Source organism: Triticum aestivum, chromosome 6B (genome assembly GCF_018294505.1).
Source record: "Triticum aestivum cultivar Chinese Spring chromosome 6B, IWGSC CS RefSeq v2.1, whole genome shotgun sequence".
NCBI classification, from domain to species: domain Eukaryota; kingdom Viridiplantae; phylum Streptophyta; class Magnoliopsida; order Poales; family Poaceae; genus Triticum; species Triticum aestivum.
The window spans coordinates 134,469,879-134,541,967 of NC_057810.1; positions in this window are offsets into that span (position 1 = coordinate 134,469,879).

A 72,089-nucleotide genomic window follows, 5' to 3' on the forward strand; every position below is an offset into this window, starting at 1 on the left:
GAGGCAAGCTTGGCGATCCAGATATTATATTTCCTTCCTTGTAACCGACTCCATGTAAACCCTAGCTCTCTCCGGTGTCTATATAAACCGGAGAGGTTGGTCCTTAGAAGGCTGACCACAATTACATTCATACCATCATATGCTAGCTTTTAGGGTTTAGCCTCTACGATCTCGTGGTAGATCTACTCTTGTACTACCCATATCATCAATATTAATCAAGCAGGAAGTAGGGTTTTACCTCCATCGAGAGGGCCCAAACCTGGGTAAACATCTGTGTCCCTTGCTTCCTGTTACCATCAGCCTTGACGCACATATCGGGACCCCCTACCCGAGATCTGCCGGTTTTGACACCGACATTGGTGCTTTCATTGAGAGTTCCTCTGTGTCGTCGCTGTCAGGCTTGATGGCTCCTTCAATCATCACCAACAACGCTGTCCAGGGCGAGACTTTCCTCCCCGGACAGATCTTTGTATTCGGCGGCTTCGCACTGCGGGCCAATTCACTTGGCCACCTGGAGCAGATTGATAGCTATGCCCCCGGCCACCAGGTCAGGTTTGGGAACGTAAACTACACAGCGGATATTTGCGGGGACTTGATCTTCAACGGATTCAAGCCAGCGCCAGAAGCGCCAAATAGTCATGATGAGCATGACTTAAACCTGCTGTCAGACGTTGTTCGGGATATCACCCCGACATAAGCCACGGACCTAAATCCGATGCAGGTTGCATTGCCTAAGGACGGAGGGCTGGACCCCGTCCCGCAGACCATACCCTCGTTGGCGACAAAGCCGAACACAGGTCCCACGTCTGAGGGAGCCTGTAGCTCCGGACCCCCAGATTCATATCCAGATGTAGGTTCCAGTCCGCGCGTCCCCGAGCCCGCCGATCCTGGTCGGGCTCCGGTGATTTAGTTCACCGTGACGGACATCTTTCATCATTCGCCCTTCGGCGACATACTCAACTCATTTAAAATTCTCTCCTTGACAGAGAATTCCAGGCCGACCTATGTCCGGCTCGAGTGGGAAGCAGGCGACGAAGAAATTCGTTACCCACCCACCACCCACTTGATAGCCATGGTAGACGATTTAGCCGACGTGCTTGACTTCGACTCCAAAGGCATCGACGGTATGGACGACGATGCAGGAGAAGACTCGGAATCTATGGGGTACCGGATTCCCGCCTCGTCACACAACATATATATGGTGGATACACCTAAGGAAGGCGATGGCGACAATCCGGAAGATAACATCCCTGGGCAAAAAGACAATGGTCTAGAGGGACGATTTCATCAAACTGTCCCAGGACAAGAAGACAGCCCGGACGATGACGCATTTGTCATTCCGGAAGAACGCGTGGAACGAGAGAACCTCCATAGAAAGCTTATGGCCACAACGAGAAGTCTGAAGAGGCAGAAGCAATGCCTTAAAGCTGCACAGGAAACGCTCAATCGCAGATGGAATAAAGTGCTAGACACTGAAGAAAGATATGGCGATGATCGCCACACAAAGAGCTACCCAAAACGTAAGCTACTTCCAGAATTCGACGACGAGGCCGTCCCACCAAAAAGTAACACGACCAGGAGACCGGAAGTACCACTTCATAACCACAATAAATCAACTACCGAAGATGCCCACGATCTACGTGAGCACCTTGATAAGAAAGCTGGCGCAGCTAGGTCCATCTACGGATCTAAAGGACACACCCCGGCGGCGGACTGTGGTCGTCAAAACAATTATGATAACCAAACACCAGTTCGGAATAAACACCGAACACAACAATAGCCGACGGCATGCCACAGCGCGTCCAGATACAGAGGGGCTGCTCACCCCCTGTGCTTCACTGACGAAGTACTGGACCACGAATTCCCGCAGGGCTTTAAACCTGTGAACATAGAGGCATACGACGGAACTACAGACCCAGGGGTCTGGATCGAGGACTTTATCCTACACATACACATGGCTCGTGGGGATGACCTCCACGCCATCAAATACCTTCCCCTCAAACTGAAGGGACCAGCTCGGCACTGGTTGAAAAGCCTCCTCGGAAATTCAATTGGGAGCTGGGAGGAACTAGACGACGCTTTCAGGGCCAATTTTCAAGGGACTTATGTCCGGCCTCCGGATGTTGATGATTTAAGTCACATAATCCAACAACCCGGAGAGTCCACCCGCAAGCTTTGGAACAGATTCCTCACTAAGAAGAATCAGATTGTTGATTGTCCGGATGTCGAAGCCCTAGCGGCATTCAAATACAGCATCCGCGATGAATGGCTCGCCAGACACCTTGGCCAGAAAAGCCTAGGAGAATGGCAGCCCTAACAAGCCTTATGACCCACTTTTGCGTGGGTGAAGATAGCTAGCTAGCCCGTAAAGGCACCAGCGACCCCAGCACATCCGAAATAAGGGACGGCAATGGGAAGCCACGGCGTAATAAAAACAAACGCCAAAACAAGGAAGAGAGCCCGGACAACACAACGGTTAATGCGGATTCCGGGCTCTCGACCTAACCAGCAAAATAAGCAACCTAAAGGCAGTAAAGAGGGACCGTCCGGTCTGAACAGAGTTCTGGACAGACTATGCCAAATTCATGGCACCCCGACAAACCTGCGAACCACACGCACAGAGAGTGCTAGGTCTTCAAGCAGGCCGGTAAACTAAATGTCGAACACAAGGGAAGGGAAACACCAAGTGAAGACGAGGATGAACCTCGCCAGCCGAACACTAGGGAACAGAAAAAATTCCCGCCAGAGGTTAAAATAGTGAACATGATCCGCGCGACTCGCACATCCTTGGGAACGCACGAACACGCCCATAAAGGCGCGCGCGATATAGAGCCCATCATACCCACACCTAAATACGGGATGTCTTGTTCGACCACTTTCGATCGCCTGGACGGCCAAACTAGTATTTGGCGCGAAGGATCAAATGCCTTGGTGCTTGACCCAATAATCGACGGATACCATCTCACTCATGTCCTCATGGACGGCAGCAGCAGTCTCAATTTAATATACGAGGACACTGTCCGCAGGATGGGGATAGACTCATCCAGAATCAGCAAGATTAACACCACCTTTGAAGGGGTGATACCAGGCGTTGAAGCCTACAGCAGGGGCTCCGTCACACTGGAGGTAACATTCGGCTCTCTAGGCAACTCCAGAAGCGAAGAACTAGACTTCATCATTGCACCCTTCCAAAGCAGCTATCAAGCACTGCTTGGAAGAACGGCCTTCGCCCGCTTCAACGCATTTCCGCACTATGGTTACCTTACACTTAAGATGCCCAGTCCACGCGGCGTCATCACCGTTAGTGGAATAACAGAGCGCTCTTCGCACGCAGAGGAATACGCGATGGCCTTAACGGCCGGACTATAAGCGGCCTCTAACAAAATATGACGGGTCGTTAAGACCACGAACTCGGTTAGACGAGTCCGGCAGCCCATATCAAACCAGAGCACTGTATATGTAATCCCATAGTGGACACCAGGGGCTAATGACAAGGCCCCACACTTGGCTCAACCTTATTAGCAGGCCAGCATCTTACATTTCTTACTATCCATCGCATACTTACGTTGCACTCCTCTATGAGTTGCCCTTTCCCATAGTCAACGCTCGCGCGATACCCTTCCAGGAGGCGGCACAACGGAGACAAAGGCGCAGACGTGCAGCAGGGCCCCGTTCAACAGGTTTCTTTTTAGATTAAGCCCCTATGTAAACCTTTTCTATTGCCTTTTGTTTGGTTTACCATCCCATGGGTTCCATACCCACAGAGGATACTGCCGTTTTTGGCATTTCACCACGACAGATTAACGCACACACCTGGAAATACAGGGTTTATAATGAATGGGCATTCTTGAGCTCATCATCCTTTATAAAGTCCGAATACATTTGGGAGTGTTCGGCATCACGAGTTTGGCCTTATATGCATCAGCTTCGAATCATGTCTTAAATGTTGGCTTTGCCCAGCTCCTGGGTTCGCCGCCTTACGTTCCGTTATAATCGGCTAAGGTGGCCAAAGGAGAACTACTGCGATTGTGCCCTGGTTATTCCGGATGAGCACCTCAGTAGAGAAAGCCGAAAACTGACTGTCATGATACAGCGAGAGGCTGGTCAACCACTCGACGACTCACCGGAATCTCTAGGATTCCTCCGCATTAACGAAAGGGCCATTTCCCAGCCAGGTACATACGTGCCCGTATTCGGATGCACGCGAAGGTACCAGGGGCTACATAGTAGCCCCAACGTTAGAATCCCGCGGCTAAGCGAAAGTGTTACAGCTATATAGTCCGGTTGCCTAGTTCGATGTGCGATCACCTCCTTGCCGGACCAAGATGCTGGATAAAGAGTGATCAAGCACATTTTTTCGCGAACACCCCCACATTGTATGCGTGGTGGCTGAAGCCAACGACTGCTATCTTTCGGATTACCCACACATATATAGATATATATAAACGGCCACACAGGGGATACAATCATATTTTCAGACAAACATTATAAATATAATCTTCTAATCAAAATAAACATTGCTTTTACAATGATTCGAATCATCACTCGAATAAGAGATTCTTCGGGCACTGCGCCTCTATCAGGCGGGCACCCTCTGTGACCTGCGCCAAGTAGTGCCCGGCCGGATACTGGCCCCCCACCGGATCCTGAGACACTATCATAGAGGCATCCATATCCGTCCAATACGCCTTAACGTGGGCAAGGGCCATCCGAGCACCCTCTATGCATCCCGACCGCCTCATGGCATCGATTCGAGGCATGGACCCAAGGAACTGTTGCACTAAACCAAAGTAGCTGTCCGGCTTAGGCCCCTTCGGCCAAAGATGATCTATTACAGACCGCATCACAGGCCCGGACAGCCTGTGAAGCTCCGCCACAGCAGCCATCTTATCACTTAACGGCAGCGGGCGAGTGGGAGCATGGAACTGCGACCAAAAAAGCTTCTCCACCTCCTTTTCACCCTGATCTTTGAAGAACTCCACAGCATCAGCCGTACTCTTCGCCAGGTCTGCTTATGCGTCCGGCGAGCTCCAGCGTCCATCAAGGGGAGCGTACTTCGGATCGAAGAACTCGTCCGCAGCAAATAGGAGCCTCCAGTCGCGATTTTACCGGCCTGTTGAAGCTCCTCCCGCGCACCCCTGAGCTCGGTCTGTATTTCCTTGGTGGCATTCAGTGCCTTGCTCAAGTCAGCCGATTTATCTTCATGCTCCTTCTTCAGGAGCTCATACCGGTCAGTGGCATTTTTTAACTCAATAGCCATTTTGGCTATCTTTTCCTCGCTTCGGCGATGAGCAGCCTGTTCGACTCTCAATTCCTCGGCCGCCTTTAGGGCAGCCGCTTTGCTCACTCGGGCTTGCTCCTTGGCTAGAGCAAGCTCTGCCCTCAGGGCCTCCACGACAGTAGCACCATCTGCAGTCCGAACATATTACATTAATATGTGCCACCTTAATATTTTCCTATGCAATAGAAGGACAGGACACATACCTTGTGATTTATCCAGCCGCTCATTCATCAGAGTGATATCGGCATCAATTGACCCGATTTGCCTTGTCAGTTCGGCAACTTCAACAGACGGGCCGGCGGCCGGACCCACAGGTAACTACACATATTTACAACACAAATCATTGGTTTATGATCCTCCGTTTGCTGCCTTGGGCAGACAACCAGAGTCTCAGGGGCTATTATCCATATGGAGCACACCTACCGAGTGCCTCACAACTAAAGAAATAGTGGATTCTCCATTACATACCTCAAAGCCCTTGAGCAGGCTTGTGAATGCTTCATTCAAACCGCTTGTAGCGGATGAAATCTTCTTAAGCATCGCGCTCATTAAAGAGCGGTGCTCCTCCGAGAGCGTAGCTCGCTCCAGCAAGCTCGTCAGTACGTCCGGCCGGGCATCAAACTGCGCCGGACTCTTCCCATCGCCCCCCCATGGAAGCCAAGTGCTCCGGGTGTAAGGCGGCTGACGAATTGACTGCTGGCTTCGGCAGATCTGGACCCCTTCGTGATGACACCTCGGTGTTGCCCGCTTCATGAGTCGGAGAAGGGGGTGGGGTTTCGCTCTCCATCATCTCCGGAGGAAGGTCCCCCGAGGACGAACCCTGTTGAGAGGAGCTGCTGGCCGGACTGGAAAAAGTTGAACACTGGTTATTGATCCAGGAAAAACACAGTACCTTCGGATCGTAAATTGACTTACAGCTCGGTGGAGGGCTGGCCCGTCGGAGGGCATGCTGCGGTGAGGAAGCTTGTCGGGGCAAGGTCCCCTGGGGATGTCTTCTTCCCTAATTTGGGCATCTCCGCCTCCAAATCTTCGGAGGCAGCCCTCTTCTTCCCGCGCGGGGAGGAGGCCTTAGCCTCTCCTTCCCGACTATCCTCCCTTAGGGAGGTAACAATTCCCCTGGTCCGAATGCGTAGCGTGTGGGGTTCGGATTCTTCATCCCTCCCCTTGTCCGTCCCTGAGGGCATTCTGCTGAGTACCCGGTCGAGCATCTTGGCCATAGCGGGGACGGGCGAGCCTTCGGGAAGCGGTGCCGGACACCTGATTCTCTCCGCCTTGCTGAGCCATTCCTGGACACGGTCGATTGTCAGAACAAACAGTCATGATAAATACAAAACAGTGTGTCCGGTATCAAGGCTACTTGGGTATCTAGGCGATTGCAGCTTAGGCCTGCATCCTCGGTGGTGTCCGGACATACTACTTTCTGTCTGAAGAACAACTTGTACATCTCTTCGGGCTTCAAGCCGAAGAAGTGCTTCATAGTCCGCGGACTCTCCGGATTGAACTCCCACATCCGAAGAGGCCGGCATTGGCACGACAACATCCGCCGGATTAACATCACTTGCATTACGCTGACAAGGTTGATATCCCTCTCGAGAAGCTCCCGGATGCGGTTCTGCAGTATTGGTACATCGCCTGCGGGCCCCCAATTATGTCCTGCGTCTGTCCAGGATGCCAACTGCGACGGAGGGCCCGAGCGGAACTCAGGGGCGGCTACCCACTTTGTGCCCCTTGGGGCCGTAGCATAAAACCACCTCCGCTGCCATACGTTAGATACTTCTGGGAAAGAACCCTCCGGCCATGGGGCATCGGTGTTTGTGCTTATTACAGCACCTCCGCACTCCACATGTCGCCCCCCGATCATCTTCGGCTTCACATTGAAGGTCTTGAGCCATAAGCCGAAGTGCGGGGTGATGTGGAGAAAAGCCTCGCACACGATAATGAACGATGAGATATGGAGGATGGCGTCTGGAGCCAGATCATGAAAATCCAACCCATAATAGAACATGAGCCCCCTCACGAAGGGATCAAGGGTGAAACCCAAACCGCGGAGGAAGTGTGGGACGAAAACAACACACTCATTGGGCTCCGGCGTAGGGATGACCTGCCCTGGAGCGGGGAGGCTGTGCTAGATATCTGCGGTCAGGTATCCGACCTCCTTAAGTTTTGCAATGTCCTTCTCTTTAATCGAGGAGGCCACCCACCGGCCTTGAGGGTCGGATCCGGACATATTGGAGGATTCCGGTGAAGTGGAGCTTGGGCTTTGGGTGTTAGAACTCAAGGTGCGAGAAGGCGCGATGAAGGTGAAAAAAGAGGCGTAGGTCTCGACCCCTTTATAAAGAAGGTGAATATCAAGAGTCCCCGGTGTGACCGTTTGAGGCTTATCTAAAAACACACAGGGTTATACCAACAGCCGTCATGGGGTCATGCACGCTCATATTGATGGAAAATCCCGTAATAAAAGGGACACGATCTCTGCCTTGACGGGACGTGCCAATAAAACCGCCTCGTAACACGAGTCGTTATGGGATAGGGAATGACGGTTCGCGTTGGACCAAGTCACGAGGCAAGGACACGACGCACGAAGATTGCCTGCAAATCAGATCTATGCCATGTGAAGATCATCTTGCAGATCCGGACACGACCTACATGTTCGATAACCACTTTGGAGTATTCGGAGGAGGAACCCGCCTTGCAATGCCGAAGATAATACTGCGCGCCGGACTCATCGTCATTGAAGCCTGGTTCAGGGGCTACTGAGGGAGTCCTGGATTAGGGGGTGTCCGGACAGACGAACTGTGTACAATGTCCGGACTATTGAAGCGTGAAGATATAAGACTCAAGACTTCGGCCCGTGTCCGGATGGGACTCTCCTTTGCATGGGAGGCAAGCTTGGCGACCCGGATATTATATTTCCTTCCTTGTAACCGACTCCATGTAAACCCTAGCTCTCTCCGGTGTCTATATAAACCGGAGAGGTTGGTCCTTAGAAGGCCGACCACAATTACATTCATACCATCATAGGCTAGCTTTCAGGGTTTAGCCTCTACGATTTCGTGGTAGCTCTACTCTTGTACTACCCATATCATCAATATTAATCAAGTAGGAAGTAGGGTTTTACCTCCATCGAGAGGGCCCGAACCTGGGTAAACATCGGTGTCCCTTGCTTCCTATTACCATCAGCCTTGACACACAGATCGGGACCCCCTACCCGAGATCCGCCGGTTTTGACACCGACACCGATGAAGCGATAGGAGGCGATGAAAGGATCCTGGTCCAGCGCCATGGATGAGAGACGTCCTTCTCTTGCAGTGGACGACGGGGTAGGGGTAGCGGCTCTGGCAAGGTGGAGGATGGGGTGGCGGATGGAGGAGGCTGGCCGCAGTGCGGAGGTTGTCATGCCGCCGATAGTGTATGAATGGGGAAATGGAGGGGAGGGGGGATCTCAAACTTTCGGACATCGCGTCGGTTGGGGATAGGACGGTAATCTCGCATCTCCCAAATATTTGCCAGTAACTATTTCGGGCGAGGAGAGGGTGTTTTGCCGCCCATGGTTGGCGCCCACGGTGTATGAACAGGGCTGACAGGTAGGGCGGTTGTGTCACGTCTGATGGAAGTTACACATCTGCCCCTATTTAAAATATTAGCCCACATCGATTTCGGATGAGGAGAGTTTGTTTTGCTGCCCACCGTGTATGAATGGGGAAATGGAGGAAGAGACGCATGTCTTTCAGACGAGCTTGAATCAAATGTGTTTTGCCGCCCACGTTTGGCGCCCACCGTGTCTGAATGGGCTCAGAGGCCGTCATGTCACGTCTGATTGAAGTTACTAGTCTACCCCTATCGATAGCAGTGTAAATCCGATCAATAAGGATGTCAAGTGTCAGGGGTAGACAGTAATTTCCATCTCCAAACACTTGCTTCGGGCAGCCCACAAATTATAGTGGGTGTTTAGCCGCTTCGTTCAAAACTTGGGAGAATTAGCATTCACGTTTGCCCTTGGACCTGGTAAACTAAATTCAAATCCAATTTGTATTCGATTAGGAATATCTAGAGATAATTATACGTTTTGTTATATATTTCTTCAAAACCACAACAAAGATTTATTCCACCTTTATATATGATTATGATTTAGAAATGCCGTGATCTTCGAATTCAGTAGGTTGGATACACTCTGATTCAAACAGTTATTTCATCCAATACAATATGCTCACACGAAAAACAGTTCACCTTATGTCAATCATACAAGTACTGAGGATTACCTCGCCTAAAAATTTCGGATCATTACAACACATGGACAACATAGGGGGTCTTGCAACATAATCCATTCAGAGACATGACACAACTTGCAAGTACAATAATCTAATGACAATTTCAACTGGTATCTAAAGAAGAACCGGGATTACCTTGGGCTTCAGATAGCAGAAACAGCAGGACCTCCTCTGTCTTCAAATGCAACATTCTTACTTCCTCCAATTCTTGGGTTGCTTGCATAATGCGTGCCGCTAATTCCGTAATTTCCAGCCTCAAGATAAAGATTACCTCATTCATGGCAACCACACCATCTCTTTCTGCCTCTAGTAGAGCCTCAAGCACTATAATATCTTTGCTCAGACTGCTCTCCGGCGGTGTTGCCTCTGAACTGCTACCATCTGGTAACATGGATGGCGCACTGCTTCCACAAATAGATTATGGGGTTGTACATTGTGTCCTAGTGTGAACGGCATCCTGAAAGGTTTCCGCTGGACATAAGTAAGAGATAGTTATCGTATGATCCAGGCAGTAAGCTTACATGGTAAACAACGGACGAATTATTGCCGAGCATGGCAAACTAATTTAAATAGTTTATCGAAAGAAATTAAAATGGTAAGATGAACAAAAAGTGGCAACACATCCGCAGCCCGATCTAGTTAGCTACCTCCCTAGTTCATTTACCACAAAAAAAAATGTTGAACAAATACACTAGTGACTTATCAGGATTTAAATGGGACCAGTGACATCCCAGTGAAAGATGACAACCGCTATATTTAAGTTGCCAAGGCATCTAAGTAGTGCGATACATCTGAGAAAGCACTTAAATAGTGTGGCTCATATAAACTACGAGGACAATCCTTGTGAGAAGTTGAGAGGGAAAAGTTAAGGAAACTCAAATGAAATAGGGCATGGCATTTATTTAGCGATAGTTACAACAGGCACTGCTGGACATATTGGACCAACTCAGGTAATAGGCGTAAACAACAAACAAGGCATTCGAATCAAGCAAACAAGCAAAGCAGACAACTGAACTATTTGTAATTCGGTAGGATTACATTGAGGGTAACAAGCCAAGAAATCAGCCCACTCGCATTACATTTCACATGTACTAAAACATACGGGCTTACCATATGTTGCTGTGAAGCCTAGCTGCTGTTGCAATGTTCTTTGAAGATATCGTCAGCATCCCGTGGTTGCAAATCTAGTTGTTGTAGTTTATTCTGCACCATCTATTTAGGTAAAATTAATTTTAATCGCATGCACTGGTCCGAATTGATCATCAATGGTTCATCTAAACTAATGAAAGAAGGGTGTGTGCATACACAACAATATATCTGCTTCCCTCTATTTTTATGCTTGTTTGAGGTGCCAGCCCCAAAAGAACAACTATTTTGCTTGATGGGGTTGGCAGCTCCATAATTAATAGAAGCATCAAATTAGTCATGCAACTTGGGAAGATCAAGAACACACAAACAAGTAATGAACAGAGGCTCGGAGCAGTGATGTAATAGCTAGCATTAGAAAATGTAGGGTAAAACAAACAAAAAGCAGCGGAACCACATGCTAGTTTGCTGATGTGTAATTAAGCATAGAGAACATTAAGCAGTCTGATGGAACCAACAGGTGCCATCAGAACAAAACTAAAGCATATTGACTATATGTGCACTGGTATGTAATTTAGCACATGTAACATATTCACTGCCAGAAGTATGGCCCTACAGGTGCAAGCAGAATAACGCGTCCCATGAAAAACCGAATGATGCCCTGAAGAAATTCAAAGGTGCGGTGCTTATGCTAGGAAAGTGAACGTAGGCGCCGGTCGTTGGATAATAGTACCTGATTCTCGGCGGCATATGGGTATCATTGTCATACTTGATAGCTAAGGATCGTCGATGGTGCTCGTGTTGCGGTTGAGTTTGGGCCGGCTGCCACCGTCGCTGAAGCAGCTCCGGTGCTACGGTTGCGGCGCCTGTCGACATACAAGAAAGCTCATCTGTGGTAAGTCAACAGTTGCACGATAAATAGAAAACCGAAGGAGTACAAATCAAAATAACCTGATGAGGCTGCGGCGTCGGTAAAGCAGGGCCGGTGGAGTTGAATATGCCATCCGTGGAGTGGGTTCGGTGCAGTGGACGAAGGCTTCGGCGGGCGCGTTGTACAGTGCTTTCGGTGAGGCGGATCTGTTGCGGCGGACGAGGGCTTGTATGAAGGGCCAGTGAAGGGGCGGACGAGGGAGTCAGTGAAGGGCCTAAGCTGTGGCGGACGAGGGCGCCGGTTAAGCAGATCCGGTGCGGTGGACCATGATGGTGGTCAAGGAGATCTGGAGCGATGGACAAGCCCGTCGCTGAAGCGGCTCCGGTGAAGTGGTGAGTTGGCAGTTGGGGGTTCCAAGGTGCGGAAGGTAGATCCGGCGGGGTGTGAGGTCCACCGCTGCGGCGGAGGACTAGATTCGGCGGCTTGCCGTGGTTGGGGGGTCGGGGAGGCGAAGGGGAGGGGCTCTGGGGAAGAATGTTGGGGGCAAAGAGTGGAAAACAATGGAGTTACCAAAGCAGCCTTTTTCCGCTCATGTGGCAGGGGTAAAACAGGAATATCGCAGGGCTAAACTTTTGGGCGCGTGATATTTCGATGTGAGCGGGAAGTTTGAAAGCTTTTGGCGCCTAAAATTATAAGTATTCTGCTCTTGTACGGCCGACTATGATATCATGGCCGACAATTTGTTTGTTTTGCATGCAAAAAAATGTGCAAGTTTTGAAAATCAATGTCTCCAACTCGAAACTTAGATTGTCCATTCAATTCAAATATGGATCATTGAGCTACTACGAGCAAATACCATCATACGGTCCAATTCAAATGAAATTCCAAATGTGTTTATCCTAAATATGATGACAAAAGCAAAAATGTGTATGTGTATGAATAAAGTGGATGATTATAAAGTTTGAACATGCCTGTATGTGTATATCTCTAGGTTTGATATATGAATTTGAAATCACGAAATCCCGGCTTAAAAATGTACCTCCGTTTAAATGAATTACAAAAGCTAATGATGGAGTCGAATTCCAACATTCCAATCTTAGGTTTGTAATTCTGGTACATCAAGGTATATCACGCATGTTCAAAAGTATCGTTATGTCATAGTACAAAATGTGAAACAAATTGATCAACCATGAGTACACAATATCTCAATTACACTAAAGTCCCTCAAATATAGACACCTCACTCTTTATCTGAAGTCACCCCCCCCCCACCACCACCACACACACACACACACGCACACACATAGAGAAGTCATTCTCTCCCCCAAACACCAACACACGAGCACATTAACACCCCTCTCTCTTGTAAAGTCCGGACCCCAACATAGGTCTCTATCACTTTGTCTCTCGGGCATGCACACATCTCTTCCCTCACTCTCTAGGTCTCCCGCTATCTCTCTTACCCAAGCACACGCACTATGTAGAGTGTATATTTCCCATACACACAAAACATCGCCCCCAAACGACTATCTCCCTAGTTATGTGGTTCTCGCGCACTCACCTAACACACCACCCCCACTGCAAACAAGCACACTTTGTCTCCTTGTGCACCACTCTCCTCTTTCTATCTATCCCACATGCGGACCCGCCCTAGCTCCTTCCCTGTATACATATATGTCGTGACTCTTTGCATAGCTCCCTAATGTATAATCGTTCTCGATTTCGCACATTGTTCTCTACACCATCTATTCTAGATTTCTCATGAAGTCCCTATCACACACACGATGGCTCGCTTCCCTTGCGTCTCCATTCATAGGCCAATTTCGGACAACATCAACATTGTCTCCCTATCTATACGCCATTTATGGACACAAACGACCCCTCTCGCCTCTCTCTCTCTCTCTCTCTCTCTCTCTCGTCGCTACTCTCTCTTCTCTCTCGCTCTCACACCCCTCTCCCACACACACACACTCGATGTCTCTTCCAAATAGTCTGCTCCCCCGCCCGCACCCGTGCTATCTCGCTACTACACATGTCACACCATTCCCCCTTCCCTTATACTAGGTTTACATCATCAGTGGTCTCTCTACTCCACATACACTCTCTCCCTGTCACACACAAACGCGTGCACAAACACACACAAACACGCACAAACACCCATTTATCTAGATCCTCATCTCTCCCCATGTCCGCATGTGTATCTCACACACTCACTCTCTAATTATGTATATGTGTCTCCACGTTACACAACACAAAGCCCCATGTACATGTCTCTCTCTATCCTCCACACACATAGACACAAAGAATTTGTTATCATTGCCTCAGTCTCTAACATATCACACATGCTCTCTCTCTCTCTCTCTCTCTCTCTCTCTCTCTCTCTCTCTCGCGCAAACACGCTCAACAAGGGTTTCCCCGTGAATAACTTACCGTCTATTCATCAATAGTCGTGGCAGTACGGCGAACACGAGATGTGAAAAAGAATAAATCTGCACGTGCTTAGACCACCTAGTATGACTACTAGGACTAGAGCAAGCCAAAAAGCACGCCACCGTCACCCCCTCCTTGTTGGTGACGGGAAAATCTTTGTTTTACACAGTCGAGAAGTCATTGTGCTAAGGCCCCACATGCCGAGGCGTTGAATAGAATGTAGATGCTAGTTTACGGAAGCAAGTATCAATAATACATTTGTATCTCCATACTTATATTTCTTCTCTTATAAAAAACCGAGTTGGTGGTGATGGTACGTGTGCCATCTTGCAATATAGACCGTCCGATCTATATCTGACAGATGGAAATTAAACTAAAAGATACCCGCACCCCTCTCCACATTTCCAGACAAGGCCTTCCCTCGTTCATCCTTATCTCCAACAAACCTCATTGTTGAGCAATTAAGAAAGGAAGCCTCTAGAACAAACAGGCATGGTGGCCTCTGCCGGCATCGTCAATCCCCATGCCTCCGCTCAGTCTGACCACCAACCACCACTACACCCCACTCCTCTTCACCTTATCTCATATTTCTCGAGATATCATTAGTTTTTACACATGGGATTACTCCCGCAAGGGTCAATCACAACAAATGTTTTATAAAAAAATGCATCTTGATGTTCCGTGCAATGCACGGATCTTGCTAGTACTCCTACACAAGACTAAGTTGGTGATGCTGGTGTGTCTGCCATCCGTCGTTTCTGACCATTAGATCTACATCTAACGATTGTCAGGTAAGTTGTTGCCTTTTCTCACCAACATCCCACTTGTCTACCAATTTGCAGAAAAACCCATAATTAGTATCTTAAAACCAACCACATCCCTCCCTGACCTCACCAAAACAGCCCAAGGAATATATTCTAATTGAAACATAATATATCTCTAGTGACATATGTATATCAAAATTAGAGTGTTTTGTACCAAGTTTGCGAATAAGTATTATTCTAATTATGATTCGTTGCAACGGACATGAACATTGCTAGTATTTCCAACCATGCAGTTTTTTCCTAGTATTCCATAGTTTCGAGTTTTCCATCAAGATATTAGTCACTCATGGTTGATATTTACTTTCAATCATGTACACATATGCACTATGTAACTAGCCTTGCTTATTGGCTTCCAAAGCTTAACTTTCACTCCTACTTACAATATGTAGAGTATTTAACAAAAAACTACCACTTTCAACCAACCCTAGGAAGAATCTATTGTACAAAAATAGCAAAAACATACCCAAAATTTCTTAATCCACGCCAAAAACTACTACCTAGTACTCCTTAGGTTCGTTTAAACCCATTTATGACAGGGTTGGCCCACACGTTCGTGCTGACGAGGCAGCTTAAACCAACACATTTTGTTTGACCGTTGACACGAGGGAACCACATCTGACCTTCTATCCTGTTATTCCCCCTCAAATCATTATTTTTCCTGAACATTACTTCAAACAGTACTGATGCGTGTTCGTTGGTGGCGCCGGTGATGAGCGAGTTGGCCGCCGCTCCACCGGACGGGCCGGACGCCGCGCTGGCCTCCGCACGGGTTGGCAGGCTGGCCCGAGCGTGACTCACAAGCGAGCAAGCCTCCGCGCTGGCCTTCGCTCGAGCCAGATGGCTGGCCTTAGCGCAGCGCAGCGCGCGCGAGCAAGCCGCGCGCTGCCGTGCCAATATAGCTAGCAAACCTTGCAGACAAGCAGCTGGACGGAGCTATCTTGGCTAGCTAGCCGCCGTGAGCGCCGAACGGAGCTGGCATCCGGGCTGCCGCAACATGGGCTCCGCACCGCCGGCGGTTTTGACCTCGCCTTCTGCCGGCGGCGGTAGCTGCGTCCCATGGCCGAGGATGACTAGGTGGATGGGCCGGAGGTAGGAGGTCACTCAAGGATTTTTGTTGGTAAGAGCATGTACAATGGTTGATAAGGTAGTCTTATCTTAAGTCTGCCACGTATGCAAGTGGTAGTAGTTTCTTGGCATTTTAGTGGTATCTTGCTTTAATAGGGGTTTCTTGTAAGGAACAATGTACGTACTACTAGCGACAAAAGGCGATTCTAGGTTGTGTTGTACCCCATCGAGTACTACTAGTGGTCGCGGGAGTGTATACCTCATTTCGTGGGTTCGATCCCGGCCGAACGCACGACGGCCTTTTAAAAAAAATAGTACTACTACACTTCGCTGTGACCAATATTTTACACGGGTAGTTTGAGTTTTGTTGTCGAACGGACGTGCGGCCCCACAATCTGGGTGCATTGGACAGCCTAGCCACGTGAACGGGTTTTCCTTCCCAGCATCCCGTGGCTCGCGTGCTCGCCCTAGCCGCACCTCGCTTGCAGCTTCCTCACCAGCTAGTAGCATATTTAAACTAGCGCCTCCCAATTAAGCCCGAGGAGCCAGAAAAGCCTGGCGGGGCATTGGGAACTGTGCAATATGGCTCTGTACGTAAAGTGCTCCACTACTACTCTGTAGCTTGTGGCATTGCACGCATGGACTTCACTCCATTATCGGCTCTACTATAAAAGAAATTCCTCTTGATGTGTTTTTTTTGAAACGGAGGCAAAAGCTTTGCTTCATCTCATTCATAAAGAAGGAACTACTAACAAAGTTCGACGAGATCCATTACACCTCCACAAATGGAAGCGAAAAGCCTAGTCTCGCTGTATCAAATAACTCAAATGTTCTGCCACCGCAGTAACTGTCGCTGATAAACAGGTTGCTAGTGTGTGCGTGAGAGGAGCGGCTGAGTAGGCCAGCTATGTGAGAGGAGCGGCTGAATACAGCACCGAGAGTACCCACTAGGCCACTACGCAGGTGTACTTCCCCTGCATTGATAGTACAGCGATGGTTCTAGAGAACAGTGCCCTCCACTTCCAACTGTAGCTCCTTGGCCCTGAGATTCAAGAGTTCAAAACTAGTGCACTATACTAGACTAGACTAGAAGTACAGTGCATCGCACTACTAGTTGAGAAAAGTAGTACTAGTACTGCTACAGTACGAGTACGTACTCCTTCGTCACATAATGTAAGACGTTTTTTGACACTAGTTGGCGTGTACAAAAAATGGCAAAAACATACCCAAAATTTCTTAATCCACGCCAAAAACTACTACCTAGTGCCAAAAATTTCTTACTAGTGCTATTATTTACAGTATAATGCAATCCCATAACGTTCCATAATGCTAGTACTTGTAGTAAATAATAGCCTCACCCCTTTGCCGAGGAATGATCTACAGTAGGAAGGGACGAGGCCCTACGGTTACTACGCTCTTATCTCCTCCTCGCCAGTTCCCCTCCCCCCGAAGAGAAGGCAGTTCGTCGCTGCTCCCATGGATTCGCCAGGCGGTTCTCCTCCTCGTCGGGGCTGGGAGACCTTGGACGACGATCCTCTGGGAGAAATCGCACGTTGCTCCGATGTCCTCACTACCGCAAGACTCGGTGCTTCCTGCACCAACTTTTTCAAGATGCTGCTTAAACAGGCTTGGGAAAAGGCCATGCTTGTTGGTCTTCCATGCGTCCTCGAGGAGAAGGTTCTTCTATGGGACAATCCTTCGAATAGTCCACCGCTCCCTGGCCATGGTTGCACGTTGACTCCGCTAGAGTTGCCGACATTGAGAGGTAGTCGGATTTTGTCCGATGAGCAGGCCAGTAATGGAGTTTGATCATGTAGTACCTAGTTATTCCATTTCCATCCCGTAATTTCTCCGCTGCCCACCGTCTTATATATAGGTCTGGGTCGGTGCCAACGAAGATTGGTTGCATACCTCCGGCCGGATACCACCATCATTTTGCACAACATGCACAGCAGTGCGGCCGTTTCGGTAGACCCCTTCTCCACCATTGGGATCGGCCTTCCGGACTGGCTGGGCTTGAATACGTATGATGATGCCTACATGAGATTGAAGAAGATAGCGGACCCGCCGACAAAGTGACACGGCTACGACAATTACTATCTCATCGTGGTGTTCGACATAAGGATTGCCATCAATGCAAGAGGCAGTAACGGCAGAGGCTGGCGCATGTTGGCGGCGGCAGATTTGTACCCCTACACATTCGAAGATGTCGTGCACCATCTAGGCCGCATCTTCGCGGTGACAAGCCAGGGGAGTTGTTTCATCTGGTTTCCATCCTACGGTACGGGAGATTACAAACAGAATGCACAAACCATCATTTGCATCCCTAACGGTACTCCATTATTTTGCAGGGACCAGTCATCCCCCGGTCAAAATAAGATCGCCGATCCTGGATGTGCATTTACATCCGCGATTCGGTCTAACCTGGAACCTTGTAGATGACTTTGGCATATTGGGATCAACTATCTTAGCAGTCGTTACCCATGGTACCACTAATGTGCAACATGGTCACACAATCTACCACAATCGGACCGTCACCATCTACCCAGGTATTCCATTTTTTAACCCTCTCGCCTTCTCTTTCATTGTTGTACTAGTAGTATACTTAGTAGTACTAGTAGGAGTACTTTTTACCTTGGAGGACGCGTATAGCTAGCTAGGCCCTTGAAGACTTGAACCCACTAGCTGGCACCATTTTTTTTCCATGTCTTACTATCTCAACCATGTAGCCAAGAGTGGCTATATATAATAAGTCGGTTATTTTACTTCCTCTATACCGGAGTAGTACTATTTGCTGCACAATATTACTGACCGCCATATTTGAGCACAACATTATTATGCATGGACCTTGACTATGTACGTCACCATGTGTCCAGATCTGGGATGCCGCGTGTACCAGATGAACGGTGCCGAGTTCGACCCCCGTGATGCTACGTGGGTGCCGAGGAACACTCTTGGAGAGTACTCGCTTTTCATCGGGGACAGCTACCCCATTGTGAAGCGGATGCCACCTTCCGTGCACGACACGGAAGGCCTGCCATTCATGAAGCATGGTTGTGTCTTCAGTGCGCAACACCGGATGAACGACATGCTAGGACATGTTATCCCTGATTTATGCCGCTCCAGCTTGGATGAGTCTCTATCGTGTGGAACCGGACTAGAAAGCTGCAACAATGATTCCCGTTGCCCACCACTATGGATCGTGCCATCCATGAAGAACACCTGGGACTGGAACCTGGAGGAGGACATGTAGCCCATCTATAACGTGTAAGTGGAGTATGGTAATTGTGAACGGTAGCGTTGTGAATATATGTAGACTAGTCGTGCACAAATTTATCACATGAATTGGAGATGAACTTGTGTGTCATTGTAACCCCCCGAGACCGACGCTTCAGCCGCCTTCCATGTTTTTCGTTGTCGTCGTGTGTTTTATTTTGTTGTTGTTGCATTTCATCATGTCATCATGCATATTGCATCCGCATGTTTTTATAAAACTCGTAGATGTTCGTAGTTGTCGTTTCTCTCTTTGTCTCCATTTATCTTTTGTCGACCTTTTGTCCTTGTCTATCTCTCTCAAAAAAAACCGCGTGCATGTCCGAAACTTCTTCGAAACCCGACCCGGGCAGTCATCACCGTTGCATTCGGATCATCCCCCAAATATTTTCAGTTTCTTATTTGATCTACCCTAACCTAATTGTCCCGGCTTGTTCGATTATAATCGAAGCGTCCAGATTACCCTCATACTCCCTCTTATCATCCACCTGCTATATATAGAGGCCTCCCCTATTCCATTTCTAGGTAACATAAACCCTAGGCAGACCAACTCCCTCCAATCCCGCAGCCGCCGCCACTCTCCTCACAATTCGCACGCACCCGGTCCCCTGCCTCCACTTGGCCAGATCCACCAGCCAAACCCCACCCGATCTGGACCGCCAGATCTCAGATCCGACAGCCCAGAGAGCCTCCCGCAGCACTTGATCCCATCTGGATCGAGGCAACCGTCTCCACACGCCTCCGCTCGTCTCCACGCCTCCGGCGACCGCAAGCCACTTGAGCACCAGGCCCCCGCGCCACGGGCGCATCTCCGGCAAGCCACCGGCGTCTAGGACCAAGTTGCGCCACCCTGCCGTCTCCTTCTTCCATTTTTCCCTTCCCTCCGGTTCCCTCTCTCCCTCACGATCTCTCATCTTTGTTTCTCTGAACAGGAGCTCACCACCGACCGGAGCCGATGGAGCTGAGCCACGCCAGCATCGATCTCCACCACTGCTGCCCTGATCCGGTCGCTCAGCCTTGTATCCGGCCGGTTCCGTGTCGCCTCCCCATGCCCGAGAGCCCGCACCGACCATCTTCCTCGCCGGAGTGCCCCGCCAAGTTCGCTCTGCTGCGTCACCCGCCTGCGACCTCCTCTGCTTTCTCCTCGAGCCCGCAGAAACAGCGCAGCGCCCGAGCACTCCTCACCTCGCCGGCGACCCGTAGGTGACCGGCGCAACCTCATCACCTCCCGTGTTGCTCCCTCTCTGTGACTGCTCATCTCTCCCTTCGTTTCATACAGGAGGCCCGCTAGTGATCTTCGAACCGCCTCGTCCCGTGCCCAGATCAGCCCCATCTCGTCCCCATGCCCGGTTGCCGCGCCGTTCGTCTTCGTCTAGCGCCGCCCTGCTGCCATGTCTCGCCGCTGCCGCTGCATGTCCTGCCGCCGGCCTCTGCTTCCTCATCTTCGAGCCCACCCTGCATCGAGCGAGCACCTGTTCTGGTCGAGCGTTGACCACGCCCCTGCCTCATCCCAGCGCCCCTGGCCCAGCTCTAGATTCGGCCTCATGGCCCAATGTGAGCAGCCCTTCTAGTCCCTCTCCTGTACACTATCGGGCCAACTAGATTCGACCCGATGTGTTTTTTTCCCGTCTGGCGAATTTGTCTATTTATCCCAGGATTTACAGTTTTACAGAAAAGTCCCTCATGTTCATGCATGTAATATCTCACAAACCGTGCATCATATGTTAAATAATTTATATATGTAAAATGCTTAGTTTTTCATCTAGTTTCATAATCTGCTACTCTCATCCATGTTTAAAATGTTTAAACTTGTTGTTTGTTTAATTTTGCATAAATGCCATGTTAAAATGATTTATTTCAAAACTAAATAACCGTAGCTCCATTTTTAATAAACTTTATATGTAAATGGGGTAGAAAAATGCCTAGTTTAACATGATGCATTTTGTTTTATTATTTAATGTGAAACCCCAAAATTTTAACCTTGTTTCGTTAATTAAAATTTTGCCAAGAAATTAAAACTTTTATTTTCTGGGCTCCCTTTTTGAACCTTTTTCTCCCTTGCTATTATGGAGTTTTCCCCAAAGAGAAAACTTTTCAAATGTGTTATTGGACTTGTTTAACCTCTCAAGAAAAAACTTTTCTTTTATTAGTAGAACTAATTACATAATTAATTTGCTTGATCTTTATTTTCTTGAAAAATGGTTTTCCAGGGTTATATGGCCATATTTGAACTACAACCATTTGATAAATTTACTTAAAATTCCAATCAAAATTTGGGGATGTCAGGTGATGTTTTTAAATCACTTTTATGCAAAAATATCTTTTATTCATGAATTATTTTGAGCTCCACACCCAATTTTCTTCTCTGGTCCAGTGGGCAATTTTGCACTGCAACTCATTTAAATACTTCTTTCTAGCCTCCACCAAAATTTTGGGATGCTGGTAGTAGCTTATGATTCAACTTTATGCAAAAACCCAGTGCTGTTATTTCAAAGTTTTGAGTGAATCAACCTCATCTTCATTCTGGTCCAACATGATGGTTTGTACAGCAACCATATTCTTGCTTGCTCTTTGGCCCTTGATCTTTCTCATGCTTGTAGTGCACCTTGCCAAACCCTTAAGTCCAAGAGAGTGGACCCATTGGATGACTTTAAGTGCTTGCAATCATGCCTTTTCCTTTCTGTCCAAAACTGAAGTTTTGCAAAACTTGCACTAGCAAGTTTGAGCTTTGGGAAAACTAACCTCACCACCCTCTCTTTCATCTAAAGAGACCCCACCCTGGAAGTTTTGGCCACCCCAAGAGATGCCTAGGTGCATGTGGCATTCTGTCGAGCACCCTGTAGGCATGACCAGTTTTGACATGAGTCTTAGCTTGCACTGTGATCTTGCTTCTCTTGCCCAACTACCTTGTCCAATAGACTCCTAGCTACTCATAACCTAGGTCTGCTAATTCCCAGCCTCACCCGGGACCTCTAACACGCCCTGACATTTCATCGAGCACGTCCCGTGCGTGCTCTGAGCGTGAGCAGAGCGCACGTTTTGCACGTGCCACGCCCGAGCCGCCACGTCGCGCCCCTGGTTTTGCCCACGCCACAGAGCCGCGCCACGTACTCCCCTTTCTCACCAGAACGCGCCAAGTAGCCCTGGTGCCCCGCAGCACCGCCGTCAGAGCCCTTCGCGGCACGCCGGCGTCCTCAGCGCGCCTCTGCCAGGTCGGTGCCGCCCAGGCCTCTCCCGCTCGCCACCTGCCCCTGGAACAGCTCATCCTCATCCTCTCGAGTGTCCCCTAGCTCTCGTCGTCGCCACGACGCCTTGACGCTACAAGGAGGCGGTTCGCCGACGACCCTATCCCCGGCCGCCGCGGAACCGGCCCCGAGCGCCTATTTGAGGAGCCCCGAGCTCATCCCCGCACGCAGGCAGCCTCTCACCATCCTCCTAGTGCCCCCGTTGCCGTCAATTGAGGGGGAAGAGGCCGTCTTCACCGACTCCGGCCAGTTCGGCCACCGCCGCCTCCCGGCTCCGTTCGGCACAACCAGAGCCTCCCCGGCCCTCCCAACGCCACCAAGCGACTCCACTACTTCTTGCGGTGCCACCCAGAACCCCAGATGCGACGGAGAGCCACCACAACCACAAACTCACTTCGCTCCCAAAGCCACCGGCCACCGCGAAGCTCGTCGACGGCGAATCCCTCCACCTCCAACAACCCTGCAACTACCTGAAGGATCGCCCTAGAGCCACGGATCCATCCCTGCCCTCAGCCCCCCACAAGGACCCGTCGTTCACCGGCGATGGTCGCCGGAGTCCCGCCTCCGCTCGGGACAGAGGAAGAAGAGGGGAGGTGGACCAGTCAAACCTGACCAATGGGCCAGGTGGGCCCACTGTCAGTGACTCGCGTACCGTCCATGCTGGAGTAAGTGGAAACGTAAATCCAAAATACGCTTTCTACGTGTACGTGTTTAATTGAAACGTTTTCTTTTCTGTTTTCTTTAAAAAAACAGATTTTGACCACAACTTTGACTGCCTGTAACTTTTTAATGACAACTCCAAATGAATTGATTATTTTTCCTACCTCTCTCAAATATTGTCTAGTTTATTTCAAGATTTATTTAAAAAAATTCAAACAACTTTTTGTGCTGTTTTGAATTTGTGTGTTGATTCAAACTTATTTAAAATAGGACCTTGGAGAGAGAGGAGCAAACTTTCAAAAGTTTTGGAGTGCACCCTGCCTTTCCACACATTGAAGGCAAGCATTCTGAACCCCGGCATAATATTTTTGGTGTGTTCGTTGGCACGTTTATAACACCACCTCATTTCGGAAAAACTTGTTATTTCATGTGGTATGATCATTTGCATGAATGCATATAAGAGATTTCCTTGCTGTTGGAAATGAATACACTTGTGATGGTGATCATCCTCATGTGCCTTGCATGCATGCCGGAAGGAATCCGGGAAAGCCTCTGCCTTGGGTAGGCGTGAGCTTGTCGCCGGTCTCCGTCGGGACGGGTGTGTCTGGTATGGCATAGTAATGTATAATGAGTGTTGATTGTGTTGTTTGAAATATATTTGTTATACATGTCATGCAGGAAATTATAAACCTCCTGAGTCGACCGTAGATCGAGTCTTGTTCTAGTAACCCCCACACTAGTTTCGTGCTACCACTTGTCCCTGCCACAGGTAGGGTACGATTCAGTAATTTGTAAACCCCTTTCTAGCACACACTATACAGAGGGGCCGTGATGAGGGTACCATGGCCATGGATTAAAGCCAGTCATCCCGTCAGGGGGCATGGGTGTTTCGGTTGTAACCGAGGGGGTAGCTTCCCCAGTTTTGCACGCGGTATAAATTTTGTGATCCCATGCTAATCGAGGTTGTAGCCTCCCCACTTAGAGTTTTGCTTAACAGTGTCGTGGGTGATTCCAAACACCGGTAAGTTAAGCTGGTGTGTGCAACTCAGGTGTGTTTTCATTTAAAAGACCGTAGACGGAATTAGTCTTGATGGACTAAAGGAATCCGTTACTCATGGGTAAAGAGTACACCCTCTACAGAGATTAAACCTATTCGAATATCCGTGTCCATGGTTAAGGACTACAGTCTGGGTTGGGTCAAGTGTCGGTCTTCGCAGGAGAAACTACTAAACCAGAATGTGGATCATGACTGATGACTTGTGATAATTATGTTATGTTTATTATGGACTAACCCAGTATATTATTTGAATTATTGAGTATCCCTAGGACGGTTCTACCTCCTGGATATTCAATGTGATTATTTATTCTATAAGCCCTTTATGTGGTGTCGCTGAGACGCCCGACTGTGGCATTGCTTGTTATTTACTTTCGATATAAGCCCTTTCTGCGATGTCGCTCAGACGTTCGACTGTGGCACGCTTGTTTTTATTTTGATATAAGACCTTTCTGCAGTGTCGCTCAGACCTCCGACTGTGGCACGCTTGTTATTTATTTTGATATAAGCCCTTTCTGCGATGTCGCTCAGACGTCCGACTGTGGCACGCTTGTTATTTATTTCGATATAAGCCCTTTCTGCGATGTCGCTCAGACGTCCGACTGTGGCACGCATGTCATTTACTCTTCGATATAAGCCCTTTATGTGGTGTCGCACAGACGCCCGACTGCGGCATTTTATTTCCATTCCATTGTTGCTTATTCGTGGTGCATATAAAGAGCCTGTTTGCATGTATAAGAGATTTTATGACTGACGATGTGATCATAGACTATTTCAGTGCATGATCATCATTTATATTATCCCAGTGTTCATAATGTTTGCGAGTACATTCAAAGTACTCACTAGCTTGTCCCTGGCTATTGTCTTGGCCAGATTTCTTGCACGGAGAGGAGCGACGTGATGACAGCCCCGGAACCTAAGCAACGGTGATAGCAGCCTCGCGAAGATAGGAGTTAACCTGGTCAGCTGTTCCTGTGGGAAATGGAGTCCCCTAGACGCCGATGATTTCAAACCGCTTCCGCCATCAACCTCTAGAAACCATTTGTTGTACTCACAGGCCAGAATGGTCTTGTACTACATATGTTGTATTTTTGCTTGGAATTTCTGTATCAAGTTGGTGCCTAATCAGCTAACAGTTATCCTGGGGCTGGTGAGCACTACGGCCATTTTCTGGAAATTAATACCCGGAAAACCGGTTGCGACAAACTTGGTATCAGGGCCAGGCTGACCATTGGCTAATCCTATCTTAGCCAGGTCAATAAACTTAGGCAAACTAACCCACCAGACCATAACCACACCCCAGCCAAGCTTCTCGTGCAAGATAGCCACACAGTGACCCCGACACCTCTTGGCAGTCGGTGCCCAACCTATCAACCTAGCTTGTCTATCACGCACCAGTGACCAGCACCCAAGATATCTCATTCGCAAGCGTGCGAAGGAAGACTTCGTCCCCTTTTTCTATAAAAAGGGCATGCTAGCCCCAACCCAGCACAGCACAGCCTATAACTCAAACCGTGCCATAATGCCTGGCCCCGTGGTACACAATGAGACCACAGCAACCAACCTTGGAGGTTTTGTGACCATACTCGCAAACCTCACCCGCCGTGCCTATGCGTTCGAAGAGCCCCCAGAATATGTTGTGTACCAAGGACCCATGAGCGGTGAGGACCGTCAATTCTGGGCCACTGTGCACATCTACGGTAGGAGCCTGTCGCCAGAATGCCCCTACAGGTTCACCGGAAGGACAACTTCCTTTGAGCCACAAGCCGTCCAACTAGCAGCGCGAGAGGCTATAGTTCAACTTCGGCACTTGTCGCCCAGAGTTAATTGTCGCTCCTTCTACTACTACCCCAGACGTGAAGGCCATGGTAGACCACCCCCAGTTGCCAACAGAGATCATGAGACGGATCCTGCATTGCTGCACCTAGTGCGCTATGTAGGTGCACTAGAGGAACTGTTCGATCAAATCACCATTGATCTGATCACTGCTCGTGGAGAGATGGTTCGTTGAGCCCCGGCGAGAGAAGAAAACGAGCCCGACACCGACAACCCAGTCGTGCTGTTCAGACACCCGATCGAGACCCTGAGGTCAGCCCCATCCATCAACCAAGGTGCTTTGATGACCCCAGAAGTACTTCGTCGTCTTTTGGGAGCACACTTCAACGGGATTGTGGCCAACAATCCCCGCGATGGTCATCATCGCTACCCCGAGCCTGCAGCCCCTCAACCCTCTCCAGCTAATTCCAACGGGGAGACCCGTGAAGAAGCCTCGACGTCCATAAGGCACGCCCGTTTAAATATAAACGAGGTAGACTAAGTCACCAAGCAGTGTCGAGTCCCAGTGTATCCCCGCTTTGTAATCGTGTGACCTTGTAAATAAACACTGCCAGTCGTTGTGCCACTGTAACCTTGCAGGGATATATCAACCTGCAATTACATTTTCCAGGCACAGCTACCAAAACCGCCCCGACAACCCCACAGTGATACGTCACTTTAGTGAAATGTGTGTATCTGTGGCTTTGACCCCGACCCTTGGCGCTGAACTGGCAAATTCATTACCTTTCACCACGGTAAAACGACCCAGCTCCAGTGCTATAAAAAGGCCACCTCGTGACCTTGCCAAGCACCCCTCACCTTGTGCGCCATTTCCTGCCATGCCGAGCCCTAGTATTTATCTGAGAACCCCAGATGCAACCCCGGGTAGTTTTGTCAAAATATTGTGGGATTTTACCTGCAGTACCATGGGCGCTACCTAGCCACCCCAGTACGAGCTGTTCAAATCGAGAATCACCCCTTCCACCTCGAAATATTGGGCAGCAGTACACATCCCTCCCGTAGACTCAAACCAAGACCCAACAGAGGTCTCCTTCGTGGGGAAATCTATACCGACCCCGCATATGGCCATAGAAGCTGCTGCGTACGAAGCACTCGCTCGCCTTCGATTTGCGGTACCCTATGCCAGCGAACGAGTGTATTATTACTTTCCGAGCCGTGCAGCACCCGGCGGAGTAACATCTTTTCCTGGTGGACGAATTGAGAGAGACCCCGTACTGGCCAACCTTGTCCAGTATGTCATCGCTCAAGAATGTTTGACCCAGCAAGTAATGGGTTATCTCCAGAGTCGTGCTGATTTAAATCCTCAGATCACCATCGGCAGATCACTGAGGCCCGACCAGGAGAGACGCATTCATCTACTAGTCAATCCACTTTCCCCGATAGAAGAGGAGTGTATCCCAGTACCAGAGACATTTTCTCGGGACCCCATCCAGTTACCATTCTCATTATAGACGTCGCTGCTGTATTTATTATTGCAACTTTTATTTATAAGTTGTAACTTATGCGTGGTACCTCGAGTTTGCGTGGCGAGTAAATTTTTTAGTTTCTATTAATGTGAGTAGTTCTGTTGCGGTTTGACTCTATTATACTACTATTGTTCTCTAGCGAAAAATCCTGGAGTGAGATTTCTTTTCCCTGAGTTGCTGCATCGTACATCTTATCATGACGTGGATCATTTTATTTCACACAGCACCACGGCAGCAGACTCACAACCGCTCTTAGCAAATATCGAGGACGAGATTTTTTCTTAAGGGGGGTAGTGTTGTGACACCCCAAAATTTTAACCTTGTTTCGTTAATTAAAATTTTGCCAAGAAATTAAAACTTTTATTTTCTGGGCTCCCTTTTTGAACCTTTTTCTCCCTTGCTATTATGGAGTTTTCCCCCAAAGAGAAAACTTTTCAAATGTGTTATTGGACTTGTTTAACCTCTCAAGAAAAAACTTTTCTTTTATTAGTAGAACTAATTACATGATTAATTTGATTGATCTTTATTTTCTTGAAAAATGGTTTTCCAGGGTTATATGGCCATATTTGAACTACAACCATTTGATAAATTTACTTAAAATTCCAACCAAAATTTGGGGATGTCAGGTGATGTTTTTAAATCACTTTTATGTAAAAATATCTTTTATTCATGAATTATTTTAAGCTCTACACCCAATTTTCTTCTTTGGTCCAGTGGGCAATTTTGCACTGCAACTCATTTAAATACTTCTTTCTAGCCTCCACCAAAATTTTGGGATGCTGGTAGTAGCTTATGATTCAACTTTATGCAAAAACCCAGTGGTGTTATTTGAAAGTTTTGAGTGAATCAACCTCATCTTCATTCTGGTCCAACATGATGGTTTGTACAACAATCATATTCTTGCTCGCTCTTTGGCCCTTGATCTTTCTCATGCTTGTAGTGCACCTTGCCAAACCCTTAAGTCCAGGAGAGTGGACCCATTGGATGACTTTAAGTGCTTGCAGTCATGCCTTTTTCTTTCTGTCCAAAACTGAAGTTTTGCAAAACTTGCACTAGCAAGTTTGAGCTTTGGGCAAACTAACCTCACCACCCTCTCTTTCATCTAAAGAGACCCCACCCTGGAAGTTTTGGCCACCCCAAGAGATGCCTAGGTGCATGTGGCATTCTGTCGAGCACCTTGTAGGCATGACCAGTTTTGACATGAGTCTTAGCTTGCACTGTGATCTTGCTTCCCTTGCCCAACTACCTTGTCCAATAGACTCCTAGCTACTCATAACCTAGGTCTGCTAATTCCCAGCCTCACCCGGGACCTCTAACACGCCCTGACATTTCGTCGAGCACGTCTCGTGCGTGCTCTGGGCGCGAGCAGAGCGCGCGTTTTGCACGTGCCGCGCCCGAGCCGCCACGTCGCGCCCCTGGTTTTGCCCACGCCACAGAGCCGCGCCACGCACTCCCCCTTCTCACCAGAACGCGCCAAGCAGCCCTAGTGCCCCGCAGCACCGCCGTCAGAGCCCTTGGCGGCACGCCGGCGTCCTCAGCGCGCCTCTGCCAGGTCAGTGCCGCCCAGGCCTCTCCCGCTCGCCACCTGCCCCTGGAACAGCTCATCCTCATCCTCTCGAGTGTCCCCTAGCTCTCGTCGTCGCCACAACGCCCTGACGCTACAGGGAGGCCTTTCGCCGACGACCCTATCCCCGGCCGCCGCGGAACCAGCCCCGAGCGCCTATTTAAGGAGCCCCGAGCTCATCCCCGCATGCAGGCAGCCTCTCACCATCCTCCTAGTGCCCCCGTTGCCGTCAATTGAGGGGGAAGAGGCCATCTTCACCGACTCCGGCCAGTTCGGCCACCGCCGCCTCCCGGCTCCGTTCGGCACAACCAGAGCCTCCCCGGCCCTCCCAACGCCACCAAGCGACTCCACTACTTCTTGCGGTGCCACCCAGAACCCCAGATGCAAGGGAGAGCCACCACAACCACAAACTCACTTCGCTCCCGAAGCCACCAGCCGCCGCGAAGCTCGTCAACGGCGAATCCCTCCACCTCCAACAACCCTGCAACAACCGGAAGGATCACCCTAGAGCCGCGGATCCATCCCTGCCCTCAGCCCCCCACAAGGACCCGCCGTTCGCCGGCGACGGTCACCGGAGTCCCGCCTCCGCTCGGGACAGAGGAAGAAGAGGGGAGGTGGACCAGTCAAACCTGACCAGTGGGCCAGGCGGGCCCACTGTCAGTGACTCGCGTACCGTCCACGCTGGAGTAAGTGGAAATGTAAATCCAAAATACGCTTTCGACGTGTACGTGTTTAATAGAAACGTTTTCTTTTCTGTTTTCTTTTAAAAAAACAGATTTTGACCACAACTTTGACTGCCTGTAACTTTTTAATGACAACTCCAAATGAATTGATTCTTTTTCCTACCTCTCTCAAATATTGTCTAGTTTATTTCAAGATTTATTTGAAAAAAAATTCAAACAACTTTTTGTGCTGTTTTGAATATGTGTGTTGATTCAAAATTATTTAAAATAGGACCTTGGAGAGAGAGGAGCAAACTTTCAAAAGTTTTGGAGTGCACCCTGCCTTTCCACACATTGAAGGTAAGCATTCTGAACCCCGGCATAATATTTTTGGTGTGTTCGTTGGCACGTTTATAACACCACCTCATTTCGGAAAAACTTGTTATCTCATGTGGTATGATCATTTGCATGAATGCATATAAGAGATTTCCTTGCTGTTGGAAATGAATACACTTGTGATGGTGATCATCCTCATGTGCCTTGCATGCATGCCGGAAGGAATCCGGGAAAGCCTCTGCCTTGGGTAGGCGTGAGCTTGTCGCCGGTCTCCGTCGGGACAGGTGTGTCCGGTATGGCATAGTAAGGTATAATGAGTGTTGATTGTGTTGTTTGAAATATATTTGTTATACATGTCATGCAGGAAATTATAAACCTCCTGAGTCGACCGTAGATCGAGTCTTGTTCTAGTAACCCCCACACTTGTTTCGTGCTACCACTTGTCCCTGCCACAGGTAGGGTACGGTTCAGTAATTTGTAAACCCCTTTCTAGCACACACCGTACAGAGGGGCCGGGATGAGGGTACCATGGCCATGGATTAAAGCCAGTCATCCGGTCAGGGGGCATGGGTGTTTCGGTTGTAGCCGAGGGGGTAGCTTCCCCAGTTTTGCGCGCGGTATAAATTTTGTGATCCCATGCTAATCGAGGTTGTAGCCTCCCCACTTAGAGTTTTGCTTAACAGTGTCGTGGGTGATTCCAGACACCGGTAAGTTAAGCTGGTGGTTGCAAGTCAGGTGTGTTTTGATTTAAAAGACCGTAGACGGAATCAGTCTTGATGGACTAAAGGAATCTGTTACTCGTGGGTAAATAGTACACCCTCTGCAGAGATTAAACCTATTCGAATAGCCGTGTCCATGGTTAAGGACTACAGTCTGGGTTGGGTCAAGTGTCGGTCTTAGTGTCAGTCTTTGGAGGAGAAACTACTAAACCAGAACGTGGATCATGACTGATGACTTGTGATAATTACGTTATGTTTATTATGGACTAACCCAGTCTATTATTAGAATTATTGAGTATCCCTGGGACGGTTCTACCTCCTGGATATTCAATGTGATTATTTATTCTATAAGCCCTTTATGTGGTGTCGCTGAGACACCCGACTGTGGCATTGCTTGTTACTTACTTTCGATATAAGCCCTTTCTGCGATGTCGCTCAGATGTCCGACTGTGGCACGCTTGTTATTATTTTGATATAAGCCCTTTCTGCGATGTCGCTCAAATGTCCGACTGTGGCACGCTTGTTATTTATTTTGATATAAGCCCTTTCTGCGATGTCGCTCAGACGTCCGACTGTGGCACGCTTGTTATTTATTTCGATATAAGCCCTTTCTGCGATGTCGCTCAGACGTCCGACTGTGGCATGCATGTCATTTACTCTTCGATATAAGCCCTTCATGTGGTGTCGCACAGACGCCCGACTGCGGCATTTTATTTCCATTCCATTATTGCTTATTCGTGGTGCATATAAAGAGCCTGTTTGCATGCATAAGAGATTTTATGACTGACGATGTGATCATAGACTATTTCAGTGCATGATCATCATTTATATTATCCCAGTGTTCATAATGTTTGCGAGTACATTCAAAGTACTCACTGGCTTGTCCCTGGCTATTGTCTTGGCCAGATTTCTTGCACGGAGAGGAGCAACGTGATGACAGCCCCGGAACCTAAGCAACGGTGATAGCAGCCTCGCGAAGATAGGAGTTAACCTGGTCAGCTGTTCCTGTGGGAAATGGAGTCCCCTAGACGCCGATGATTTCAAACCGCTTCTGCCATCAACCTCTAGAAACCATTTGTTGTACTCACAGGCCAGAATGGTCTTGTACTACATATGTTGTATTTTTGCTTGGAATTTCTGTATCAAGTTGGTGCCTCATCAGCTAACAGTTATCCTGGGGCTGGTGAGCACTACGGCCATTTTCTGTAAATTAATACCCGGAAAACCGGTCGCGACAAACTTGGTATCAGAGCCAGGCTGACCATTGGCTAATCCTATCTTAGCCAGGTCAATAAACTTAGGCAAACCAACCCACCAGACCATAACCACACCCCAGCCAAGCTTCTCGTGCAAGATAGACACATAGTGACCCCTACACCTCTTGGCAGTCGGTGCCCAACCTATCAACCTAGCTTGTCTATCACGCACCAGTGACCAGCACCCAAGATGTCTCATTCGCAAGCGTGCGAAGGAAGACTCCGTCCCCTTTTTCTATAAAAAGGGCATGCTAGCCCCAACCCAGCACAGCACAGCCTCTAACTCAAACCGCGCCATAATGCCTGGCCCCGTAGTACACAATGAGACCACAGCAACCAACCTTGGAGGTTTTGTGACCATACTCGCAAACCTCACCCGCCGTGCCTATGCGTTAGAAGAGCCCCCAGAATATGTTGTGTACCAAGGACCCATGAGCGGTGAGGACCGTCAATTCTGTGCCACTGTGCACATATATGGTAGGAGCCTGTCGCCAGAACGCCCCTACAAGTTCACCGGAAGGACAACTTCCTTTGAGCCACAAGCCGTCCAACTAGCAGCGCGAGAGGCTATAGTTCAACTCCGGCACTTGTTGCCCAGAGTTAACTGCCGCTCCTTCTACTACTACCCCAGACGTGAAGGCCTTGGTAGACCACCCCGAGTTGCCAACAGAGATCACGAGACGGATCCTGCATTGCTGCACCTAGTGCGCTATGTAGGTGGACTAGAGGAACTGTTCGATCAAATCACCATTGATCTGATCGCTGCTCGTGGAGAGCTGGTTCGTCGAGCCCCGGCGAGAGAAGAAAACGAGCCCGACACCGACAACCCAGTCGTGCTATTCGGACACCCGATCGAGACCCTGAGGTCAGCCCCATCCATCAACCAAGGTGCTTTGATGACCCCAGAAGTACTTCGTCGTCTTTTGGGAGCACACTCCAACGGGATTGTGGCCAACAATCCCCGCGATGGTCATCATCGCTACCCCGAGCCTGCAGCCCCTCAACCCTCTCCAGCTAATTCCGACAGGGAGACCCGTGAAGAAAGCCTCGACGTCCACAAGGCACGCCCGTTTAAATATAAACGAGGTAGACAAAGTCACCAAGCAGTGTCGAGTCCCAGTGTATCCCCGCTTTGTAATCGTGTGACCTTGTAAATAAACGCCGCCAGTCGTTGTGCCACTGTAACCTTGCAGGGATATATCAACCTGCAATTACATTTTCCGGGCACAGCTACCAAAACCACCCCGACAACCCCACAGTGATACGTCACTTTAGTGAAATGTGTGTATATGTGGCTTTGACCCCGACCCTTGGCGCTGAACTGGCAAATTCATTACCTTTCACCACGGTAAACGACCCAGCTCCAGTGCTATAAAAAGGCCACCTCGTGACCTTGCCAAGTGAAGGAAATATGCCCTAGAGGCAATAATAAAGTTATTATTTATTTCCTCGTATCATGATAAATGTTTATTATTCATGCTAGAATTGTATTAACCGGAAACATAATACATGTGTGAATACATAGACAAAACTATAGTCACTAGTATTCCTCTACTTGACTAGCTCATTAATCAAAGATGGTTATGTTTCCTAACCATAGACATGTGTTGTCATTTGATTAGTGGGATCACATCATTAGAAGAATGATGTGATTGACATGACCCATTCCGTTAGCCTAGCACTTGATAGTTTAGTATACTGCTATTGCTTTCTTCATGACTTATACAAAGTTCCTACAACTATGAGATTGTGCAACTCCCATTTACCGGAAGAACACTTTGTGTGCTACCAAACGTCACAACATAACTGGGTGATTATAAAGGTGCTCTACAGGTGTTTCCGAAGGTACATGTTGGGTTGGCATAATTCGAGATTAGGATTTTTCACTCCGATTGTCGGAGAGGTATCTTTGGGCCCTCTCGGTAATACTCATCACCTAAGCCTTGCAAGCATGTAACTAATGAGTTAGTTATGAGATGATGTATTACGGAACGAGTAAAGAGACTTGCAGGTAACGAGATTGAACTAGGTATTGGATACCGACGATCAAATCTCGGGCAAGTAACATACCGATGACAAAGGGAACAAAGTATGTTGTTATGCGGTTTGACCGATAAAGATCTTCGTAGAATATGTAGGAACCAATATGGGCATCCAGGTCCTGCTATTGGTTATTGACCGAGAATGGTTCTAGGTCATGTCTACATAGTTCTCGAACCCGTAGGGTCCGCACGCTTAACGTTTCGATGACAGTTTTATTATGAGTTTATAAGTTTTGATGTACCGAAGTTTGTTCGGAGTCCCAGATGTGATCACGGACATGACGAGGAGTCTCGAAATGGTCGAGACATAAAGATTGATATATTGGACGACTATATTCGGACACCGGAAAAGTTCCGGGTGATTTCGGAGAAAACCGGAGTGCCGGGGGGGGTTACCGAAACCCCCCGGGAGAGTATTGGGCCTATGGGCCTTAGGGGAAAGGAGAGAGGGGCGGCCAGCATGGGCCGCGCGCCCCCTCCCCCCTCTGGTCCGAATTGGACTAGGAGGGGGGGCGGCGCCCCCCCTTTCCTTCCCCCTCTCCCCCTTCCTTCCCCCTCCTAGTAGGAGTAGGAAAGGAGGAGTCCTACTCCTACTAGGAGGAGGATTCCTCCTCCCTTGGCGCGCCCAAAGGGGCCAGCCGGCCTCCCCCCTCCCTCCTTTATATACGGGGGCAGGGGGCACCCCATAGACACACAAGTTGATCTACGGATCGTTCCTTAGCCGTGTGCAGTGCCCCCTTCCACCATATTCCACCTCGGTCATATCGTCGCGGAGTTTAGGCGAAGCCCTGCGCCGGTAGAACATCATCTTCGTCACCACGCCGTCGTGCTGACGGAACTCATCTCCGGAGCTCGGCTGGATCGGAGGCCGGAGATCGTCATCGAGCTAAACGTGTGCTAAACTCGGAGGCTCCGTACGTTCGCTGCTTGGATCGGTCGGATCGTGAAGACGTACGACTACATCAACCGCGTTGTGATAAAGCTTCCGCTTACGGTCTACGAGGGTACGTGGACAAACACTCTCCCCTCTCGTTGCTATGCCATCACCATGATCTTGCGTGTGCGTAGGAAATATTTTTGAAATTACTACGTTCCCTAACACCAAGCACCCCTCACCTTGTGCGCCATTTCCTGCCATGTCGAGCCCTAGTATTTATCTGAGAACATCAGATGCAACCCCGGGTAGTTTTGTCAAAATATTGCGGGATTTTACCTACAGTACCATGGGCGCTACCCAGCCACCCCAGTATGAGCTGTTCAAATCGAGAATCACGACTTCCACCTCGAAATATTGGGCAGCAGTACACTTCCCTCCCATAGACTCAAACCAAGACCCAACAAAGGTCTCCTTCATGGGGAAATCTATGCCGACCCCGCATATGGCCATAGAAGCTACTGCGTACGAAGCACTCGCTCGCCTTCGATTTGCGGTACCCTATGCCAGCGAACGAGGGTATTATTACTTTCCGAGCCGTGCAGCACCCGGCGAAGTAACATCTTTTCCTGGTGGACAAATTGAGAGAGACCCCGTACTGGCCAACCTTGTCCAGTATGTCATCGCTCAAGAATGTTTGACCCAGCAAGTAATGGGTTATCTCCAGAGTCGTGCTGATTTAAATCCTCAGATCGCCATCGGCAGATCACTGAGGCCCGACCAGGAGAGACGCATTCATCGACTAGTCAATCCACTTTCCCCGATAGAAGAGGAGTGTATCCCAGTACCAGAGACGTTTTCTCGGGACCCCATCCAGTTACCATTCTCATTATAGACGTCGCTGCTGTATTTATTATTGCAACTTTTATTTATAAGTTGTAACTTATGCGTGGTACCTCGAGTTTGCGTGGCGAGTAAATTTTTTAGTTTCTATTAATGTGAGTAGTTCTATTGCGGTTTAACTCTATTATACTACTATTGTTCTCTAGCGAAAAATCCTGGAGTGAGATTTCTTTTCCCTGAGTTGCTGCATCATACATCTTATCACGATGTGGATCATTTTGTTTCACACAGCACCACGGCAGCAGACTCACAACCGCTCTTAGCAAATCTCGAGGACGAGATTTTTTCTTAAGGGGGGTAGTGTTGTGACACCCCAAAATTTTAACCTTGTTTCGTTAATTAAAATTTTGCCAAGAAATTAAAACTTTTATTTTCTGGGCTCCCTTTTTGAACCTTTTTCTCCCTTGCTATTATGGAGTTTTCCCCAAAGAGAAAACTTTTCAAATGTGTTATTGGACTTGTTTAACCTCTCAAGAAAAAACTTTTCTCTTATTAGTAGAACTAATTACATAATTAATTTGCTTGATCTTTATTTTCTTGAAAAATGGTTTTCCAGGGTTATATGGCCATATTTGAACTACAACCATTTGATAAATTTACTTAAAATTCCAACCAAAATTTGGGGATGTCAGGTGATGTTTTTAAATCACTTTTATGCAAAAATATCTTTTATTCATGAATTATTTTGAGCTCTACACCCAATTTTCTTCTCTGGTCCAGTGGGCAATTTTGCACTGCAACTCATTTAAATACTTCTTTCTAGCCTCCACCAAAATTTTGGGATGCTGGTAGTAGCTTATGATTCAACTTTATGCAAAAACCCAGTGGTGTTATTTGAAAGTTTTGAGTGAATCAACCTCATCTTCATTCTGGTCCAACATGATGGTTTGTACAGCAACCATATTCTTGCTTGCTCTTTGGCCCTTGATCTTTCTCATGCTTGTAGTGCACCTTGCCAAACCCTTAAGTCCAGGAGAGTTGACCCATTGGATGACTTTAAGTGCTTGCAATCATGCCTTTTTCTTTCTGTCCAAAACTGAAGTTTTGCAAAACTTGCACTAGCAAGTTTGAGCTTTGGGCAAACTAACCTCACCACCCTCTCTTTCATCCAAAGAGACCCCACCCTGGAAGTTTTGGCCACCCCAAGAGATGCCTAGGTGCATGTGGCATTCTGTCAAGCACCCTGTAGGCATGACCAGTTTTGACATGAGTCTTAGCTTGCACTGTGATCTTGCTTCCCTTGCCCAACTACCTTGTCCAATAGACTCCTAGCTACTCATAACCTAGGTCTGCTAATTCCCAGCCTCACCCGGGACCTCTAACACGCCCTGACATTTCGTCGAGCACGTCCCGTGCGTGCTCTGGGCGCGAGCAGAGCGCGCGTTTTGCACGTGCCGCACCCGAGCCGCCACGTCGCGCCCCTGGTTTTTCCCATGCCACAGAGCCGCACCACGCACTCCCCCTTCTCACTAGAACGCGCCAAGTAGCCCTGGTGCTCCGTAGCACCGCCGTCAGAGCCCTTGGCGGCACGCCGGCGTCCTCAGCGCGCCTCTGCCAGGTCGGTGCCGCCCAAGCCTCTCCCGCTTGCCACCTGCCCCTGGAACATCTCATCCTCATCCTCTTGAGTGTCCCCTAGCTCTCGTCGTTGCCATGATGCCCTGACGCTACAGGGAGGCGGTTCGCCGACGACCCTATCCCCGGCCGCCGCGGAACTGTCCCCGAGCGCCTATTTAAGGAGCCCCGAGCTCATCCCCGCACGCAGGCAGCCTCTCACCATCCTCCTAGTGCCCCCGTTGCCGTCAATTGAGGGGGAAGAGGCCGTCTTCACCGACTCCGGCCAGTTCGGCCACTGCCGCCTCCCGGCTCCGTTCGGCACAACCAGAGCCTCCCCGGCCCTCCCAACGCCACCAAGCGACTCCACTACTTCTTGCGGTGCCACCCAGAACCCCAGATGCGACGGAGAGCCACCACAACCACAAACTCACTTCGCTCTGAAGCCACCGGCCACCGCGAAGCTCGTCGACGGCGAATCCCTCCACCTCCAACAACCTTGCAACCACCGGAAGGATCGCCCTAGAGCCGCGGATCCATCCCTGCCCTCAGCCCCCCACAAGGACCCGCCGTTCACCGGCGACGGTCGTCGGAGTCCCGCCTCCGCTCGGGACAGAGGAAGAAGAGGGGAGGTGGACCAGTCAAACCTGACTAGTGGGCCAGGCGGGCCCACTGTCAGTGACTCGCGTACCGTCCACGCTGGAGTAAGTGGAAACGTAAATCCAAAATATGCTTTCGACGTGTACGTGTTTAATAGAAACGTTTTCTTTTCTGTTTTCTTTTAAAAAAAACAGATTTTGACCACAACTTTGACTGCCTGTAACTTTTTAATGACAACTCCAAATTAATTGATTCTTTTTCCTACCTCTCTCAAATATTGTCTAGTTTATTTCAAGATTTATTTGAAAAAAAATTCAAACAACTTTTTGTGTTGTTTTGAATTTGTGTGTTGATTCAAACTTATTTAAAATAGGACCTTGGAGAGAGAGGAGCAAACTTTCAAAAGTTTTGGAGTGCACCTTGCCTTTCCACACATTGAAGGCAAGCATTATGAACCCCGGCATAATATTTTTGGTGTGTTTGTTGGCACGTTTATAACACCACCTCATTTCGGAAAAACTTGTTATTTCATGTGGTATGATCATTTGCATGAATGCATATAAGAGATTTCCTTGCTGTTGGAAATGAATACACTTGTGATGGTGATCATCCTCATGTGCCTTGCGTGCATGCTAGAAGGAATCCGGGAAAGCCTCTGCCTTGGGTAGGCATGAGCTTGTCGCCGGTCTCCGTCGGGACGGGTGTGTCCGGTATGGCATAGTAAGGTATAATGAGTGTTGATTGTGTTGTTTGAAATATATTTGTTATACATGTCATGCAGGAAATTATAAACCTCCTGAGTCAACCGTAGATCGAGTCTTGTTCCAGTAACCCCCACACTTGTTTCGTGCTACCACTTGTCCCTGCCACAGGTAGGGTACGGTTCAGTAATTTGTAAACCCCTTTCTAGCACACACCGTACAGAGGGGCCGGGATGAGGGTACCATGGCCATGGATTGAAGCCAGTCATCCGGTCAGGGGGGCATGGGTGTTTCGGTTGTAGCCGAGGGGGTAGCTTCCCCAGTTGTGCGCGTGGTATAATTTTTGTGATCCCATGCTAATCGAGGTTGTAGCCTCCCCACTTAGAGTTTTGCTTAACAGTGTCGTGGGTGATTCCAGACACCGGTAAGTTAAGCTGGTGTGTGCAAGTCAGGTGTGTTTTCATTTAAAAGACCATAGACGGAATTAGTCTTGATGGACTAAAGGAATCTGTTACTCGTGGGTAAAGAGTACACCCTCTGCAGAGATTAAACCTATTCGAATAGCCGTGTCCATGGTTAAGGACTACAGTCTGGGTTGGGTCAAGTGTCGGTCTTAGTGTCGGTCTTTGGAGGAGAAACTACTAAACCAGAACGTGGATCATGACTGATGACTTGTGATAATTATGTTATGTTTATTATGGACTAACCCAGTATATATTATTTGAATTATTGAGTATCCCTGGGATGGTTCTACCTCCTGGATATTCAATGTGATTATTTATTCTATAAGCCCTTTATGTGGTGTCGCTGAGACGCCGGACTGTGGCATTGCTTGTTATTTACTTTTGATATAAGCCCTTTCTGTGATGTCGCTCAGACGTCCGACTGTGGCACGCTTGTTATTATTTTGATATAAGCCCTTTCTGCGATGTCGCTCAGATGTCCGACTGTGGCACGCTTGTTATTTATTTTGATATAAGCCCTTTCTGCGATGTCGCTCAGACGTCCGACTATGGCACGCTTGTTATTTATTTCGATATAAGCCCTTTCTGCGATGTCGCTCAGACGCCGACTGTGGCATCCATGTCATTTACTCTTCGATATAAGCCCTTTATGTGGTGTCGCACAGACGCCCGACTGCGGCATTTTATTTCCATTCCATTATTGCTTATTCGTGGTGCATATAAAGAACTTGTTTGCATGCATAAGAGATTTTATGACTGACGATGTGATCATAGACTATTTCAGTGCATGATCATCATTTATATTATCCCAGTGTTCATAATGTTTGCGAGTACATTCAAAGTACTCACTGGCTTGTCCCTGGCTATTGTCTTGGCCAGATTTCTTGCACGGAGAGGAGCAACGTGATGACAGCCCCGGAACCTAAGCAACGGTGATAGCAGCCTCGCGAAGATAGGAGTTAACCTGGTCAGCTGTTCCTGTGGGAAATGGAGTCCCTAGACGCCGATGATTTCAAACCACTTCTGCCATCAACCTCTAGAAACCATTTGTTGTACTCACAGGCCAGAATGGTCTTGTACTACATATGTTGTATTTTTGCTTGGAATTTCTGTATCAAGTTGGTGCCTCATCAGCTAACAGTTATCCTGGGGCTGGTGAGCACTACGGCCATTTTCTGGAAATTAATACCTGGAAAACCGGTCGCGACATTTAACAACACTAAAATATGGTTTAGGGCAGAACAGTAGCTAATTCAAAATATGGACATGACGATTTTCCGGAATTGTTGTTTGTTGTTTCCGGCCTCATTTAATCTTGCCTAGCTAGGTGGTTTGCTCACGCTTCACCCCTTGTCATGTTTAAAAACATGTAATATTGATGTGTTCCTAAACGAGAGAGAACTAAATAATTGATGTGGTGTTTCGTTAATGTGCAACTCGTTGCATATTGAGATCCACTTAACTTGTAGTGTTGTTTGTGCATATTGCCATGCTATGCCTCATTAAACTGGACATGCATCATACTTGTTTGTGCATCATGACATGTTTATGCTTGTGTGTTTACCATATTGTTTGCTTCTTTCCGGTTTGCTTCTCTCATTAGCTTCGGTTTCGTTCCGCAGTTGTGAGGATTCGTTCGACTACGTCCGTTTGTCTTCTTCATGGACTTGTTCTTCTTCCTTGCGGGATTTCAGGCAAGATGACCATTACCCTCGACTAGTTGCTCCGTTCTATCGCCATGTTGCGCTACCTATCACTTGTTTACCATGCCTCCCATATTGCCATGTCAGCCTCTAACCTTTTCACCCTTCCTAGCAAACCGTTGTTTGTCTATGTTACTGCTTTGCTCATCCCTCTTATAACATTGCTAGTTGCAGGTGAAGTTGAAGATTGCTCCATGATGGACAGGATTATGTTGGGATATCACAATATCTCTTCTTTAATTAATGCATCTATATACTTGGTAAAGGGTGAAAGGCTCGGCCTTATGCCTGGTGTTTTGTTCCACTCTTGCCGCCCTAGTTTCCGTCATACCGGTGTTATGTTCCTTGATTTTGCGTTCCTTACGCGATTGGGTGATTTATGGGGACCCCTTGACAGTTTGCTTTGAATAAAACTCCTCCAGCAAGGCCCAACCTTGGTTTTACCATTTGCCACCTAAGCCTTTTTCCCTTGGGTTCTGCAGACTCAAGGGTCATCTTTATTTTTACCCCCCCCCCCCGGGCCAATGCTCGTCGTGAGTGTTGGTCCAACCTGTCAGCCGCCGGTGGCCACCAGGGGCAACTCGGGGCTGGCCTACCGGAAGTTTGGACAATCCAGTGTGCCCTGAGAATGAGATATGTGCAGCTCCTATCAGGATTTGTCGGCACATTCGGGCGGCTTTGCTGGTCTTGTTTTACCATTGTCGAAATATCTTGTAAACCGGGATTCCGAGTTTGATCGGGTCTTCCTGGGAGAAGGAATATCCTTCGTTGACCGTGAGAGCTTGTGATGGGCTAAGTTGGGACACCCCTGCAGGGTATAAACTTTCGAGAGCCGTGCCCGCGGTTATGTGGCAGATGGGAATTTGTTAACGTCCAGTTGTAGAGAACTTGACACTTGATTAAAACGCATCAACTGCGTGTGTAGCCGTGATGGTCTCTTTTCGGCGGAGTCCGGGAAGTGAACACGGTCTTGGTGTAATGATTGTGCGTAAGTAGTTTCAGGATCACTTCTTGATCACTTCTAGCTTCTTGACCATTTCGTTGCTTCTCTTCTAGCTCTTATTTGCGTATGATAGCCACCATATTTGCTTAGTGCTTGCTGCAACTCCACCTCATTACCACTTCCTACCCATAAGCTTAAATAGTCTTGATCTCGTGGGTTTTGAGATTGTTGAGTCCTCGTGACTCACCAGATACTACCACAACAGTTGCAGGTGCCGATGATACCAGTGCAGGTGATGCAACCGAGCTCAGATGGGAGCTCACCGAAGATCTTGGTCGTTGCTATGTTTCGTTTCGAGTTGATCAGTAGTGGAGCCCAGTTGGGACGATCGGGGATCTAGCAGTTGGGTTATCTTCTTTTCTTTTGGCTTCGTCCGTAGTCGGACTATGTGTGTACTCTGAATGATGTATGAATTATATGTTCTTTGTGTGAAGTGGCGATTGTAAGCCAACCCTTTATCCCATTCTTGTTCATTACATGGGATTGTGTGAAGATGACCCTTCTTGCGACAAAACCACCATGCGGTTATGCCTCTAAGTCCTGCTTCGACACGTGGGAGATATAGCCGCATCGTGGGTGTTACAAGTTGGTAATCAGAGCCATCACCGACTTAGGAGCCCCCTGCTTGATCGAATCGTTGGCGTTGTTGAGTCTAGAACAAAAATATTTTGAGTCTTATGATTATATATATCGGAGAGTAGGATTCATTTTACTCCTCAGTCCCTTCGTCGCTCTGGTGAGGTCTCCTGACATAGATGTTTTGTCTTTCCTCTCCTCAAATTTCACTAAATTTTTTTTAAGATCACGCGGGTATCTTGGGATCGTTCCGATATTCTTATGACGAGAACATTGTTCTTGGTGCCTCCTGACATTTAGGGGTTGTGGCAGTGTCCCGAGGAGTTGAGCTCCGAGGTGTTGTCGTCATAATTTTATCATTGCAGTTCTGGAATACCTGAGTTTCGCCAACATCGAAAATCTCTTTTATGCAGCTAGTGGTAAGATAACCTCGACACCACCCAGTACTGGGGAGTTCGGGAGTATTGCCATATCTCGTATAACGGATGCTTTTTGAAGGTTGAGGTACACGATTTCCAAAGGTTTCTTGGTTATGTGTTGACGGATGGATACAGCTTGGATGTAGGGATTGTTAGTTTTGGGTGAGATATATATTGCTTCCCCTGTATCCCAACACCAGATTGCATAACCAGAAAGTTTCGGGAGTTTTATAGGTGGGAATTCAAGTAGCTCTAGTTTTTTTCTTTCCTACAGATGCATGATATGATATTGGGGTTCGACGTCTAGTGGTCCGCCTATCCACGGTCGTTTTTACAGTGGTCTCGTTGTGTCTTAAAGAGCCCTTAGCTATGCTGGTTCGGGGACACTTTGTATGTCATGTGCATTGCCTTGTACATGATGGTGCTGTACGATCGAGCCCGTGTGGGCCCCACCACGAAAACTTCGGGCGAAATCTCTATCATATGTTTGTTTCCGGCTTATTCTGCAAGTCAAATCCTTTGTTTTGTTTTATTTGTGGTATTCGAGTTGCTTCGAAGTCAAATGTTGAATCCATACCTTTCATAAACGGTGTTCTCATATTGCTATGTGAATACTTATCCTTCTTGATCATCGAGGTTGTCATGTTAATTCTTTTCCTACCGGCGTGCTTCTCTTCAAGTGGATCCGATCATTCTCCCCATCCGCAAGATCATTTCTACGTTTTCTCAACCGTGTTTCTTTCATCCGTCCCATGTTGCCTTTGTTTTCCCGCCCTCCCACCCTTTTTCTTCAAGGACTCAGATTTCTTATTCATGTATCCTTTTATTTGTGAGAAGTCTCTTCATTCTTTTCTTTCAATGTTCTTATCCGATGATTTCCCATGAAGATGCTCAACAGCTTCAAGTTCATCATTCTCCATTCTCGTATTCTTTTCCGGTGGATTTAACTCAATCTTTCGGTGTTGATCATACTCTTTTCCTTGTTGCAAATGCTTTCTCATGCCGATGCACCTCTTAATTGCTCACCTCTCTCTATTCGTATCCGGAGTGCTAAAGATATCTCAGAAGAATCATGTTTCCATTCTTAATCCGTTCAAGCTATTTGGAGGTTGTTATCTCATTCAAGCCATTTAATTCAACTGATGCAATCTCTCTTTTAAAATCGTTCAACGGTGTTTCCTTTTGAGTGGGCCCTAACCCACAGGTCTTTTCCCAGGATCTTACCTGACTCTTCTAATTACCAGGAGCGATTCTCAAATTCATTTCCAAGTTTGATGTAAGAATGAATTTTCATCAGTCACATGCCTTCTCCAAGGTCGTTTTCAAATTCTTTTCATCTTTGTCTCAACCTTTTTATTTTAATCCTTCCGGAGTGTCTCAACAATTCATGGTGGTGTTTCTCATCGTCATTCTCGGATTTTGAAGACTGGAGAAGAGTTCCTCTTAAAACCTTACCCGTTCTTCCAAAGATTCATGGTTCTAGCTTCATGCCATCCTCTCATAATTTTTTTGATTGTGAGAATTATTTTCAACCATCCGGAGCAATTCAGGAGTCTTTTTAGTTTGATTCTCCGGAGCCCATCTTCTCAGAATTATTCATTCTCAGCTTTCAACTCTCGTTCTCCAAATCTTACCGATGAATCGTTCAAATATCCTCTAATCAGGTCATGATCTCTTTGTTCTCATGTATCTAAATCCAAGGTTGTCAGAATCTTGATTTTGAATCGGATCGGAGCTCCGATGGTAGGATTGCAAATCATAGAATCTTCACTATCGGGATCATAGAAACGTAGATTCTATGAACTAAAATCGTAGAATCATGGGGGTCAGTTTAGATCGTAAAGTTGTAGAATCGTATAACAGAATCGTGATTCTGACAACCTTGTCTAAATCCCCTCAAGTATCTTCATACGTTTTCCAATTCTTCCCGGTGAATTGTGACTTTGCTACTCTCATTTCCAATTTTTACGGTGGTTCATTCAACATTCCTCTTCCTTTGTTATCATATCAATTAATTCGTTCTTTCTGAATCCCACCGGTGGTTCCACCAATAACTTCTCAAGTTTGCGCTATACCTCTCTTAATCCTTTCTACGAGAATAAGTAGTATGCCAAATCCGTTGCTTGTCATCAATTTAAATTGGTGAAGGATACGCATAACATAATTCTTATTCTTGTTTCATCCAAGTGATTAATCCTTTCCTTCGGAGTTTGTTCAGGAGGAATAAATTCTTGGCTTCTTGTTGTTCATCCTTCTTCCGGAGTTCCAAGTTTTTCCGCATTATCTCGTCGCGAAGCTCGATCTAAATCATCGCAAGGCTTCACCTTGTGTTTTCAACTTCTCTTTCTTTCTATCATCCTTTTTTACCGGAGTTCTCCATGGAGGCTCTACATGGTGGTTCACCAAGGATCCCTTTCATTCTTCAATTGCTCGTCAAGATTTCTCACGGAGTTAAGATCCGCCAAGCTATACTCTAAAAATAAACATGGTGCAAGCATTCTTCATCTTGCATTCCAAAGTGCAATTCTTTCTACCTTATGTTTTGAGGTGGTGTTATGTCACTCTTGACAATTTCCTTCATGTTTCATGATTCATATGTTGTCAAGAATGAGGTATTCTAAATCCATTAATCTCTTCATTGGAGTTATCTTGTGTCATATTTCACCTAAAGCCTATAGTTGTAGTATCGTTCGCTATAGTTGTTGTACACTCCTACTAGGACGACAACTCCTATAAAACCTTGCGCTTGGATCTTTGCCTCTTCGGGAGGTTCAACAGTTCATACTCGTGTGAACCTTGCACTTGGCTCTTCGCCTCTTCGTAAGGTCCAACAATGATGATACTATAGTACAATATGCTTCTGGCAATCTGACACCGATTGAACTGCTGCACATCCACCGCGAGGGCGAGGGCGAGGGAGAGGGCGTTGTAGTCAAAACCCTCTCCTTGTCCTATGAACCACCGCGCGCGTGGGCGAGGGAGAGGCATGGTAAGCAAGCTTCTCCTCGTTCGGCGAGTTGACGGGACACATCAAAGCAGTACTAGTACTAGTAGTAGTCCATACTGCGTCCTTTCCAATTAATATGGCTTAATTTGAAACAAGAAAAATACACTGGCGGTCAACGTATGTAACAATACGCTCTTTACGGTCACTATATATAGTTTTGCGTCGATTATACGATCACTAGCTCATCTTAGAGCACCGTATTGCACCCTACTGACTGGCCACATAGTCGACATGGCACTTTGTTGACTGGTTAAATTGTCACCTGGTTTCTGGGTCCCACCTGTTAGTTGGCAGAGCAAAGAAATCAGTTAAACAAAACTTTACGCAGGCGCAACACGAGTCCAACCCTTGCGCCTGAACCGCCCTGGCTGTGTATGTGAGTGCATGCATGTGTCCTCCCTCGGTCTTCCAACAAGGAGTGTACATCGGCTATAAAACAAAGAGTGTAGTACATGATATACATCTACACTTCCAATGCATTTAGCCTTTAATATAAATCGATATTGATTGACTAATGCACCAACTTGTGCTGTAGGTATAGGCTACATGACTATCCTTAATTACAGCATGCAACGTCCTTCATTTAATCTTCTTATCTCAATGGTCGCATGCACACATAAGTCTGCTACTTTTGGGTGTTAATTATGCCCTGGTCAATGTGTAAATCTCTAAATGTACGGTCTTTCACGGACATAGGGAGTAGGTTGAGCACTTGAGCGTGAGCGTGTGTGTTGTGTCGTGTGCTATGTGCCGCATGGGTGCGTGAGTGTTGCGTGCGTCCATGTGTACGTGTGAGTGTTGCATGTTGCATGCATGCATCGGGCTTACTCCCTCCCATTGACATGTTCATATTTCAAGCTTCCTCTATTCCCTCCATATGGTGATACTCCCTCTGTTCCCAAATAGTATGTAGTAAAAGCCTCCCTCTGTTCCCAAATACGGAGTATTTGTCTTTCTACATATTTCAACAAGTGACTAGGTACGGAGCAAAATGAGTGAAGTGAGCGTAGAGGCATAGGGATACTGTAGAAAGAAAGTCCTCGCGATCCATTATTCCCCATCTCGGTCAGAGAGAACTATTCAACTAGTCTTCGCAGTGAAGTGACAATACACGCTGCAGCAGATGGGACACGTAATTAATAAGCTGAACCAGCATGTTGGTGTTACTAAATCAACCTTACCCAGTACTGCCATCATGTTTGCCAGTAGAGCACGCTTCCGCAAATACGCCTACGCACCTCTGTCCTCCATTAACTGAGATATGGGCCCTCTTGTGGTAGACCCACATGTCATCGGTGTAACTATTTACACTCCGAAGGACGGTATATCCTGGTAGTAGTACTAGTAGAATTGAGATTTAATGCACTTTCTTCCCCGTCTTCCACTCTTCTTCCTCCTCTCTTCTTCTTCCTCCTCTCTTCCCCATCGTCGGCCGCACACCATTTACCCCCGCTCACTGCTCGCCCGCTCGCGCCATCTTCCTTGGTAGCTCACGAATACCATATCCCCCCGCTCACTGCTCGGCCACACGAGGAGAAGCTTATTCCCTCGCCCGCCCGAATCCACTTCCCCACTGGCTCGCAGGCACCGAAAAACCCAATGGCAGAACCGACTGACACGCAGAGCCGCGATTGGAATTCCCTCCCCGATGTTCTCTTGGAGCAGATCTGTAGTCGTATGGGCCTACTCAGCACCGTTCGTCTGGCCGCATGCTCGGTGTCTTTGTACCGTCTACTCGTCTGCAACCGGCCGGCTCTTTTCAAGACACCCTGCTTGTTGATGCCCGATCCTCGTAGGTGGCCCAGACACCGACTTCACGATCCTACGGAGGCTGCCATGGTGCCCCTCGACATGCTACCACTACCCGTCCACCTGTCCTTCATGCGCGGCCACTACTGGGCGGGCATGAAGGCCAACTGGATCGTCCTCATCCACCACACCGGTAGTCCATGGCGTCTCGTGGATATCTACACCCAGCGAGAGATCACCCTTCCATCGTTGGATACCGTAGCCATCGAGCCTAGCAGCCCGCTGGACACTCCTGCCTACTACGCACGAGACGCGTCAGGCTTTTGGCTCGACCTCTGTTTGCAGAATGTTGTAATCTGCGAAGTGCCCACACCATCAGAAGACTACATGGATTACAAGCTCATTGCCTTGTTCAACATGGGATTAGTCTATCTGGAATCCGGTCGCCATACATGGTTATGGCTCATCATCAATCCTATTGAGGCGACATTTCTGTCTGATGCTATAGTGCACGATGGCATCGTTTACACAGTCGACGCACAGATTGGCTGCCTATACTCGTGGAATCTATTGTCGTGTAATTGTTCTATCTCATATCATCTTTACCTTATGAATACGACTGCATGTTCATTTTTTACAAATTTAGAATGCATAGCATGTCTATAACCACATCATTGCTATATTTTCCTCTCATTTCCTAGATTTTTATGACCACACATGTTATTGTTAGAGTTGATATGAGAACAATTGGCATCTAATGATTGTTAGAATACATATTATGAGCATAACATCATGATTGCTATATGTTACTCTTGTTTACAAGATTTTTATAACAACGCATGTTATTGCTTAGAGTTGATATGAGAACAGTAGTAGTAAGTGCTATGGTAGAATATGAGTAGGCGCTGTCATAGCTGTTTTCCTCTCATTGTTACATGATGTTTGAACCATGACATATTGCTAGAATATGAAAGCCATTGGCTTATTTTTTTAACTTGGGGTATGATTATGACCACGGCATTGCAATTCTCTGTCTATGATATGTGTCACTATTATAATAATCTTAATTCCACACATACTCTTAACATGATTGTTTATTTTTGTCCTTTTGGTCTCCAATTTGAATTGTTGCAGCAGACGCAAATGCGCTGGCCTTCATGATTCCAGGACCTGGAATCATACCAGCCGATGGGTGGTGGTTTATCACTCGTTCAGCTGACGGCGGTCATTTGATGCTCATTCGCACGTACCAAATTGACCAAACCATTACATCAAACCACATGCAGTACAATGCGTGGGGCGTTCGTGACATTGATGGATATGGCTGCTTCGTGTTCGAGAAAGATCCCAGCTCCGTTGGGCCAGGCGTATTCAACTGGAGGCGGGTTTACAGCCTCGGCAACCACTCCTTGTTCCTCGGGCTCAATTATCCGATCATCCAACCAATCATCGATCATATCACCGGCGATGATTACTGTGCTATGCAACTTCCATTCGCAAGGGGGGGCTGTGTTTACACATCATACCATGGGTTTCATGAATCACCATATCCAGAGATTCGTCGACACAGCTTGTTGCCAGATAATCTTTAGTGTGTGAAAGGCATCAAGCTTCCATGCGATGGATGGCTTTTGCAAACCTGACATGCGGCGATGTGGTTCATGCCAATAGCAAATATGCACAACTTGATTCATGCTGATATCTAGACTGAGCCATGTATTCTGGTGCTATAGCACGACCCTCTTTTGTTGGATATTATGTACTGTTATTAGTTTGAAGCACTCCTCTGGTTTGAAGGATAGATACCTTCCTGGGATCAAGTGCATCCTAACTCCTAACTCACCTGCGTAGGACGTACAGATAATGATGATGGAGATGTTGTGCAGAAGCCATATATATATATGTCAGTTAGGATTCAAGTGCATACTTGTTAGTTAGACCTATGTATAAATTGTGACACTAAATACGACTAGTAAGTAGTACAGTAGTAGTACTAGTATACGTCAATCAAATTATTCATCATGTCCACACATTGAATTGACGTGACAACACGTTGCGCGTGAGGTGACACAAGAATCCCGGCGGCGTGTTCGGGTATTCTAGACTTCAGATTTGGAGTACCACTTATCTGTCAAAATCTTTCATCATTCACTTAAAACAGTCGATTGATCATACATTGAGTACCATATAACTGGAATTACCGATGCCAGTCAGAGAAGGATTGGCCGGTGCTGCCGGCTGGCGTCAAGTTCGATCCCATGGATCAGGAGCTGATTGAGCACCTTGAGGCCAAAGTGGGTGTTGACAGCGCAAGATTTCAGTCTCTCATTGATTTGTTCATACCAACCATCGACAGCGAGCACGGCATATGCTACATCCAACCTGAGAAACTTCCAGGTAAGACACCGATCGGCCGTCTACTTGCACAAACATATTCTTTTGTTTATAGCTCTATTTTTCTTTTTAGACGCAGACCTGGTCAAGCAATTACAATTTGACAGTTAATAAAAAGTGAAACAAGTGACTGCAACATGCCAAAGATGTTATGAAAATGCCAACTAGGTACACTAAAACATGTATTCCACAATACTGCAGGTATCACACTGAGTGGCCTAAGGAAGCATTTCTTCTAGCGCAATTCCAGGGCGTTCAAAAGGGGCACGTGGACGCGTCGCAAGATACAGTCAGAGTGCGGCATGCACGCGATGTGGCACAAGACCGGCAATACCTTGCCGGTGATGGTCAACGGCAGGCAGACGGGCAGCAAAAATGGTTCTGGTGCTGCACACCAACAAGAACTTCGACCAGCAGAGGACCAACTGGGTGATGCACCAGTACCACCTCGGGGACCTGGAGCAAGAGAAGGAGCGGGAGCTGGTCCTCTGCAAGATTTTCTACCAGACGAACACTAGGGCCAGGAGTAAAAAGATTATAAGTTAGTTTGGTATTGGTAGTTGTACTACCTTGTCGTACATAGGTTGGTATTGTTGTTAACGATCTTTTGGTATGAACTTGAATTTGCTTCCAACCATCATGCCGAGGGTCGGCGTGGATATAAAGCTGAATCATTTGTTTCGAAACGAATTCTCAGGCACCTGATTTTTATTTGATGGGTAGCATAAGCACCCGCCGTTCGAATTCCCAGTTCTCCAAATTTTTTCGAAACAAGTGCATGCACTTATTATCACGATAAAAAAACAATATCCATGCTGCATCCCAATTATGAATCTGTACTTGCAGAATTCTCTCGTTTATTGAGCAAGTATATTGTTTTTTCAGGTCGAGCAAGTTTCAACTGGGCTGTAGACTGCCCAGGGTTGGTTTTGTTTTTAACAGGCCCATCCCATGACGACAATGGGGCACAAAGATCCAGCATGTATCTACTAGCCTCTGGCCCGCCAGCGTTAGTTATATTTTGTCTTACAACATCCGCAGGCAGTTTTTTTACTGAATCAAACACACAGCCCAGTTCTATTTTCCTCTTGAAACGCATGTCCTACATCCGTTTTCTAATCTCTACATATAGTTTTACTAGTTCATATACACGTATCATTATATTGAAAACACATAAAATTCCCTTTTCATATTTACATCCTTATTTTTGTTGTTTTTTCCCACCCAGCGCTGATTTTTTACCACTGGTTTTCCCTTAAACCAACTCAATTGTCCCACGTCTTATTTGCTTACAAAAACAAAACGATTTTTTTGGCAAATCAATAAGTTCTTAAAAAATGTTTATCATTTCGGGATTACAACAGTTTGGACTCCACCGAAATATGCAAAATAAGGTTGAACTTTTTGACCGTGGTCCTAGGAAGAAAATGGGTTGTAATAAATTACTTAAGAATTAGCAAATGGGCTGCAAATTATAAAAAATAGCAAATGGGCTTTATGTTGTCTGCCACAGATTTGGAGGCTAACTTGTGGGCCTACTAAGTTCATGCATACACAAGGTTTCTTAAAAAAGAAACTTAGTCAACAATCAACTCTACCAGCATCAGACCATTAGATGTCAATCTAACGACAATCGTGCTTCTTCAGTCTCTGATCTTCCTTCCCCAGCCGCCCAAACCAGCGTCGTCGGAACCGCCTGCTCCCGCCTCCCGTGGCTGACAGTGCTGCCGGGTAGGCCTCACGGCCCCATCATACTCGCATCCCTGGCCTGTCTATCCCTCTACTCACCCACACCTCCTGTTATTCTCCGGCGACGGCAGCAGAACCAGTCAACCCTCGTACTCTCCACCGCGTGGGCAGCCACTGCCGTGTCTTCCCCGGCTCCGTGTCGTTCCCTTCGTAGGCCTCACCATCGTCCACCGCCCTGGTGCTCTCGGCACGGCGTGGTCAACGATGTCCATCCAACGGCCGTAGTGCTTCTTCAACCTCTGGTCTTCTTGACCAGCCGCCCAAAGCAGCGCCGGTTGTGCCGCATGCTCCTGCCTCCCGTGGCCGGCTGTGCTGCTGCGGAGGCCTCACCGTCCCCATACTACTCCCACCGTTGGCCAGGCCATCCCTCCACTCACCCACTCCCCCTGTTATTCTGCGGCGACGGCAGCCTCACACCGCAGCCAAACCAGTGAACCCCCGTACTCCTCTCCACGTGGGCATCCACTGCCGCGTCTTCCCCGACTCCGTGTCGTCCCCTTCCTAGGCCTCGTCGTCGTCCACCGCCGTGGTGCTCTCGACGCGGTGTGGTCAATGTGGTCAACGACTGACTTCCATCGGAAGAGTACTGTACATGGAGAGGCTGACAGCTGGGTCCACGGCAGCCGCAAGGAAGTGCCTCCTTATTACGCACAAAATAATTATTCCTCCACCTGACAGCAGGGACCCACCGGACGGTCCACCAGTATTTCACGGAAAAATCATTTCCCCTCGACTGCTGGGACCCACCGGACGGGCCACTGCATTTTGCGAAAAAACATTTGCCCCTGACTGCTGGGACCCACCAAACGGACCACCGTATTTCGTGAAAAAAACGTTCCCCCCGCTGTTAGCTCGGGCCCACCGGAACTGCCTCCTTATTACGTACAGAAAAATGAGTACTTCCCCTGCTAGCTGGGACCCACTATCGGTGTCAAAACCGGCGGATCTCGGGTAGGGGGTCCCAAACCGTGCGTCTAGGCGGATGGTAACAGGAGACAAGGGACACGATGTTTTTACCCAGGTTCGGGCCCTCTTGATGGAGGTAAAACCCTACTCCTGCTTGATTGATATTGATGATATGGGTAGTACAAGAGTAGATCTACCACAAGATCAGAGAGGCTAAACCCTAGAAGCTAGCCTATGGTATGATTGTTGTCCTGTCCTACGGACTAAAACCCTCCGGTTTATATAAGCACCGAAGAGGGTTAGGGTTACACAGAGTCGGTTACAATGGTAGGAGATCTACATATCCGTATCGCCAAGCTTGCCTTCCACGCCAAGGAAAGTCCCATCCGGACACGGGACGAAGTCTTCAATCTTGTATCTTCATAGTCCAGGAGTCCAGCCAAAGGCTATAGTCCGGCCATCCGGACACCCCCTAATCCAGGACTCCCTCAGTAGCCCCTGAACCAGGCTTCAATGACGACGAGTCCGGCGCGCATATTGTCTTCGGCATTGCAAGGCGGGTTCCTCCTCTGAATACTTCATAAAAGATTTTGAACACAAGGATAGTGTCCGGCTCTGCAAAATAAGTTCCACATACCACCGTAGGGAGAATAATATTTACACAAATTCAATCTACTGACATATTCTGTGGTGTGGCATCACACCACGGCCAAGCCTTTATTCGAATCGTTTTACTGTCCCACCTCAGCGCGTTTAGCGAGGCGGTTTCCTTGGCACGTCTTGTCAAAGCAGAGATCGTGTCCCCTTATTCCGGGATTCTCATCAATACGGGCGTGGGTAACGCAACTGCGCCATTGATCATGGCGCTTGGGAGATAAGCGAGTTTTACCAGGCTGGTGGGGACGCATAGTTCCGTCCGTCCATATAAGGGGATAAGGATCCACTTTTTCACACACGCCTTCTTCCTCCTTTGCTCATCCATTTCCGTGCACTCGAGCTCCAGCGCCCAAGTCCGCACATCTCGCCTCATCCTTCCCCAGCCATGTCCGGAGGGGGAGGCAAGTGGATGGTCTCCTCCATCACGGAGGGACACATCAAAAAGCTGCGGAAGGCCGGATACTTGTCCAGCGACACCGCGCATCGGCTCCCCGACAAGGGGAAGCTTATCCCCACCCCCGGGCCCCATGAGAGGGTGGTGTTCCTCACCCACTTCCTCCACGGACTAGGTTTTCCACTTCACCCATTTGTCCGGGGGCTCATGTTCTACTACGGCCTGGATTTCCACGATCTGGCCCCGAATTTCATCCTCAACATCTCGGCGTTCATCGTCGTGTGCGAGGCCTTCCTCTGCATCCAGCCCCACTTCGGCTTATGGATGAAGACCTTCAATGTCAAGCCGAAGGTAGTGAGCGGCTGCCAAGCAGAGTGCGGAGGTGCCATGGTGGGCAGGATGCCCAACGTCCTATGGCTCGAGGGCTCTTTTGTGGAGACCATAAAGGGGTGGCAATCGGGGTGGTTCTACATCACCGAGCCGCGTGACCCTAAATGGGTGGCGGCCCCCGAATTCCGATCTGTCTTCCCTACACGGCTCACCTCCTGGAAGGAGACGGGCTTGTCATGGGGTAATTCGGAAGAGCTGACCGGACTTCAATCCTGCGTCCAAAGCCTGGTGAACAAGAAGCTCAAGCTTGTCAACGTAGTCCAGGTCATGCTCATCCGCCGGATCCTCCCGTGCCAACAACGGGCCTTTAGCTTGTGGGAGTTTGATCCGGCACAGCACCAAACCTTGAGCAGGCTCTTTGACACTATGTACGAAGATGCCTAGAAGGTGTTGTTCAAGGGCACCGAGGCTCCCGCATCCGCTACCGAAGATCGCGGATACAGCTCGCAGCATCAAGCCAGCGAGGTAAGCTATTTTAACCTTTACGGGACTCTTGTTATCCATAGTTTGACTCTATGCGGGATCTAAACTCCCTTACCTTTGACAGGCCTGGCAAAAGATGTTCGGGCAGGTTAACTGTCCGGCTCCCTTGCCAGAAGACCCAGCGGACGCCGGATTTACGGGGCTGCTGGTTCCGGCACCTCACGTGGTGCCGGAAAAGAAGGCCAAGAAGAAGGCCACGGGAACTCGAAAGAGTTCCCGGCGCCAGGTGTTATCGGACTCATCGTCCGATGACTCTGAGGCGGACTCCTCCCACGAAGACGGGGAGGAGGAAAAAGAGGCCTCTCCCCCAGCGGGGGGAGAGAAGAAAAGGAAGGGCGCCCCAACGGGGGAGGCCGAAGGGTCCAAGAAGGGAAGGACCCTCCCTCCGGACTACTCCACCAACGCCGACAACGGCGAAGAGGAGTGGCCACCGAGGACTAAGCCCCTGGTGACATCGTAAGTGTCCGGATACCAGAATAACTCATGGTGTTTCGTTTGTCGCATAGAATCTCCTAACACCGAATATAACCCTGCATCCCGCCCAAGGACGGACTCGACACTTCAACGAGCGGCCCCTCGCTTCGTCGGACGTGAATAGCACTTCACTTCCGGTCGTCTCCTCTCCTCACGCTGCGGACGATGCCGAGGTGGGGTCCCAAAAGGGGCCCAGCCAGGAGGAGGAGGTCCAGGAGGCGCCGCAAGGCAACCTCCCGGACTCCAGGCATAAGGGGGATAAAACCCCAAAGGGCGGGCCGGACTCCGCACCGGAACCTTCAGTGGTTCCGGAGTCCGGCAGGCAGCCCCTTCATAAGAAGGGCGAGACCGCGACACCGGTGACCTCTGTACAACCGGAGGCATCGGATAATTTGCTGGAGGCGCTTAACGGCGCCTCCATCGACGAGGAGCACCGCACTGTTATGAGTGTGGTGATCCAGAAAGTTCAGTCCGCCAAGAGCGGGCTGACTGAAGCATGTGCGAGCCTTCTAACAGGCTTTGAGGTATGTATTAAGATATGTAAAAATATTACTGCATAGACAGTAGCCCCTGATGCTCAGTTTGGTGTTCGGAAAGAAAAGCCGAACTGAGGATCTAAAAAGATGTACGTAGGAGTCTAACATAAGTATGCCAATATGGGAATGCAGGCTGCGCTGATAACCTCTGCCGCACTGACTGCGGAGGTCAATGCATTGAAGCAGAGCCTCGAGCGGTCCGAGAACGAGCTCGGCCTTGCCAAAAAGCAGCTCGAGGAGAAGGAAGGTAAGTAATACCTTATGGAAGTATGTAAAAGATGTGGTTGCAAAAAATAACAGGAATAACGTGAGAATTGCAGGGGCCACGAACGAGGTGGCGACCCTGAAGGAAGCGGTGTCCAAGGCCGAAAGCAATGCGGCCGCGGAATGCACCGAGCGAGAGAAGCAGGAGGAATGGGTGGCAGAGGTGCGGCAAGAGCTCCAGGCTCTCGTGGAGAAACACGAGAGTTTGGAGCGTGACTCAAAGACTCGAGAGTCTGAGCTCACCTCCGCTCTTGAGAGCGCCAAAGCCACTAAGGCCGAAGCCCAGAAAGCCCTCCAGGAAATTGAGGCTATGAAAAAGATAGCGGCGGGTAAGGCATTCTTCATGCAAAGCAAGCACGTGGAAGTGAATTACTTGTTACTTACCCGAATCCAGAGTTCTCCAGGAGCATTCGCAGATCTGCCCCGCAGTGTGTCCGACACTGCCGCATTCTACCGGGCCGAGGAGGGGAGCTCGATGGAGAAGGTGTTCTGGTCTCAGTATGCTGAGGCCGGACACCCGGTGCCCTTGAGCGACCAGCTGAAGCAGCTGGTCGAGCTCCATAAGGTGGCCGAACAGGCCATGAAGAAACCATGCATGGGAGCTACTTCGGGCTGGTGAGGCGGCTGGTGGACGCCTGTCCATGGATTGAAGTCGTCAAGCGCTCCGTCTGCATCGAAGGTGCCCGTAGGGCCCTTGCCCGTGCTAAAGTGCACTGGGGTAAGATGGATGCTGAGAAGCTTGTGACGGATAGACCACCGCCGGGCAGGGAGTATCGCAAGCCCGAGATGTATTATGAGAACATCCTGAAGGGTGTCCGCCTTATAGCGGGTGAATGCTCCAAAGATATAATTTTTGAGTAAACTCACATTTGTTATCCTGTACGCTTGAAAACTTGTTCATATGCGCTAAGCAACACTTGTGAATTTAAAATATTACCTTCTGTGTGGCCGTTTATTAAATTTGAGAGATGGCGAGTCGTCGGCTTCTGCCCCCATGCCACGAGTGCTGGGGTGTTCGGGATAAACTTGAGCGCTCTTTTTCCCATTCTTGGGTCCTTCGAGGGAGGCTCTCAACGCAATGAACAAGGCAACCGGACTATAATGCTTGAACACTCTCACTTAGCCATAGAATTCTATAATTTTAAATTTCGGCGAAGCCCCTAGTATTTGGAAGACCGAATTCGGGGCGCTATCCACGCCTGGGCCAGACAAAGCCGACTCCTCGCTCTAAGCGGCATAAGTCTTTAGGGACTCGAAAAACTCTCGAACAGTGACCGGCTCTCGCCCTATCATGACGGTCAGTTTTAGCTTTCTCCACTGATGTGCTTAACCCAGCTCAACGGGGGCACAATCGCGGTGGTTCTCCCAGTGCTACCTTAGCCGATATAACGGAACGTAAGGTACCAAAACATGGGAGCCAGGCAAACCCAACTATTGACCCAAGACATGATTCGGAGCCGATGCATATAATGCTACAAGTTCAGGGTGCCGCACTTGTGAAAGTGTTCGGACTTATCACACCATATTTTGGGGTACTTAAGCCCCCGGTGTATTTGGCCGTACCAAAGTGTACGGGTGCAACATGTCATAAGTGAACATATATAGATAAAAAAGGGAATGCAATAATAGGCAAAAGCTATGCATTGTTTATTCAAAAAAGCTGCGGTAAAAGTAGAACGATACAAATAGTGCGATAAGCAAGGGACGGGACTATTTGACATGTCTCCCTCCAGGAGTGAGCTGCGGGATGTTATGTAAAACAAGTATACTGCTCGTTATGGAGACCACCTGGACACTCGACGTAGCTTTCTGCTTCCCTGGCTGTTGCATCGTGTGTCCGGCGATTCTACTGCCGGACAGGGCTTCCTGAGAAAGGAGTCCTGAAAGTCAGAGAAAAAAGAAGAATGACACAATTGGTAGCCCCTGGTGCGGTTCAGCCGCATTCTGGGCCTGCCGTGGTCGTGCCCCTCCCCCTATGCCCATGGTATTTCCAGAGTGTAATTATGTACGCGTAGTACTGGTTTCGCAATTTCGCGAGGGCTGGGGTTGGGGCCGCATTGCTACGTGTGCTCGAAACATGCCAGGCGGTCTTGTTGTAGGTTACTCCGGTGAAAGTGCGTTATATCGACTAGAGGGGGGTGAATAGGCGATTTTTATGAATTCTTCACTGAGGAATTTGCCGGTGAGGAAATTCCTTACTGAAGAACTACTTGCAGCGGAATAAGTACTCAGAAGTAAACATAACAGGATACAAGCATGGTCATCATGATGAAATGAAGACTAGCACAAAGTACAAAAAGCGTAATCACAGGATAACACAAGATGAAGACAAACAGACTGAAGAAATTGAACTGGGGAATTTGTGAAAGTCTTCAGTCAAAGTCTTCAAGCACAGATATGAACAACATTCAACACAGTAATGAGGAAATGAAAGGGTTGAGGAGCTAGAACCAGTTAGTTGGTGAAGACAGTGATTTGGTAAACCAGTTCCAAATGCTGTCTCAGTTGTACGTCTGGTTGGAGCGGCTGAGTATTTAAACTCGAGGACACGCAGTCCCGGACACCCAGTCACTGAGCCGCAACTCAGGACACCCAGTCCCCACTGTGTTCTCCTTGAACTAAGACCACGCAGGCCTCGTCCAATCACTCGTGGTAAGTCTTTAGGTGACTTCCAAACCTTCACAGACTTGGTCACTCGGCAATCCACAATTCCTCTTGGATGCTCTAGACCTTGACGCCTAACCGTCTGGAAGAAGCACAGTCTTCAAAGGTAACAAGCGTCGGATCCACGCAGGATCAATTTCTTCAGTGATGCTCAATCACTTTGGGTTTGTGGGGGTTTGGTTTTGGGATTTTCCTCACTCGATGATTTTCGCTCAAAGTCCTCGGAGGATGGGTTGCTCTCAAATGACAAGTGTCAAGTTCTCTCGGAGCAGCCAACCAACTAGTGGTTGTAGGGGGCGGCTATTTATAGCCTAGGGAGCAGCCCGACATGATAAGACATAAATGCCCTTCAATGATATGACCGTTAGGTGGATAAGATATTTTGGGACAGCCGGCGCGCAGCACAGCAACGGTCGGAAATTTGACTCTCAAATTCCTCAGGGCTATCATGTTCCTCACTGTGTAGGCAATTTGCACTGGCAAATTCCTAACTCCTCAGTCAGAGCAAAGTCATCAGTGACCAGAAGAACTGTGTCTCTGTCACTGAAGAAATTGACTGAACTGTATGAGATTTCCAATGGCTTCACTCGAAGGGATTGGTAGGTGTAGGATTTTGAGTTGAGCATCACATGGAAATTTTTCCTTAGTATTTCCTCGACCCCCTTTAACAGTACGGTGTTTCCTATGACTCAAGAAAGAGAAAATGAAACTACGAAAACAAAAGTCTTCACACTTCATGTTCCTCAAATGAATATCAAGTCTTCAAGGTCACACCAATTTCTTCACTTTCAAAGTCTTCAGAAAGTCTTCAGAATATCAAAGTCTTCAGTCAAAGAACTTCATTTTTAGGGGTCGACTTTCTCTGTAAATATCAAACTCCTCATAGACTTATAGACCTGTGTGCACTCACAAACGCATCAGTCCCTTAACCTATAAGTCTTCAATACACCAAAATCACTAAGGGGCACTAGATGCACTTACAATCTCCCCCTTTTTGGTGATTGATGACAACATAGGTTAAGTTTTCAACAGGGATAACCATATTAAGTGTAAATACTGATATTGAGGAATTTGATTGCAAGATATAGAAGAACTCCCCCTGAAGATGTGCATAGTGAGGAATTTGCTTTTGAGGCAATGCACATTTGAAGAGTTGTATCATGGAGATCTCCCCCTATATCTTGTAATTCACACATGCATTTGATATATGATATGAAGAATTTGAAATGCATGATGAAATATGGTGCCTGATGAAATTCAGCATGCGTGCAATAATATTAACGAGGAATAAGCATGCAGAATAGCACATCAAAAGTATCAGAGCACAGTGCATCAAAAGTCAGAGCACCATGCACCGTCCAAAAGTATCAGGGCACCATCGAGTTTAAGATTACAACTCGATCCAGTAAAAAGTTTCGGAAGAACGATAGTTGTAACTTAACAAAAAACGCCCATAATATAGACCCGCTTGAAGACTAACTCAGATTTCTCCCCCTTTGTCATCAAATGACCAAAAGGATCGAAACTGAGGACTAACGCCCCTGAAGAATTTCAAGTCGATGGAGGAGCGCCAGCATTGTCGGGGTTGTTTGTTGTAGCAGGGCCTGCCGCAGTGTCGTCCAAATCTTCATGTTCATCAGTGCCACGCGATGAAGAATAAGAGCTGGCTACCAGATTAGGAACTTTGACCCTCTTGAATTTCTTCGGAGGAGGTGCAGACCAGTCAAATTCTTCCTTGAGACCCATAGTCTTCAGTTCTTCAGCGCTATATACATGAGTGAGAACAGCCCAGGTGCGGTTGAGTGTTTCATGAAGGTGATAATGATTTTTCTTCACTGCATTATGGGTTGAGGTCATGTTGTGAAGAAATGCAGCAAACTGACGCTTCACCCATTTGTGATTGCGATCAACCTTCTGATGAAGACTGAGGAGTAACTCACGGTCAGTCATCACCCTGGGTGCCGTGGCTTGAGGCTTTTGCTTGGCTGAGGTATTTGCGGCAGTGTCATGTGTGGCAGAGTCGTCATGGGTAGAGTAAGATGTAGCCAGACGAAATTGACCATCCAATGGACGAGTGCCTTCATCGATCACAGCAGTTGCCTTGCCTTTATCATCAGATGATGAAACTGGTCGCTTGAGGACTTCAATGGGAGGCAAGTAGCTACCATGGTTCAGAGTGTCAGCCTTGTAATTTAGTGAAGATCTTGCACTTATGAATCTCATAATCCAAGGCGCATAGGGCTTCAGCTCGAATGGTGACATAGCAACATTAGCCAGAGTCCTCATGAAGAAATCATGGAAGTTGACGGGAACACCATGAATGATGTTGAAAAGCATGTTCTTCATGATGCCAACGACATCTTCTTCATTTGAGTCGTGGCCTTTGATAGGACTCATTGTCTTCATCGGGATTCGATAGACAGTCCGAGGTACATAAAGCAATTCCTTGACGAGGAATTTGGTTTGAGGGGCCTGCCCTGGCTTCAAAGGCTTCATGAGCACTTGCATATAATTATTTGTCAGTTCAGGGTCATTGTAGATGCAACGTGCACTGTCATGGGGAGGATCAAGAGGAAGGACACGAAGCAATTTAGTTGTTGGTGCCTTGTAGTGCGTGTTTTCGGTCATCCAATCAAGCACCCATGAATTGACATCTTCAGCGTCTCCAGTGATATGCAATGTGGCGTAGAACTGAAGAATGAGTTCTTCATTCCAATCACAGATGTCATTGTAGAAATTGAGCAATCTGCATCATGAAGAACACTGAGGACTGGCTCGAAGCATGGCAGAGATTCCATATCCACATGAGGAATATGTTCATGATCGAAGATTTTGTCCTTGTCAAATAGCACTGAGGAATAGAAGTTGGCTTGAGTAGCAGTCTAGAAATGCATCTTCCTTATGCGAGCAGAGTCATATGGATTATAGTCAGTGAAGAACACATGCTCCGAAAAGAAGTCTTCAGCCTTGAATTTTTGCTTGCTTGAGAACGGATTCTTCGGCTTGGGCAGAGGAGTGTCAGTGATTTGCAGCACAACCTCAGGAATCACGAGCTCAGGCACTTCAGGCTGAGGAATTTCTGGTTCCTCTTCTTGTGCAACTTGAGGATCAGCAACAGCAGGTTCTTCGGCACTAGTGGCTGGAATTTCTTCATGAACAGAAGGAGTGGGATGAGTTTCTTCAGAGCCCATCTGAACTGTGGTTGCCGGGGACTGAGGAATCTGTTGGATCGGTGTGAATGGAGGAGTATTTGGATGCTGACTTTCCCAAAATTCATCATTCATCACGGGTGTGGTGCATCCAATATCCACATCTTCATTTTCATTTTCAATTTCCTCAACACCTGCCTCTTTAGCTGTGAACTGAGGCATAGGTGAGGAAATGACTGGCGTTGAAGGGATTGCTTCCACTTCAATTTCTTCATCAAGCTACTCTGACGTAGCAGCAGACTGATTTTCTTCATCAGATCCACTTGGGATCTTGTAGTCTTCTCCATAAGGAACAATTTCCTTTGATGACATGGAGGAAATCGGAACGGCATCAATAGGATTTTCAAGAGAGCTGATCATTGGCTTCATCTTCTTTGCAGCCGAAGAATTTGATGCAGCTGATGCCTTCCTTTTCTTCACTGCAGCTCGCTCTGCAGCCTTGGTCTTCTTCACTTCATAGGCAGAAGGAAGAATTGGAGTTGGTGTAGGCGCGGGAGGAGCTGAGGACTGTGGTTGATTTTCTTCAGGCACAACTGATGCAGTTGCCCTGATCTCTTTAGTTTCTTCAGGCGCACCACTAGTGGATGCCCTGGAAATTTCTTCAGCGGCTGGGATGGAGTCATCAGCCCTGAAACTTACATTTTCATCAGCAGGCTGAAAGTCATCAGCGGTGCTGGCATGTTCTTCAGTAGGCTGAGCAGAGTCTGCAGCCTGTGGATTTTCTTGTTGCGATGGGGCTGCAACAGTTGACATTTTCTTCGTCAGGTTGACGAATCTCACTTTGGCTCCTTGCCAATCAGCATTGTATGCATCGAAGTCTTTGCTGAGGGCTTGGATCTCATATTGAGCCTGGAGAAGTTCCTCAGGTGTCATTCTGACAACGTTTTTCTTCAGGAGCTTCTCCTTCTTGTATTGAGCTCTCTTGATCTCTCTGGCCTTCTCAAATTTCCATTTCTCTTGAGAGATGAAATGGGTCAGCATGTGACTTTGACCGGGAGTCAGAGGCAGATCAGGCATTGGAGTGTTTGGATCCTTATGCCATAAGTCAATGTAGTCGAGGATTTTCTTCGGATCCAACAGCAGTGGCACAGATGTGCCTTTGGCTCTAGCGGCCTTGACTTGTCGGTCTCTGATGATTTCTGCAAGTTCTTCATCAGAAGCTTCATCATCAGATGGTACTTGGAATGCAACCTGTTTCTTCCTTGGACTTGGCCGAGGACCGCGTCCAACAGTTGCTTTAGTCTTCAACTGTGTGGGGCCTGATGAGGACATTGGTGCAGCTGAGGAACTCGCTGAGACACCAGAAGCAATTGAGAAACCCTGAGTCCTTTGACATGTAGCCAGATGCACAGGAGTTGAGGACTTTGAGGGAGTTGCTGAGGACTTTGGTGGAGCAGTAGCAGTCTGAGGAATTTGCCGTGAGGGCGCAGCTGAGGAACTTGGCCGTGAGGGCGCTGTTGGTGAAGCACTTGGCTTACGAGCAGGCTTCTATGGCATTGATTTCCTCGGCTTGATCGAGGTCTCAGCAGCAGCAGCAGCGGCAGAATCCTCATTGAATTTCCTCACTGCCTCCTTGGCTTGTCTTGCCAATTTTGCTTGGCGCCTAGCCCATTCTTCAGGAAAGTCCTCACCACGCTTGATGCTGGTGGGATCAGCTACTTGGCCAGGTGCCAATGGAGCTCTTGGGCATGGAGGATTTAAGGCGAATTTCTTCATGTACTTTGGAGTGACATATCAATATTCCCTCCATTCTCGTGCCCATCTTCATTCAATCCTCTGAATGCGCACTTTGCGCTGGTTTTTGTTCTCTCTGCCAAACTTGGCTTCATCAGGTGTGCAGTAGTCTTTGTATATGTCATCAGGGATTTCGAAGGCAGTCATCACCTCCAGTTTCTTTCCTCCTTTCTGCGGTCTCTTTCCTTCAGCCATTTTCTTCAGGTGAGGAATTTGAACAATTGAACACTCTGAAGAAGTATGCAGTTTTTCTTCGAGGAACGCTGCAAATGAGTTAAGTTGATTAGAACCTAGTGATTCAGCAGCGGACATGAGTACCTGTGAACAGAGTGTAGGTGCGAGGAATTTGGAGAGGTCATATGCGTTCTCAGAAGATTTTTCGAAAAGACAAGTTTTGAGGAATTTGACCAGTTGAGCCTTGAGGAATTTCACTAAGCGCTCTTTGTCTTAGGTTCCAGAGTTGTACAGATCGAAAATCCACACAATTGAGGAATCTTGAAGAAAATGATTGCTTAGAGAAACGGATCAAGAGCATATAGTGTGTGAGGTGTTCATATGTGTGAAGATTTGAGAAATAAAACACCTTTGAAGATTTTCAGGAAAGTTTGAGAATCAAAGTGAGTAATAAAAGTAACTTTTAATTACCCGAACTGAAGAACACGACGAACTGAGATGAACAGCGGTGAAGTTCGTCAAGTTAGATATCCCACGCCCTAACTTGGCAGAGGGAGACAGCTACGGCGGCGGCGGAGTGAAGATTTCCGCAGCCGGCGCGAGTACGACGGCAACGAGGTCGAGGCAGTGAAGCTCTTCCTCACCGGCGGCGATGGAGTAGCGGCGGAGCTAGGGTTTGAGGAGCTCGAGCGAGAGAGAGCGACCGAGTGGAGTAAATGAAGTGAGGAAGGGGAGAGGGGTATTTATAGCCGCGGTAAAAACTGTTCGCCCAAAGATTTTGGGACGAACATGCCCCTGCCCTTTCTCCTTCACGCGACATGTGTCACCCACGTACTGTGCAGATGAGATCGTGTAAGATCGTGGGTGATTATAATAATGCATCGTGGGATGCGGAACGGTTTGACCGGCAAAACCGAAAATCTGGATAAGATTTGTTTTAAAGTTTCGTTCGCAATTTCTTCAGCTGACAAGGACACAGTGAAGACTTTGAACGAGTTGCAAATAGAACGCACATGAAGAATTTGTGAATAGATTGGGTTGAGTATAGCATAGAGGGTGAAGGGTCCGATCACATTCACTTAGCAGAAAACGCAACTTGAAGAAATAGCCATAAGTGAATGTTGTAGAGGACATAAACTCATATATATATATAGCCAATGAAGAAAAACGACGGAACCAGTGAAGATTTTGCAAAGTTGAAGAATTTGAAAAACTGAAGAATTTCAAAAATGAGGAAAAACTCAAATTGAAGATTTTCAACTTTTTGTGGTGGCGTGGCCCACCGTATAAGAATGATGATTTCAGACACCGCGTACAATTGTCGTAGGGTTCTGAGAATCAAATTCTTCATTAATTTCTTCACACTTAGAGTGTTATTCTTCATTGATTGAAGAAAACGTTTCTTCATGTGTTGCACATCTAAGTCATCAATTTTGCATAAGTGTTAGGATGTGTGTCCTTCTCAAAGAACATTCGAAGATTCTAAGATATTTAGCTCACACCGCAACTTGCTAAATCTCTTCTCATCCAAGGGCTTGGTGAAGATATCAGCTAGCTGTTCTTCAGTCTTCACATGCTCGATGGAGATGTCGCCCTTCAACACATGATCACGAAGAAAATGATGACGAATTTGAATGTGCTTTGTCTTCGAGTGCTGAACTGGGTTGTGTGCAATCTTGATGGCACTCTCATTGTCGCAGAGGAGAGGCACATTTTTCACGTTGACGCCATAGTCCTTGAGGGTTTGCTTCATCCACAGCAATTGAGCACAGCAAGAGCCAGCAGCAATGTATTCAGCTTCAGCAGTAGACAGTGATATGCAGTTCTGTTTCTTTGAGGACCAACAGACCAAAGATCGTCCGAGGAAATGACAAGTGCCAGATGTTGACTTGCGGTCCACACGATCACCAGCATAGTCAGAGTCAGAATATCCAATGAGATCAAAAGCAGAGCCCTTGGGGTACCATAGTCCTAGTGTTGGTGTGTGAGCTAGATATCGAAGAATATGCTTCACAGCCTTATGGTGTGATTCCTTCGGTGCAGCTTGAAATCGGGCACACATGCAAACACTAAGCATTATATCTGGCCTAGATGCACATAAGTACAATAAAGAACCAATCATGGAGCGGTATACCTTGTGATCAAAGTCAAAACCATTTTCATCAGTGCATAGATGGCCATTTGTGGGCATAGGAATTTTGACGCCTTTGCAACCTTGCATGCTGAATTTCCTCAGTACATCTTTGAGGTATTGCTCCTGAGATATGAATATGCCATTGCACTGCTGACGAATTTGAAGACCTAACAAGAATTTCAACTCTCCCATCATAGACATTTGATATTCTTCACTCATCATATAGGCAAATTCATCACTATAACGTTGGTCAGTACAGCCAAAGATAATATCATCAACATATATTTGGCACACAAACAGTTCACCATCATATGATTTAGTAAAAAGAGTAGGGTCGAGTGAACCGGGTGTGAAGCCATTCTTCACGAAGAATTCCTTCAATGTATCATACCACGCCCGAGGGGCTTGCTTGAGGCCATACAGGGCCTTATTGAGTCTGAAGACTTTGTCAGGATTCTTTGGATCTTCAAAACCTGGGGGTTGAGCAACATATACTTCTTCCTCAAGCTTACCATTGAGGAATGCACTTTTCACATCCATTTGATATAAGATGATATCATGATGGTTAGCATAGGCAAGTAATATGCGAATAGCCTCAAGTCTAGCAACAGGTGCAAAAGTTTCATCAAATCAATTCCTTCAACCTGTGTGTAGCCTTGAGCTACTAGTCGTGCCTTATTCCTCACCACAAGGCCATTTTCATCTTGCTTGTTGCGGTAGATCCACTTTGTGCCAATGATATTATGCTTGCGAGGATCTGTGCGATTGACCAATTCCCAGACATTGTTAAGCTCGAACTGATGTAATTCTTCTTGCATAGCCTGAATCCACTCTGGCTCCAGAAATGCTTCATCTACCTTAGTGGGCTCTGTGATAGAGACAAAAGCATAGTGCCCACAAAAGATAGATAAATGTGAAGCTTTTGAGCGTGTGAGAGGACCTGGTGCGCTAATGTCATCGATGATCTTCTCCACTTGCACTTCTTTTGCAACACGAGGATGAGCTGGTTGTCGCTGAGGAATTTGATCAGCATTTTCTTCAGCACCATTTTCCTCATCATGTTCTTCAGGTGCATCAGCTCGACGTTCTTCATGAACAGGAATGAATTCTTCAGCAGATTCTTCAGTAGGAATGACATCCTCAGTTGCCTTGAGCTTGATATCATCCTCAGGTGCTGGTTCATCTAACACAGAAGGTAGGTGCTCTCTTTGCGAGCCATTAGTTTCATCGAACCGCACATCTACAGTGTCAACAATCTTGTGAAGAACAATGTTGAAGACTCTGTAGGTGTGCGAGTCCTTTCCGTAACCAAGCATAAAACCTTCATGTGCTTTCGATGCAGATTTAGAGTTGTGGTGAGGATCTCTAATCCAACATTTAGCACCGAAGACTTTGAAATAACTCACATTTGGTTTCTTGTCAATGAGGAGTTCATAGGCCGTCTTCTTGAAGAATTTGTGAAGATATACTCTGTTGATGATGTGGCACGCGGTATCAATTGCATCAATCCAGAAACGCTGAGGCGTTTTGTATTCATCAAGCATAGTGCAAGCCATCTCAACAAGAGTTCTGTTCTTGCGCTCCACGACGCCATTTTGCTGAGGAGTATAAGGAGCAGATAACTCATGAGTAATACCAAGTTCATCAAGATAGGCATCAAGACCGGAATTCTTGAACTCAGTTCCATTGTCACTTCTGATATGCTTGATCTTCACACCAAAGTTGGTTGAAGCCCTCGAGGAAAATCGTTTAAAGACTTCCTGCACTTCATGTTTGTAAGTAACAATGTGTACCCATGTATATCGAGAATAATCATCAACAATGACAAAGCCATATAGAGATGCATCATTAGTGACTGCTGAGTAATGATTAGGTCCGAAGAGGTCCATGTGAAGCAATTCGAATGGACGGGTAGTGGTCATGATAGTCTTCGCTGGGTGCTTGGCCTTGGTCATTTTTCCAGCTTCACAGGCACCGCATAAGAGATCCTTGAGGAATTTGACATTTTCAATGCCAATGACATGCTTCCTCTTTGCAAGCGTGTGCAAATTCCTCATGCCTGCGTGACCAAGTCGTTGATGCCATAGCCAGCCTTCTGAAGCTTTTGCAAGTAGACACACGGCTAGTTGTGGTCCTGTAGAGAAATCAACAATATACAGATCTCCTCTCCTAAAGCCTTCGAAGACTTTGGAATTGTCAGCTTCCATAATCACAACACAGCGATACTTGCCAAAGACAACAACCATATCAAGATCACAAAGCATTGAGACTGACATGAGATTGTATCCTAAGGACTCAACAAGCATGACTTTGTCCATGTGTTTATCCTTAGAGATTGCAACCTTACCAAGACCCAATACCTGACTTTTGCCTTTGTCAGCAAAGATGATATGCTTCAGAGGTGACGGTGATAAGGGAGCATCCATCAATAGATTCTTGTCACCAGTCATGTGATTTGTACATCCACTATCGAGGACCCAATCAGTAGTTTTTGGTTGATCATCCTGCAGATAAATTAGTGTAGCTTACAATCTCATATGCTTCATCAGTGAAGAATATGATATCTAGTTCATCAGATGAATTTCATCAAGCAGTAGACAGATATAGTAGTATGAGGACGTGTGAAATGAAAGTTCATTTCATCATGATTCGCCTGCGTCCTTTCAGGCATTTTCGTCAGGTCCCCAGCAAATTCTTCAGACGTTAAAGTACATCTGGAGACCTGACCCTGCAGAAGAGATTAGTTCTTTTTCTTCACCACCCACATCTGGAGGGGTGGCAAAGAATTCATCACTCTGCGAGCACCATACGAGAAAGGTGGCAAAGATGCCAAACCATTTCGTTTCACATAAGAGGGGTTAGGGTAAGCATATGAATAAGCAGAGTAATTCTTCGAGGACTTATGAACATAATGGTTTGAAGAATAATGCACATATTCATAGCCCTTAGCTCTACCCTACGAGACAGAGTTGTTAGCACGATGATAATCATATGAGGACTTTGATCCTTGTGAGGAATTAGGTCCGTATGAGGACTTGGATCCATAGGAAGAGTTTGGTCCATATGAAGAATTTGATCTGGGGTTCCTGTTCTTCACAGGTGGTGTCATGAGGACATTCACATGAAGACTTTCAACATAACTTTTGGGAACCCAGATTTTCTTCATAGGGGAACCGTTCCTGCAGTTAGTGCCAACATATCTAGCAAATACTTCACCATTCTGATTTTTGAACAGTTTATAGTTGGAGTCAAATGATTCATCAGAAGAATGAGGAGATTCACATGTAAAGCCAGATAAGTTAGATGGATAAACTGGAGGTCCCTTTGCAGCAACCCATGAGGTTTTGGGGTACTGCTCAGGCTTCCAATATGTTCCATCAGCATTGAGTTTCCTCTCAAAGGCAATACCCTCTTTCCTAGGGTTTCTGTTGAGGATCTGCTTTTTAAGCACATCACAAAGTGTCTGATGCCCTTTGAGGCTTTTGTACATGCATGTCATGTACAATTCCTTCAGCCCTGCATTGTCAGTGATACTAGCAATGTCCTCAGATGAGGAATTAGTGATAGCAGAGGCAGATGAAGAATTTGTAACAGTTGAAGCATTTGAACATTCAAGTGAAGAATTAGCAGATTCACGTTCAATGCACTTTAAGCATGGAGGAACAAATTCTTCCTGAGAAGCGCTGATTTGTTGAGCTAGTAATGAATCGCGCTCCTTCTGAAGATCTTCATAACACACTCTTAGCTTTTCAAGATCTTCCTTTCTTTGAAGAGATTCAGAGGAAATCTTTTCATGGTCTTGCTTTTCTTGAAGAAATTCATAATAAAGTTTCTCATGATCAGATAAGAGAGTGTTATGATGACTTTGAAGGTTGTCAAACCTAGACTGAAGTCTCTGAAGATTTTCAGTCAGGGCTTTAGTGCGATTCATTTCTTCACCCAACATATCATCACTTTTGTCTAGCATGTTTTGAACCTTTTCAAAAGCCCGTTGTTGTTTCACAGCAATCTTAGCAAGTTTAGAGTAGCTGGGCTTGAGATCCTCATCAGATTCATTTTCACTAGATTCAGAGGAGTTGTATTTGAGTACCTTAGCACCTTTCACCATGAAGCAATAGGTGGGAGTGTAGCCATCATTATCTTCATTAGGCTTGTCGGTGGAGTCAGTTTCTTCAGTGTTGAAGATGGACTTGCTGACGAAAGAAGTAGCGACGGCCAGACTCGCCACACCAGATTCAGATTCTTCAGACGCCTCCTCTTCATCATTTTCCTCAGATTCAGCTTCAGAGTCCATTTCCTTGCCAATGAATGCCCGGGCCTTCTTGGAGCTGCTCTTCTTGTGAGATGAAGACTTTGAGGATTTTGATGACGAAGATTTTGATGATTTCTTCTTCTTCTTTGCATCATCAGAACTGTAATCCTTGTATTTCTTCTTCTTCATTTCCTTTTCCCACTGAGGACAATCTTGGATGTAGTGACCAGGTTTCTTGCATTTGTGGCACAGCCTTCTCTTATAGTCACTGGATGAGGAATCACTGCTTCTTGAGGATTTTCCAAAGCGACCACGTCTTGAGAACTTCTGGAATTTCTTCACGAGCAGTGCTAGCTCCTGGCTCAATTCTTCAGGATCACCAAGGCTACTACCAGAATCCTCATATTCAGAGTCAGACACAGCCTTGGCCTTCAGGGCACGTGGTTTGCCATAGTTTGAACCATAGAGATCTCTCTTTTCAGCAAGCTGGAACTCGTGAGTATTTAGCCTTTCGAGGATATCAGTAGGATCAAGAGACTTGTAGTCAGCATGTTCTTGTATCATCAGTCCCAGAGTATCAAATGAGGAATCAAGTGATCTCAACAGTTTCTTCACCACTTCATGATCAGTGATGTCAGTGGCACCGAGGGCTTGAAGCTCATTTGAGATGTCAGTGAGGCGATCAAAGGTTTGTTGAACATTTTCATTGTCGAGTCTTTTGAAGCGGTTGAAGAGATTCCGAAGAACATCAACTCGAGAGTCATGCTGAGTTGAAACTCCTTCATTTACTTTGGACAGCCTATCCCAGATAAGCTTAGCAGTTTCCAAAGCACTCACTCTTCCATACTGCCCTTTGCTCAGATGGCCACATATGATATTCTTCGCTTGAGAATCGAGTTGCTTGAATCTCTTCACATCGGTAGCGTTCAGTGAGGGTGAGACAGAGGGAATACCATTTTCCACAACATACCAGAGATCGTTATCAATTGCCTCAAGATGCATTCGCATCTTGTTCTTCCAGTATGGGTAGTCCGTCCCATCAAAGGTAGGACACCCAGCCGAGACCTTGATCATACCTGCGGTCGACATAACTAAAACTCCAGGCGGTTAAACCAAAATCACATAGAACAAGGGAGTACCTCGCTCTGATACCAATTGAAAGTGCGTGATATCGACTAGAGGGGGGTGAATAGGCGATTTTTATGAATTCTTCACTGAGGAATTTGCCGGTGAGGAAATTCCTTACTGAAGAACTACTTGCAGCGGAATAAGTACTCAGAAGTAAACATAACAGGATACAAGCATGGTCATCATGATGAAATGAAGACTAGCACAGAGTACAGAAAGCGTAATCACAGGATAACACAAGATGAAGACAAATAGACTGAAGAAATTGAACTGAGGAATTTGTGAAAGTCTTCAATCAAAGTCTTCAAGCACAGATATGAACAACATTCAACACAGTAATGAGGAAATGAAAGGGTTGAGGAGATAGAACCAGTTAGTTGGTGAAGACAATGATTTGGTAAACCAGTTCCAACTGTTGTCTCAGTTGTACGTCTGGTTGGAGCGGCTGAGTATTTAAACTCGAGGACACGCAGTCCCGGACACCCAGTCACTGAGCCGCAGCTCAGGACACCCAGTCCTCACCATGTTCTCCTTGAACTAAGACCACGCAGGCCTCGTCCAATCACTCGTGGTAAGTCTTCAGGTGACTTCCAAACCTTCACAGACTTGGTCACTCGGCAATCCACAATTCCTCTTGGATGCTCTAGACCTTGACGCCTAACCATCTGGAAGAAGCACAGTCTTCAAAGGTAACAAGCGTCGGATCCACGCAGGATCAATTTCTTCAGTGATGCTCAATCACTTTGGGTTTGTGGGGGTTTGGTTTTGGGATTTTCCTCACTCGATGATTTTCGCTCAAAGTCCTCGGAGGATGGGTTGCTCTCAAATGACAAGTGTCAAGTTCTCTCGAAGCAGCCAACCAACTAGTGGTTGTAGGGGCGGCTATTTATAGCCTAGGGAGCAGCCCGACATGATAAGACATAAATGCCCTTCAATGGTATGACCGTTAGGTGGATAAGATATTTTGGGACAGCCGGCGCGCAGCACAGCAACGGTCGGAAATTTGACTCTCAAATTCCTCAGGGCTATCATGTTCCTCACTGTGTAGGCAATTTGCACT